Below are 72,089 nucleotides of genomic sequence, written 5' to 3' on the forward strand. Positions count from 1 at the left end.
GCTTTTAAAAATTACTTTGTTTTGTTGAGAAAAGCTTTAAAATTACAGTTCAAAGGAATGCTCATCTCTTCTTCAAGATATTTCGATATTAGGTAAAATTCCTAGAATTTTATTATATGAAGATTTCCAGTGACTTCAACTTTTTAAACTTTTCACTCTTTAGATGTTATTTGCTTCTTAGTTTTAGCCATTTTATCTATTTTTTTTAACAATAGATCCCTGAATAGGTCTATAATATGTCACTGTGTGATCTGGAGTTGAGGGTAGCACTGACAAGAAGCAATATAAACCCTTTGCCCACAACTTTTAAGATTTATATGTAATATGTTAGGACCTAGTAGTTGTATATAATGAAAGTCTTGTGAGGTTTGAGGCATCTGGAGGATGTTAGACCTCCCATCTTCCCATCAATGTCCTAGAGGCATCCACAGATCAGCTTAAGGCAATGTCTCTATTGGGGGCCAAGGACAGATTGGGCACAAATTCACCATGCTTAAGAGGAGCTTCTTAAATACCCTACAAATAGAAGAAAAGTACTTCTAACATTCAAAAGTTGTTGATTACTCCGTTGCCATGTGTACTTTCTATGCTTGAGTCTACTTTCTCCAGAATCTGTATGTATATGTGGGAATGTCACAGACTTTGGGAGGGGGTAGGCACGGTTTGGTACAAATTGTTATTATGGATAACATCCTAGTAAATGCCCTTTTCTAAAAGTTATTGAAGCCCAGTTGACTAATATCTTTCTCAGTTGCTAATTTTATAAGGAAACATATCTGAGGGGATTTAAGTAGATGTTAGTAGTGAATCAGGGTAACTAAGTGGCATAGTGGATAGAGTGCCAGGTCTGGAGATAAGGAAGATTCAGCTTCCCAGGTTCAAATCTGGCCTCACTGAGTTGTATGACCTTGGGCAAGTCACTTACCACTGCTTATCTTAGTTTCCTCATCTGTCAAATGAGCTAGAAATGGCAAAACATTCCAGTATCTTTGTCAAGATAACCCCCAAAGGGTCATGAAGAGTAGAACATGACTGAAATGACTAAACAACAATTAGTGGATCACTCTCAACCTCATAGAGACAATCTTAGAATCCTGAGGTAGAAATCTGGTTTTGCCCTCAGGATCACAATCCATCTATGGGAGTAGAAGTTGAGATAAAAATCTTCAGAATGTTTATATGGGCTATATCTCTATGGATCTCAAATGTGTTTCCCTTTTGGGAAAGCCTCATACAGGGTGACACTAGGGTGCTACAGGAAAGTGATTATGCTTCCTATAAATTCATTGTGTTTGTGCATTTTCTGTGAGGTGGAAAAAGGTTAAAGGTTGAATTGTATCTGAAGTTGTATATGTATATATGATAGCCAAGCACATGTAATATATACATATATATATTGTATATATTATTTAGTCAATGCTCTGTGTTCATATATATATGCCTATATAACATATACATGTGATATATACAAATATACATATCAGATAGAATATAGTCTTCATATACACAGTATGCATATGCCTATGTCGGCTTATATGTATGTCTACATCTATGTGTGTGTTTGCCTTTATTTATGGAGACCTAGACATGAGAAAATTCTGATATTCATAGAAGGATCCCGGAAGTGGGAAACCAAAAAGTGATTTTTGTAATACATCCCCAGGATTAAACTTGGTCACATTAAATTCAAAGTACTGTATTAAGTGTTCCTTAAAATAATGTTTCTTCTTGCTTTTTGATCCATGATCAGACCAACTCTACCAACTTTTAAAATTTGTTCTCTGAATAAAACCCATCAGATATCCTTCTAGTTAATTACAATTTCTTTATATTTCAGGTTTCATTATAGTAAGAATGTCAAAATGAATGTGGGTGAGTTCTACCAGTAGTCCATAGTAGTGTACCAACTCACAGGTCATTAGACAAAAATCATAAATTATGAGAAGTTAGCATAGTTGGGAAGAAAGAATAGTAGATCTGGAATGAAAAGAATCGAGCACAGATCTCAGTTCTGCCATTTATTAGCTGTATAACATTGAACAAAACCCTTAACTTCTCTGATATTTCTTTTTTTATAAAACGAGAAAAATCATACTTGTACTACCTATGTTACAAGAATGTTGTGAGGACAAATTAAATCATGTATGTGAAGGATTTGTTATGTGTGGTCCCAGAAGCTTGAATTGGAAGCAACATATAAAATCTGCAGGGGTATAGATTTATGCTGATGCATGAAAAAATATTTCTAGCAATAAGAAATTTCTAACCTGAGATGGGCAACCTTGGGATGTTCATGGATTCTCTATCACTTAGAGGTTTTCAAATAGTAATTAGATGGCCACTTTTAGAAGGTTCTAGGATTAATAATAATGCTGACATGTATGTATCACTTAAAATTTATAAAGCATAATTAGAACTGGACTCAAAGTTAGAAAAAAAATTGGTCTTAAGTTTTGCCTCTGATAAACAGTTTGTGTGATCTTTGTTGGATCACTTAACTTTTCAGTTCCCTAGGCAACTAACTGATCAAGACTAAGATAAAAGCAGTTAGCAGTGATCATAGAGAGATGAACTGTCTTCATCAGGAATTCCTAATACCAATATATTTCTAGATTCTGTCCAAAGTCAAAAATATTTCCTGAATTTATTTATGAATGCCTATGCATCATTTCTAACTTGGACAGTTTCTCATGTGGGGAAAATAAAAAACTATTTCATAGCTGACATCCATATTGTAGGGTACCTTCACACAGTAAATCCTTTTACCCACATATGGGGAAACACTAGATATGATCCAAACCTAAACTTTGTTTTAGGGAGTTTCCTGGAGTGTCCTTAAGTGGAGGAGAGCAGGAAAGGGAAATTAATAAGAGAAAGATCAGAGGATCAGGGATTTATATTTGGAAAGGACCTTAGAGATTATCTAGTTCAGTCCCCTTGTTTTACTAATGAGAAAACTGAGACCCAATTATATTAAATAGCTTGTCCAAAGTTATAGACACAGATGGTGGCATGGATGGGATTTGAACTCTGATCGTCTGAATCCAAATATAGAATCTCATCTCTGAGGTCAGACCCTGATGATTACGCTCAGATGTGTGTGAACCCAGAGTCCTTTGTGAAAGCTCATTTCTTAGAAGAAATTAATGCTTGAAACAACAAAATTCAGGTATAATTCATTAGCAGTAAGAATAATAACTTATCTCGTTTATAGCTTAATTACCAATGTTTGGTCATTTTGGGTTTCATAGAAATATTACAGATATAACTGTTTCATTCACAGAATGTATTGTTTGGCAGATATCCAGAACAGAAATTTACTAAAAAGGGGAAGATGATTAAAGAGAAATAAATGACATCACTATTTCCCTGGAAAATTGATATAATTATTAGCAAATGAAAGAATTAAAGAGCTTATCTTTGGAATCAAAAGGGAAAATTTGAGTTACAGTATACAATGAATATTCAAGATAGGAATTCAAGGTCAAATAGTAAAAAAATAATCAGTTATTAAAGAGGACGATAATGCTAATTTTAAAATATAGATTTTGGATCAGTGGTTCTTAAGAGACATTCATCAACTGAAAAATGTAAAGCATTCTACAAACCTTAAAGTGACATATAAATGCTAGGTATTATAGAAAAGATGACAAATTCTTCAAGATTTTCAACTAATATAATCCTTAATATCTTTTTAATAAAATTTTTTGAGATAGTTGGTTTGCTGTAATAAATTTAGAACTTGACACTTCTTACATTTACCAAAATCTACTACTCTATTTTCTGTCTAAATAGTTCCTTTCATTATCTTTGTGCCTTTTATCTCAGATTTATTCATTTTTACCAATAGACAGTTGTCATTATAACCTTAATACAGTACTAAAATAATACAGTGTCTGACGTTGTTTAGGAATTATAATTCATGAGAAATCCTGGAGATCCCCTCTTTATTTGACTGGGAGTTACATTAACATAGGTCTGTTATATGATAGTGGGCCTGATCCCCTCTTCTAAAATTTATAGAATTTTAGAGCAGGAAAGGATCACTAAGATTATATAGTCCAATCTCATCATTTTATAGATTAAGAAAGTACTCTGTAGGACATCTGCTGCCTTTCACCTTGATACTTGATAATTACAACAATTTGATCAGCCCTTGGACCTCACTACATCCATTTCTATATGGGTCTTGATTGGAATGAGTGTGCAGAACTTCTCTGGATCCAGAAGTGCTTTGGTGTTTTGTTTTTTACTTTTCTTTGCATCCCCAGCACTTAATACAGCTCCTGGCACAAAGCAGGAGCTTAATGAATGCTTGTTCACTGACTTTGGTGGTTTAATAGCCTCATCTTTCCTGAGGAAGCCAACGGATCTTGCACTATTAGCACAGAAACGGAATTTTACTCACGGAACTTAGAAATGAGTTTTATCTTCCTTTTACAATCCCTCCAGCCCCCACCCCATCTCCATTTAGCTTGGTAGGAGAGGACTTGGAGCGGGTCAGAACGCTTGGGTTCTGTAACTCTGCCGTTACCGTAGACTAGGGACTTTGGGTGAATCAGTTCGCCTCACTGGGCTTGAGCAGCTGCCCTACCTGCTGTGGGGAGCCCCCACAGAGACATCTGCCCCAGCAGGGTCTTCTTTATACCTGCCTGCCTTAGAATCGTCACAAGGATGGATCTCAGCCCCAGTGTCTCGGCAAAGGCCAAATACTCTCACCTTTCAGGAGAAGTGACAGGGCCTGGAACGAATCCAACTAATAAATACAGGGTTAGGGAAGGTACAAGAGAAGAAACCAAGACCCCCCTCCCGCCTCCTCTATTAGCTCGGAAATCGGGCGAGGTTGGTTGCTACAGCGACCCCTTGGCAAGGCTGAGTTTTCTATTGGAAGAGGGCCCGACCAGTCCCAGTCCATTGGCCAGGAAACCAGAACCAATAGGAAGGCGGGATGTTGACGATGTCTCAAAATGGCTGCCGGATCGCGGGAGCCGGTCGGGTGAGTATTTGCTAGCTGTGCGAGTTGTTGTGGTTCCCTGGGAGGCTCAGAGCCTGGTGGGGTTCCCGCAGGGTGCAGTTTCTTCCTGGGTTGGGGCCTTTCGAGATGCACTTTGTCAAGTTCCCCTGGCTCTTCAGCGGCAGCGCGGGCTTCCGCGACCGTGACCGTGGCTGCATCGGAGGGCTTGAGTTCGTTCTGAGGAGAAGGGGCTTCTTTCAGTTTTGGGCTGTCCATGACAGGGCGAAGGTCCTAGGGCTTTTCCTCGATGACTCAAATGACGTTATTATTTCTAGAAAGACCGTATTTTAAAAAACAGGGCTAGATAAAAAATCAGGAGGCTGGAGATCTTAGAAGCCCCGGATCCGAAATGAGGGGCTTCTCGCTCAGACTTCCCCCTACGTTCCCAACCCCCTGAGGGTTTCTCTTTGTGCCCCAAGTTGTGATTATAGCAGAAGAGGAGGTGAGATAGAAAAAATGCTGGGTAGGGACTAATGAGGGTCCCTGGATTGAGATCCTAGCCCTGTCATAGTATGTGTCCTTGGGCATGTCACTTCCCATCCGGGCCTTAGTTTCCTCCTTTGTAAAATGGGGGATGGAATTGAGATGATGCCTTCCAGCTCTTAATATTTGATTAGGAGTTTACACCAGTCTAAGAAGAACTTCCTGAATTCCGGGGTTACATTGCCAGCAGGAGCAATCACTTTGTAAATTTAAACCCTGTAAGTATTCTCTGGGTAGCATCTCACTTATCCCAAAGCTTAAGATGGTATGTCTTGATTGTAGATGTCTCCATGCAGTCAGGGCTGTTAAATTGGAAGCTGTGGAAGTTAGAACATCGATTTTCCTATCCTTTAAAAATCTTTTGAAGGTTTTAATGTAATGGTCTTTAATTTCAGGAAAGACCTATGTTAAAATTGTAATTTCCTTGTATTTTAGGGGAAGGATACATTTGATGCATTTTATGTCAAGTAAAAAAAGAAAGTAATGCTTATTCTATATATTTGTATTTAATTCTGATTAAGTCATTCTGAATTTTGTCATATTGCTTTATTTTAGAATATTCAAATATGAAGGACAGCAATATTTGTTTCTTTTGATTATTTTTCATGTAAAGGAGGTAATATCAGAAAATTTGAATTTCCATTGTAATAATTCAGTTTAGGAGAACTGGTAATGAAATACAACTTCATATGTAATGAAAAGTGATTTGCTTCACAAACTTTGGGATATTTAAAGCTTAGAATAGTAGATTGAAAAAGTCTTGAATTTGTAGTTAGAGGGACCTGTTTTGAATCCTTTATCATAGTCAGTAAAAGCCCTTGTGGCCTTAGTCAAGTCTACATTCGATTTTTCTGGGCCTTAGTTTCCTAATATATAAATTGAAGTAGTTAGATGACTTGTGACCCCGTCTGGCTCTAAATCTAGATCCTGTGATCCTAAGTAAGGGATATTCTTTGAAGTGGTAGCTGTTTAGGAAGTATCATTATTCTTTGAAAATTGCTGCCTTGGAAGGCAACTTCCATGTTCTACAAAATATACCACTTTCAAAATATTGGACTTGATGAACTAATTTTACTCCATATATCTTAATCGTCATTTCTTCTTTAAAATCTGAAGAATTTAGGAAGATTTTTAACAATTATGAAGTTCAGAATTGATCACTGAATTAGCCTGTAAGAGATATGTTTTTTTAACCGATTTTTTTGCCTTTATATAATTAACTTCTTAAAGCAGCCTCATAACTTTTGTGTAGAATGTTTGTCTAGTTTATAGTGAAAATGTAGTTTGTATTTTAAAATTATGTGTTTTCAACTTACAACCTTTACGATCCATTTAGCTAATGAAAATGAAATCTAAATGAAGTTTAGGTTAAGTATTCTATTAAATGTAATTTCCAAAATGTAGTTATGGGGTTTTTGAGAGTGTTGCTTTATATCTGGAAATAGAATTATCCCATAAGATTGGATTTGTGAAAAATACATCTGTATCCAGATTAAAGAAAAGCATATTATTCATTTATTTTCTTCTCAACATAAAAAACCCAGGTTTCCCTCCAGAGGTTTTTGATAGACAGCTCTCTTTCTAAATACATTATTTAGATAGAAACCTTATTTTGCCCAGTATTACTATGCCATAGCTTGCTATAGTTGTATCAGAAACTAAGAATTACTTTAAAGATAATACTGAATAATGCAGGATTACAAAAAGACAATAGCTCTTGATTTCTTTTTAGGTCAGTGTAACCTTTTTCTTTTAACTGACATGCATAGGGAATTGATGCTACAACAGGATTTAGTTTTAAAGTGCCTTACTTGAAGATCAGGATTTCACATAGAACCAGCAGTCATGAAGTAGTTTTTATGGATGGGAGAGAGACGATGTATGTCCTAGAGAGCAATTATAGTAGCAAATTAATAATCTGCTCATTAGGTATGGTGTGATATAATGGTAGGGCTGGAAGAGAAATTAAAGGTTTAGCCAACTATTTTATAATTGAGAAAATATACTCAGTAAGTTGACTTGCACAGCCTCACAAGTAGTTAGTTTCATGGTTTCATAAGGCAAAATTTACTTTTAATCCAATTATTTTATATGCCATGTTGCTTCTTACTGATGGCTTTTTGTAAGGCAATTATTGGTATTGTAGAGCACATAAAATTCTAGCTCTTTAAAAGGAAGAGATAAATATCAACTCCTATTGTAAGTAGTTACTGCATTTAGTACACTAAAGATACAGTTTACATTAAAGCCCCAGTAGGTATTTAATGAAATAATTGATTAGTTGATTAAATGTGAAATTTTACAGGGCTTGATGGGTTTAAGTAGTGAAAAATTAAATTATTTATAAAGAGGGAAATCAAAGGAGAAGTGTCTTGCCCCACATTTTTATTTCTTTTCTAAAATAGATAAGTTAAACAAGTAAGTTACAAATTTCAGTTGAGTCTTGGAAGAAATAATAGTTGGGAATCAGTGAACCTGGATTCTAATCTCTACTACATTCCTATGTGTATAACATTTAAACCTTCTGGGCCTCAGTTTCCTTATCTGTGAAATGAGGAGTGGATTAGAAGATCTTTAAGACTTTTTCCAGCTCTAAAGCCTATGATGTTGTGAATAGCAATATGTATGAAATGAAAAATAGTGTTAGGGGCCTGGCTCTAATGATAACTTCTTTATAAGTAATTATCAACTGTGACATTTTCTTTTTAGTAAGTCAGGGTCCCATGATTTCATTGATACAGGAACTCTGCGCATCATAATCTGAATATATCTTATTATTTTGAAGGGTACCTAAAGCTATGTTTAGTCATAACTACACAGCTTATAAGTGTCAAAAATGGGATCTGCATCCAGGTCTTCCTGACTGCAAGTCCAGCACTTCCAAATGTACTTTTATATCTTTAAAAATAATACTTGGATATTGTGCTAAGTTTTTCTGAAAGTGGCAGATGTTTATTTCATAGTATTTAGCTGGTTTAAAACTAGTGCTTGTTTTGGTGCAATCCTCTTATATCTTGCAATTCAAAATGTTTTTCATGTTCAGTATTAATCAATATTCAATATACCTTAATTTTTAGCTTAACATTATAGTTTTTAAGATAGTGTTAATATTGAAAAGTTGTTTTTTGAGATTCACAGTTTATTTTGATTCAGATCTTTTAAAATTTGTCTTTTTTCTGTTCTAAAAGTTTCACATATATATATTTTGCTTTTATAGCCTTTTTTTTATCACTTTCTGATGTATAGTCCTCTAATAACAAAGGAAAACAGACAAAATTATTTTGAGAATTGGAATAGGTTTTGTTTTATTATTTTACATTTCTTTTAAAACCACTAAGTAAAATGTGCCTTTATACCATTATTATGATTTTTGAAAGCCTAAATAAATTTATTTGATACTTTTATTTTCTATTTGTCTTAAAATCTTTCCTCCTTCCTATTTAGAAAAGAAGATGTGGAGTGGACTGTTACCACCTGGGGTGAATGAAAGTGATATTGAGTTGAGTTCTGAGGATGAGACCACAGTGAAGATTTCAGAACTCAGTTCAAAGGAAGATAAGGGAGATGATGTAACTGGAGAAGTCAGGCTCCCTGTTTTCCATACTGGTGGACCTAAAAATGGGGCAGAGACAGATACAAAAAATGCTGATGAAGCGTGTCCATCTGGAGTTCCCCTAAATATGTGGAATGTAGGTTTTTCTGAAAATCAATTTTTTTTTTTGCTCTAGGAGAAAAATGTGAACATGTCTTTCTTAGAACCATGTTATATTCAAATAGATAATTATTATATAATGGCATACAGGTGCTTTATGAAGTTAGCTTTGCCCTAAGGTAAGAAAATCTTGATTTATTTTTAGTTGGATTTAGAGGTGGTTTCCACTTTTTTTTTCCATACACGCAAAATAGTAATACTAACTCATATTACTTCATTTAATCTTCACAACAACCCTATAAAACAGACACAGTAGATATTTCTACCCATTTTACAGATAACAAAACTCAGTCTCAGAGAGTTTAACTCATTTGCTTATAGTTATAAGCTAATAAATGTCTGAGGCTCATTTTGAGGCTAGACCTTCCTGATTTGATGTCTTAACTCTGTTAATTATGCCTACCTCTCAGGCAAGTGTAGAAAGCTTACTAAAAACTGATAGGGCTCAACAAGACTCAAATTAGCTTTCCTAAAAAGGGAACTGAGATTTTTCTCCCCTTGATAGCTTTATAATAACTCATTCAACCTGCCCACCAGATTAACAGATTGTTATTAGAAAGCAGGTACCTGCTCAATATTGTGATAGATCATGGAGATCAAACTTTTAGTGACTTCACTCAGTAACTTGGCAAACATTTACTAGATCTAGAATTAACTTTATTAAATTGAAATACCTCTTAAGATCACAATATGACCTTTCACTCCTAATGACAGTCTTAGTTATTTGAAGACTACAGACTTTGTCTTAACATATCTGCTTATCTGAATTATTTTTCATTCCTTGACAGAAGTTTCAAGAATTACATAAAAAACATTCTGAACTGAGAACTGTAACAAATTCTAGAAGCAGAAGGACTAAAAGAAAACGTCCCAGAAAAGGTGATTTTATGTATTTTTTTCTCTAATAATCCTAATTGTTAAAGGGATAATGGCACAAAAGTTCACTTTTATTAGTCATGTTAAAGAACTAAAACTTTTCAAGAATATAAGTGAAAGTATATGTGCTGACATTTTGTGATTTTTTTTTTTCAGATAAATTGAAGAATAATGAAGAGTCTGGCAGGTATGTAAAAGCTAGCAAAAATAACATAATGAAAGAGAGGCATTTTGCCTATCTGGCAAATAGTTCATCTGTGGGTTAATGCTATCCTGATACAAATTGTGGTATAACAAAAAATATTAATTTTTAGAATCTGAATTAGAAGGGACCTTAAAGTTCTTTTAGTATAAACCCTACGTTATAAAGAAACTCCTACAATATCTCTTCCTGATGGACATTTGTTCTTTCCTTGAAGCTCTTCAAAGATGACATCACTATCTTAAAAGATAGCTCATTCCATTTTCTGACAGTTCTGATTGTTAGAAAGTTTTTCCTTATATCAATCCTTATATCTACCTCTCTAGTTTGTTTTTATTCTTGCTTTGGGCCCAGTACAACAGATCCCTCTGCCATATGGTAACCCATCAAACTTTTGAAACAGCTAACATTCTCCAAACTAAACAAATCCAGTTTTTCCAACTGAACCTTGTATGACACAGTTTCAATTTCACTTACTTTACTGGTCTCCTTCATTCATTCTTGTTTCACCTTGTCAGTCATCCTTAATGTACCTAGTGCTAAACTCAATACTCCATATGTAATCTGACTAGGGGAGAAAGAAGTTCATTATTTTAGGTTTCCAGTTAAACATAGTGAAAGTAATAATGGTTAAGTTATTTTGAATAAAGTAGAGCTATCGACTTGTTTTTGTACAGTCAACAATCTTCAAATGAAGCCCAGTGGAAGGAGCTTACTCAGTATTTTGGAATAAATGATAAGTTTGAACCCCTCATAAGCAATAGAGAACTTCTAAAGGTAAGTTGATTTATCTTTTTGTTTACTTCAGCCATATTTGATGGAGGGTCATTCTTCCTCCAAACTCAGTACCTATCAAATCAGTACTGGTAGAATATAAGAGCATGAAATCTTAATTTTGAGAATAGTGTTGAAGGAGCCAAATATTGAACACTTAATTATTTCTTCTATTTAAGGTCTGTTACTTTAAAACACTTTCCTTCATGAAGCAAAATTTTCATTATTCCTCTTTACATCAAGACTTCTTGTTCTCAGGTTAAGTTGTTTTCTGGAAAATAATTATTAACTCTTATACAGAGTGGTAAGTTGCAGCATTTAAGTTGCTCATTTTTCAAAATTGAGTTTGAGAGTGTCTTATTCTTTGTTCAGTTCAAACTTGTAATAATTACTAGGTGCATATACACTATGCTAGATGCTAGGGACACAAAAATATAACACAGGTCCTGTTTTGAATAAAACACATCCTAATTATGAGAAGGGCAAGTCCATAAATAACTAAGATGGAAAGGAGATTAAGGACAAGTATAAGAGAAAGGTCTATATGAATTTGAGGTCAGAGAAATCAGATTCTCCTGGAGGAATCTAGAAAGACTTAATGAAGGAGCTGGCATTTTAAATGGACCTAGAAAGCAGAAAAATACTTCAACCGTTTGAACTAGTTAAATGGAAAGGAAAAAAAAAGGAGCTAAATGTCTTGACACTAGGAACAGAAGTGTATATTTTATTTAAAAGCGGTAAGAAAGGTTTTTAAGTAGGGAATTAAAATAATAAACTACTTTAGAAAAATTACTGAGGTCATTATATGGCTAGAGAGGCAGGAATCAGAAAGACCAATTCATAAGATCCTGGCTTTAGAGCTGGAAGGGACCTAGTTCAACCCATTTTGTTTTACAGAAGAAGGAACTGAATCGTAAGGAGGCTAAGTGATTTGCTCATGGTGATACAAGAAATGGACATCAGGGGTGGGATTGGAACCTAGGTTCTTGGGTTCTAGAGTCATTACTCTTTGCATTTTACCTTACTACCTTCCAGCTATGGTTCCTAGTCATTGCACTATCCAGAGGCCAGATTACTTCACCAGATGAGTTGATACAAAAACATAGAATTCCTAACTTCTTATACTCTTCTATTCCTGAAACTAGAGGTAGGATAGCCTTTAAAAGTAGGATACCTAGAGGGCAGCTGGGTGGCTCAGTGGACTGAGAGCCAGGTCCAGAGACAGGAGGTCCTGGGTTCAAATTTGACCTCGGACACTTCCTAGCTGTGTAATCCTGGGCAAGTCACTTGACTCCCATTGCCTTGCCCTAACCACTCTACTGTCTTAGAACCAATACACACAGTATTGATTTGAAGATGGAAGGTAAGGGTTTTAATAAATAAATAAAAATAGGATACCAAATTCTCTCCATGTTCTAGGAAGAATAACATGGAGGTGGGGAAGGGATGGTATCAACTTCACAATTGAATCTCAAAAACAGATGGAGCTATGAAAACAGCAACAGCTGGCCAATGGAATCTTGAAAACCTGTTCACCATCTTTAGCACACATGCTATAAATTTATGGCCTCTATTATATATGATGCTTTTTAAAAACATAGTAAAATTTTGGTCTTTTTAGGAAAAATATGTTTTATATAATTAAATTTCTTAGTCATGGGGCTGAGAAAATCCTTAATCCATTATTTAAAGCATTTATTGAATGCTTAGTGGTAAAATAAAGATAAAAATTTATATGTCTGAATTGGAGTTGATCATTAAAATTACAACATTACAATGTAACAAGCACTTCTGTGATTATTATACTTTAGAAAATTATTACAGGATTGCTTTTTAAAACATGTTACTAATGTTGCATGATCCTATACCAAAATCTTATAGCCCAAGGCTTCTTTGTGATATGCAAGTTGTCTCAAAAGTTCTGAAAAATACTCATTAGTGATCACCTTTAGCAGTAGTATTGTCATGTTTTTAATCTTTCCCCTTGCTAAATAGATACATTACTGAAGTATCATGTTAATCGCATCATATTTTAAACAGTAAAAAGGTCATTATTTAAAGGAACTCTATTGCAAACATTTTGTAAAATGAATGACTACAAAACAGTTCTTCCTGATTTATTTGCCTTGTAATGTTGAATTTTCTTAAAGCCAGCAGACAAAAACATCTGACCCCCAAAATATGCTTTACTAGCGTATAATCTTGTGGAGATTGTTGTTGTGAAGTTCACTCTTATGCAGATTACACAGTACCAAGGTTTCCCTGTTCATCTTGGTAGAGAAGAGAAATGTAAAGACACCCACTTTAGGAATGCCACACTTAGCTAAGAACAAATAGAAGTCTAAAAGATGAGGAACAACTACCCAGGATCTAAAGTGGATAACAAGGATATAGGAATTCTTAGTCCATTATCTAGAGAGACCGATCTATTAACTTAGCTAAAATAGACTTTTTATCCTGTATTTAGTCACCCCTATAGAATTTTTTAAAAAATAGAATATCTTCATCTTGTTTCTTGTACTCCCCTTTTGGAACATTCTCATGCTCAACTTCTTCAGTTAAGGATATATACTTAAACATCCCACACAGATGTCACCTGCTCACCAGGCAATACAAAAATATGTATTTGTCATCTTCCTCTCATGTAGTTTTATATTCAGTTGTTCTGTGTATTAAATATAGATGTAAATTTATTTCAGATTGCAATTCTGAAATTCTTCAAACTGTAATTATGACATGATAGATTATCTAGCCTCAAAATTATAATTTCATAAGAGTAAATTTTAGCAATTTTAGAAATATTTTTCTAATACTTAATTGACTGATCATTCAGCATTCATTGAAGAATTGAATTATATAGAAATTATTTGGTATGAAAAGTTGGCAGTACCTAAAAAGGATTTGAGAGGAAGTGTTCAAAATAAGCTACTCTCTTTAATTCAGGGAATTTTAGCCATCCACTTGTTTCTAACAAAGATTTTCTTCAATGGTCTACTAACTTGATTAATTTGTTGAGTATATTTGACATGTCTTATTACTACAAACTATAAACTCCAGTGGTCTTTTCAAATTCTTTTGTTTTGAAATCTTATTTTAAGTTTGAAAGAGCATTTTGTTATATAAATTCTTTTAGTTATAGTATATGTATTAAGAAAATTTGGTCTATAATTTTAAAGTTAGTAAACTTTGAGTATTGAAATGTTCATATTGCTGCTGTTCACGTTGTTTTCTTTCTGGGCCTGGTAGAGTAAGGGTTCCCCCTTTTCTCTTCCCACTCCCATAAGTCTAGCACAGAATGTTATGAACAGTAGGCCTTTAATATTTTTTAAATTGCATTTATTTAGAATACAAATGTATTAGAAAATAAACTGGTACATGATACCAGAATTGACTTAAAACAAAATAGGAACTGACATACTAAATTTCATTAACTGAAACTTTTCAAAGAGGTAACAAAAATGAATGTTTTATATATAGAATTATTCTTCATGATAGCCCCAAGTTAGGATTATATTTTGACATAGTTGTATACTTTTAGTATTAAATATCTAGTCAGACCTTTTGTTTTACCTATGAAGAAACAGAGGTCCAAAAGCTGTCAGGCTCAACAAGTCAGAGATCAAAATAGAATCTAGGACTGCTAGTTCCTAGTTCAGTGTCTCTACCACTGTACTGTTATCTACCTTTTTAATTTTATATGAAAATACTTTGGGGAATTTCTGTGTTAATAGCTCCCATAGATCAGTACATAGCTTTAAAAAATGAAAACTATTGCAAATACCTCACTTCATGCAGGTTTAAGAGAGGAATTTAGGTTTTTCCCTCCTGCCCCACTAGATACTGATTTTTATTCAGTGTACATTAAGGAAGCTATATATCTTAAAAGGATATTTGATACTTGATAAAGCAATTAAAATCTTTAATAGACTATGAACTAACTTTCAAGTAGAATTATATATGGAAGTAGGGTATCATATACATGCTTAAGTTTTTGATAAACCTATGTCCCTGGATTTTGTAGGAATACACAGAAAGTCATACTCATATCTCTAGTGAGCCTAGGTATTAATGGATTGAGAGGGAACAAATAGCAGTTTTCAAATGAAGTAAGCAAAACAGGAGAATGAGTGTTGTTCTAATATAAGTGAGTGAATGAAGTATTGAAGGTTTAGAGCTGTGCTGAGCTTCAGTGGCGAAATGAAAGCTAGTTTTTGATTGACCATTTTATTCCATTTCACTATAATTGAATGATCTAAGTAGGATACTCGAGTGTGGGCACTATACTAATATTTCATGCATAAAGCATCTTTTGCCATAAGCCTGACTAACGGTGTTGTCTCTAACCTCATTATTGCTATAAAAATAACATATAAGCAGAACATTCCCAGGAAGGAAACCCTGAGATGAATCAAGAATACTGCCCTTAGAACAAGCATGCTCTAGTCTAAAATACAATGGACCAGGGGCTCCAGAGCCAAGGGCTCTGTCACTAACTTGAGCCCAGGTACTTGATTACTCTGGGTCTCAGTTTCCTCATTGGTAAAATAAGAATTTTGAATGAGATCCTTATTTCTAAAAATACTACATTCTAAAATGTCATATTATTGTATAAAACCTACACAGTCTGACTAGAGGCTAAATGTAGAGATAATTGAGGCTACTATTTTTCCCTCTAAAATATTAAATTTAAAATCTTGTTGACTAACTGTTATTAGAAAAGGTTGGGGGCAGCCGGGTAGCTCAGTGGATTGAGAGCCAGGTCTAGAGACGGGAGGTTCTAGGTTAAAATCTGGCCTTAGACACTTCCCAGCTCTGTGACGCTGGGCAAGTCACTTAGCCCCTATTGCCTAACCCTTACCACTCTTTTGTCATTGATTCCAAGATGGAAGGTAAGGGTTTAAAAAAAAATAACCACACATTTTGTGTGTGTGTACGACAATAGGTTTAAGTCCTTTAATTTTGTTACAAATTTTCCATGACACCCTATCCAAACCCTCCTAGACTAATAAATGTGTTCTGTTAGGATAATTAAAGCTTCAAAGTGTTCCATGACCAAATTGGTTTGGGAGATGCTATGTTAGATTATCTCTGGGGTGCCTCTTAGATTTTAAAATGCTCTATTTTTTTCCTTTACTTTTCCTTAACTTTGTTAAGTCTGGAGTTTTGATGAAAACTCTAGGTGTGCTACAGAATCAACAATTGAAATAATAAAGGAGAGGGCATCTAGGTGGCTCAGGGGATTGAGAGCCAGGCCTAGAGATGGGAGATCTTGGGTTCAAATCCAGCCTCAGACACTTCCTAGCTATGTGACCCAGGGCAAGTCACTTCATCCCCATCACCTATACCTTACCACTCTTCTGCCTTGGAATCATATATACAGTATTGATTTTAAGATATAAAGGTTAAAAAAAAAAAGATAAAGAAAAAAACAAAGGGAGAAGCTATAATATTTATTGGGAAAGGAAAATGGGATGGGGAAAAATGGGATAAATGGGGAATAATGGGTGGTTTGTATAGGGGTAAGGAGGAGTTAAAGGGAGAGAGGGAATATTGCCTGGTGAGGCAAGGGAGGGAGATGCCCCCTGCTGAGAGGAAACAGCAGGGGTCCAAAGAGGTCTGTTTGTCTTTGAATGACTGAAACTGAAGTTCAGCTCCCTCTATGATCAGTAAAGATAGTCCACTTATCTGACTGCGTATTCAAATAATATAATGTTTAATAACTAGTTGGGATTGGAGTTTTTCTTAGCTTCAGAGTATAGGGCCAGGCCCTAGAGGCTGGCGGAGAGTTTGTCCCACTCCTGTCTACTCTCGTTGTTCTAATTCAGAATCTTAGCCATAGACAGAAAGCAAACAAGAATAATTCTAACCTTCAGAAGCCTGTGTCTTCGGGCTGAACCAAGAAGAGCATGCCACTCCAGACTGGGCTGAACAAGCTCCTCTCCCCTCCAATACCCGAAAGCAAGACCCACACGGCAGGAAGCAAGTGCTAGTCCCAAGACCCAACTGCCACTCCCAGTTGGCCCTCCCCCACACAAACTGTTAGTCTAGTTTCCTTTCCACAATCATCCCCTTTTTTTGTTGTGACCTTCCCAAGGTCACATATATATATATTATAGTTACCAATTTAGTAAATCTACTCTAAGGAAATCTTAGCAGGAAAGTTTGGGCAAGGGTAGTTTTGGGTTTTACAATAAATTCAGTACAAAAAATGTTGAACAAAACTATTACAAGAAATTTGAATCTTAGTGCTAATACTACTTACTCTATGTTAACTAAAATGAATACCGTATTTACAGAAATTATTTAAATATAATCCAACAATATACATTGTTCCACATCATGATGTCAGTCAAATAGAAATATCTATTGATCTTTCTATTTGCCTAAGACCTTATGGAACTAACTATATACATATTTACATTTTGCATAAATACAATTTCAGACACTTGTTTATATAAACAAGGTCTCTCAATATGTCAGTTTGTGATTTTGTGTTTTGTGTCTAATAGTGTTGTGTTGAATTAATACTTATCAAGTTTCTTCAGATTTCCACTTCTCATGTTGACTGATGGATCTCTTCTTTCTTCCATGTTATATAGTGATACATGCTATTTCCCTAATATGTGAAATTACTTTTGTTTTATTATTTCAACACACTCAGTCTTACATATAAGTCTCGTTTTTTGATCTTTCCTCCTTCTTATATAAACAAATTTACAAAGTTCAAAGTCTTAGCTGTCCATTTCAGCTTTTTTGTTTGTTTGTTTCATTTCTCTAGTAGCTATTAAACACATTTACAAAGTTCAAAGTCTTAGCTGTCCATTTCACCTTTTCTTCTTTGTTTCTCGTCTCTAGCGTCTTTTCTTGATGCTTTTCCTCTGGGCTGGTTTAAAATCTTTTCCTCTGGGATGCTTTTCCTCTGGGTTGGAAAGTTGTCTCGAACATTATGCTCCACTATTTTTTTTTGTGGTGTACTTTTTATGTTAATCAGTTTTTGTTTCCATTTCTCAGCCCTATCTGTTGTCTAATTATCTTCGATGTCTGTTACAGTGCTGTTGAACTTTTTCTGGTTTCACGTGGGAACAGTGAAGCCATGATTCTTTCCCTGCAACTTTTATAACTGTTGGGGTAGTAAGCAATACTTCATGTGGTCCAGTCCATTTTATGTCTTTAGCCAATTTTCTATTGAAATTTTTAAAGTATACTATGTCTCCTGGTTTGATGTTGTGCAAATTGTAATCCAGGGGTACTGTTTGTTGTATCAAGCCCATTTCATGCAATTCTGCTATTCTTGTCTGTAAAGCTTGTATATATTTTGTTAATTGACAATCTCCACCTATCATGGCAATGTAAGCTGGTTTATAAGTCCTTCCTTGCCAAATTGCGTGTCCATATAGCATCTCAAATGGAGAGATGTGCAAATCTCCGCTGGGTCGTGTTCTAAGATGGAACAGAACTAATGGCAGAATGTTTGTCCATTTTTGGTGTGTTTCTGCGCAAAATTTTCCTATCAATGTTTTAATGTCTATTTAATCTTTCCACTTGCCCTGAACTTTGGGGATGATATGGTGTGTGGTATGTTGCTTGTATTCCTAGATTTCTATAAATATCATTTAATTTTATTTGAATATGCAAAAAAAAAATCAGTGTAACCAAGATTAGAAGGGAAACAACTAACTGGGGGGAAATTTACAACAGATTTCTCTGATAAAGGTTTCATTTCTCAAATCTATAGAGAGCTACATCAGATGTAAAAAACACAAGTCATTCTCCTAGCTGGCTCGCCAAAAACTGTAATATTTATTGGGAAAGGAAATAGGATTGGGAAAAATGGGGATAAATGGGAGGTTTGTATGGGGTAATGAGGAGTTAAGGGGAGAGAGGGAACACTGTTTGGTGAGGCAAGGGAGGGAGATGCCCCCTGCTGAGAGGAAACAGCAGGGGTCCAAAGAGGTCTGTTTGTCTTTGAATGACTGAAACTGAAGTTCAGCTCCCTCTATGACCAGTAAAGATAGTCAACTTATCTGACTGCGAATTCAAATAACATAAAGTTTAATAACTAGTTGGGATTGGAGTTTTTCTCAGCTTCAGACCTGAGGCCAGGCCCCAGAGGCTGGCGGAGAGTTTGTCCCACTCCCGTCTACTCTTGTTCTAATTCAGAATCTTAGCAATAGTCAGAAAGCAAACAAGAACAATTCTAACCTTCAAAAGCCTGTGTCTTCGGCCTGAACCAAGAAGAGCATGCCACTCCAGACTGGGCGGAACAAGCTCCTCTCCCCTCCAATACCCGGAAACAAGACCCACACGGCAGGAAGCAAGTGCTAGTCCCAAGACCCAACTGCCACTCCCAGTTGGCCCTCCCCCACACAAACTGTTAGTCTAGTTTCCTTTCCACACAGCTAAGTGGCTCAGTGAATAGAGAGCCAGGCCTGGAGATGGGAGGTTCTAGATTTAACTGTGGCCTAAGAGATTTCCTAGCTGTGTGATCCCAAGCAAGTTACCAGTTGCCTAACCCTTGACACTTTTCTGCTTTGGAGCCAATGCTTAGTATTGATTCTAAGACAAAAAGCAAGGATTTTTAAAAAGCAATTGAAATGGTAACTCTGTTTTCTAACTACTATTTGGAACCAGTTTGATTCAATTTATTGATTACATAAGTGCTATTATGTCAATTCAAAAATCTTCAAGTGGTTTTTAGACTGGAAAATATAATTGTGGGGAGCTCTCAAAGCAGAACTCAAATAGACCTATTGTTTCATTAATTTGGAAGTTCATGCACCTTATCCCTCAGTGTCTTTACACATTTATAGCATTCAGCATGGATTTCCTTGATATATACTTGGTTCCACTGAGTGGCTGTTCTTGTCATCATTGTTCTCTTTAGTTCTACTTTTGCCTCTTTTATATGCACATCTGAGACTGATGTTGAGAATCCAAGTGTATTGGCTTCACTGTCCTTTATAAAGAAAGTATTACTAAAAATGTTTTTGTGAATGTTTTCCATTTTTCTTCAGTTTCAAGTCCTTCCATTTCTTTTCTTAGCTGGTAACTGGTTTTACCTCTCATTATTTTAATCTGCTTAATGAAAGAGTATCATATCATCCATTACCTTTGCTAGTCTTCTCTCTGTATTTGGCAAGTTAAGTCAGATGTATTTTTGAGTAGTATGCTTTTGTTGCTCTCCTTGGGATAGTTAGTTTACTAAAGTTTAACTAAACTTATGGATGAAATTTAACAGTTGATATCAATCTTATTTCTGTTATTTTCATTTGTTTAAATAATGGATTTTGCATCATATCTTTCTATTATTGTTGTTATTTGTTATTCTGATGTTGGCTCTGGTGAGTTAGTGGTCTGGCTGTACTCAGACAGATGATTTAGGATTACTCCCACATCAATAACAACCTTTTCCCATCTGTTAAAATATAATATAATCCATTCTTTATGGTGTTATTTGCTGCTCACCATGTTAATTGCAGAAATATTCATGATATAATGATGTGAGACTTCTGTGTAATCAGTTTACAAGTTTTTGACCTCTCTTTTTCTTCCTGAACCATGCTTTGCTATTTATTTCTCCCTTCTTCACCTTCTTTGTCCCCCTTTGTTTGCATTTGATCTCTCAAATATTAGTACTTGTATTGATTTAATTTGAAAAGTTGTAGCAAGTTCTTCATAGAATTTCTCTGCTACATCAGCCTAACAAATTGATGATGTTACATAAGCTGAAATTTATTTTCATCATTGTCCTTTTGCAGGTACTTTTCATTACTATTGTGATGTGTGATAAGCACATATCCCTTGAAATAATATTTCTTGTTGCTTCTGGACCCACAATGAGAGAAATCAAGCTTTGGTTTTTTTTTTTTAGGTTGAGTGGGATGTTTTTGTTTATAGAGAAAGAAAATGAGTCACTGACATGTGTGATCATGCTTCCCTGCTCAGAATCCTTCAGTACCTCTTTCTTGCCTACAGAGTCAAGTTTCAATTGCTTTGTCTTGGGTTTAAGACCTTTGAAAAATCTGATATCACCTACCTTTATGTCCTTACTTCATCTAATTTCCCAACATATAGTTTATGCTCCATTCAGCCTGGATGACAGAGTAGATAGAATGCTGGATTTGTAGTCAGAAAGACCTGGCTTCAAATTCCATCACAATTATTAGCTGTGTGATTTGCAGCCAGTCACCTCTATGTTCCTCTTTCTTCATCTGTAAAATGAGAATAATAGTACCAGTACAATTTATGCCACAGATTTTTTTGTGATCAAATCCCCAGGTACTTGATGCACATATTATGTGCTTGACTAGATAAAATGAAATAGCATATGTCAAGTGCTTTGTAAACCTTAGCTAGAACAGAGTATTGATGTAAGTTATTACTTTCTGGTTCTCTGAATATGTTCTGCCCCTCTGGCTTTGCTTGTATCATTCCCTGTGCCTATAATGTCAGCCTATGTCTTTCTTTTACATTTCTTATCACCTTTAATGTCTGATTCAAGGGCTGTCTCCTAATGAAGCTTTCACTGACAGTCAGACAGGATGCTAGAAGACCAGTGACTCTCCCAACTTTCTCACTATTTTATGTAGAAAAGCTACTTGATAGACTAGAAAACTTTTGATGTTGATTCTGAATCTCCGTTTTCAACCCTGGACAAGTCATTTCACCTTCTCTGTCTTAATTTCCTATTTTTGCATTTTAATCATTTAACTGATTCATTTGCATATTCATATTCTAAATTGAAATTTTTCTTTTTAGTAAATTTTTACATTCTTGTTTCAACAAAGATTAGACAGAAAAAGGATTTTTTCTTATCTAATTGCTTAATGTAATTTACTCTAGGAGTCTTAATGTTGCATTATATAAGGTTTCATTTGTGGAATACAATAAAAAAAGTAGTTTTATTTCTTACATGATTCCCTATGATTTAGAGAATGAATTATAACTATTCTTTCATTTAAATTCAACAAATATTTATTAGGATTTACTATGATCAATATGTTCTAAGTGCTGGAAATCTAAGAAATAACCTAGTCCTTGCCCTGAAGGAGTCTACATTCTAATTGGTGAGGTAGGGTATGATGAGCCTAAACATAGACAGGTTTGTACAGCAACCCTTTTGAGATGGAATAGTGCAAATATTAGTCCTAATTAAGATGGGAATACTGAGTCTCATAGATATGTGAATTTCTTAAGATTATACAACTAAGGAGTGGTAAACCAAAGACTCATCCCAAGTTTTATAAATTAGCATTTTTTCAACCATATCTGTGTAATGCTGAAAGAAAACTATCCCTTTGATCTCACAAAAACTTGTATTCAAAGAAAAAACACCAGAGGCCCACTAGCCTGAAATTGATATCCCTGCTAAATGCTGAATCTGGTCAGATTCAAAGGCCCCTCCTGGGCGTGGCATTGGTCCTTATATAGACCAATCCCATGCCTGGAAGTAGGGGGTGTGGTCCCTCCCTAGCACAGGATTGTCCATTCAAGACCAGTCCCACACCAGGAAGTGGGGGGAGGGACCACTGGGGCATGCTGGGGGATGCAGTCCCCTGGCCACAGTATTTTGAAAACCTACACCTGCTTAATAAATGAACTGTTTATTTACATTAAAAGATTTGGGAACTCTAAAATAGAGTAATAATTGTTTTCCCTCGTAACAGTTTGAAAATGTTAAAGAAAGATCAAAATGAACTATGTAAGCCAAATCTAAGGATAAATTTGTTTACAGGTATAAATTAGTTCATGTAATATAGACGTGTATTGTTTATGTTTACTAAAGTAACTAGATAGAGCAAGCTAATGTGGTTGTTTGGCTTTAAGCACTTTTCTATTGCTCTTTCTATTGCTCTTATACTAAGACATAGTTTAGTGTTTCTTTCAGTCCCAGGAAACTTAAATATGTATAATTCCTTCATTAAATATCTTCATCTATGTACAAATCTTTCATCAAGTATCTTCATCCAGTAAACAAATAATTTTTCTTAGGAAGATTGTCATTTTCTTAGAAAGAAATTCTTTCTCTTTCATAGGCAGCCCAATTTGTTACTAATGGCCTTCATTTAAATTTGTTTATTTTCTTTCTAGTCTGGCCTTGAAGTGAGCATCGACAAATCTGTGGCTGAAGGGGATATTGAGAAAGCAGAAGAACTAAGTAATAGGTTAGCTACTCGGGAGGTAATAACATTGTTTTTTACTTACGTTCATTATGAAAGTATTTTATAAGAAAATATAGTTAACATTTTCAATATTGTCTTTATTCTATAGTTCTTTATATTATTTTGAAATGTACAATTATTATGTTGCTATATATGTTTTTAGATCAGTTTGGGTCCAACTTATTTCAGAAATGATTCCTTCCTCCTAATCCTATAAAAAAGTAGATCTTCCCTGCATGTCTAAAAGGTTAGCCTTATTTTCCCGTTTGCTTCTTTAACCCCAACTAACTTTCATTGTAAAGGGGAAAGTACTTTCTCTCTCTCTCTCTCTCTCAATATGATAGGCAAGGTCACAAATAGAAGTCACTTACTTATCAAGTGTAAAGACCACATGTGATCTGGTAACCTCCTGTGTAACTCCTTTTCATTTGGTTAGCTTTTTAAAAATATATTTGCAGGCTAGCTGAATCTTTGTGTTTTATTTATTGTACACTAAATGACTTGCTTGCCCATTTGCCTCCTTGTTAGGCTATGTTTACATGGTATCCAGTAAATTGGTAAATTCAGTGGGAAAAAATATTGCCAAGCCATTGTTTGGCTTCCTACAAACTGTCATGGTGGATCAATTATGGAAAATATTCTACCCTACTTTGTTGTTCGTTCTTTGTGGTCATTCTTTAAATGGACAACTGATTAACATAATTTTAGTACCTATCACATTACACTGTACTTTAAAACCAAGATTGACTGGTAGAGCTGTATTTTACTTTTGGTTCTGGAGCAGCTGCCCTGACTGGTGTTGGGTTCAACAGAAAGAGACACTTGAAAGTAATCTTAAAGTAAAATAGGTTCTCTTCTTCAGCCCTTTACTGAGTTACTGTAATCTAAAGGAAGCCATGAAGGATGTAAACAGAAACACATAGGAGTATTATGGTCATTTTAAGAAATATTTTTTGGGGGGTTGGAAGAAAGTAGCATTTTTGGTATATATTCTCTTTGAATTTATTAACATTTTAAAAAATATGTTCCTCCCTAAACCAGTAGTGCTACTAAGTAAGACATGTAACTATATAGTTACTATGTTTTATCTTTTGTGGTGACTCTGTATTGAATTTTTTGGGTGATGCATATTATTTGGATATAGTGATAATTTTATTAATCTGTTTTTAACCATTTAAAAATAATGATTGGTTTTTTCTTCTCTCAGGTTATTCTTTGGGGAAATTATTTTAAATAGCATCTTGTACACTGTACATACCTATTACACTTTCAATAAATTTTAATTGAAAAGAGAGACTGTCATGGTAGATAGAGTACTATCCCTGGAATCAAGAAAACCCAGGTTCAAGTTTTGCTCTGATTGATACTAGATAACTACATGTTATTGATTTGGAGTCAAAAAGTTTCCTAAACCAAAGAAATCGTAGGTGTAGAATTTTTAAAAAGTTAATTTTTGATGTTGTAGTGTATGCAGCAATTTGGGAAACATGACAGGCAATTCTCATTTTGAAAATTTGGTTATATTCTAAAGTTCATTCATAATTCAACCATTGGGAACTTGGAATGTGATTTTTCATGGGGGCAAAAAATGTAAATATGAAGATAAGATATCCTGACTAATTCTCAAAAACTTGTGTATGTTAAGGATATGGCTAAAGTGTTTTACTAAGAGTTTCCTTGAACTCTACTCTTAATGTTAAGTCTTAAACCCTCCTTGGGCAGAGAAGTTTCTGTATCTTGGAACCTTAGTAACAGTTATAAGAACTCTTAGTAATGATTCCATTTGCTACCATATCATTAAGGAAGGGCTTGGGCTGAAGTGTTCAACACCAGGAGTTTCAGCATTCTTTCTTACATCTTTTGTAAGCTGAATACTCACTAATTGAGGACTGGTTATACTTCAAATAACTTATTCCATTTGGATCAAGATTTCAAGTCCCTAAGGAATAGGTATAATCATGCTCTCTTTATTCAATGAGATGTTTAAGTGCTTTTTAAATTGATAAAGTGGTATGTGTATACCATATATTTAGTCTATTATTCTTATCACCATTTAACTTTTTCTATAACTACTAAGAGAACCCACAGTAAAGGCTAACAGATATATTATAAAAGCAATTATAGCTTTGTGGGTTTTAGTTGTATTTCTTTACTCCATTTTCATGTCTTCTGTCTTGAAGTAGGAAAGGTTGATGAGATATAATATAAAAAGCTATGAGTAGCAATTGAACCAATCCATAAGCACCCATCTCAGCAGATTTCCCCAGATCTTTACCTTTTCCCAAAGTGAAAAGTAGCTAGGTAAATTGCATTCTAAAGAATTAAGTTAGTAGATGGTAGCTTGGTGGTTCAGTGGATTGAGAGTTAGGCCTAGAAATAGAAGATTCTGGAAGCCAATATGGCTTCAGACACTTCCTAGCTGTGTGGCCCTGGACAAGTCACTTAACCTCCATTGCCTAGCTCTTACTATTCTTCCGCCTTGGAATCATATACAGTATTGATTCTTTTTTTTTTTTAACCCTTACCTTCCGTCTTGGAGTCAATACTGCATATTGGCTCCAAGGCAGAAGAGTGGTAAGGGCTAGGCAATGGGGGTCAAGTGACTTGCCCAGGGTCACACAGCTGGGAAGTGTCTGAGGCCAGATTTAAACCCAGGACCTCCCATTTCTAGGCCTGGCTCTCAATCCACTGATCTACCCAGCTGCCCCCTCACAGTATTGATTCTAAGATGTGATATAAATATTTAAAAAGGGAAAAAAATGAAGTTTTTAAAATTCTGATAATTTAGCCATTGTTATTTTTAACTTTGCTACCTCCTTTAACACCTTCCCTTAAAAGCTGGCAGGAAGATTTGATATGAGTTGAAGTATCCTACTAACCCTGCCAAATAGCTGTAAATAATCAAAAAAACATGGAAACAATAACTAGTTGATTAGTATGGGGCCGCTTTTCAGATAAGACATATGGGTAGCTTAGATTTACAATTATGAGAAAACTCCTTACATCACATAACCCAAGTTCTTGGTTAAGGGGGTTCGGTTTCACAGTCACACAGGACTAGGTTCAAACAATGCTCAATTTTCATAGTCCCTGGGGTCTGCACAGAATCAGGGGCACATGTATATATATATATTCTCTGCATGGGGAAACAAGTTGAACCATGGCTAAGACCATGCGGACCAAGGTGAATTTTGGGTAAAGTGACATCAATTCCTTGTGAATGGCAATGCAACACCTGCCCAAACAAGTATGACCCCTTTATTAGTAAATAACCAAGATAAAAAGCATTCTTGAAAACCTCTCCACGCTTTTCCATTACCATGGCCACTGTATCACCAAGGCCATTCCACTGCCTCCCTCCCTCTCTCAGTAAAGCTTGTTCCCTTGCCATGGGGATTTCAGGAGTCATTAGTTCTTTGGACAAGATCTAATCTTGACCCCACTTAAGGTTCATTAAGCATATATTTTTAAAGCATCAGCATCAGTCAAACAATCTAAATGTACCTGTATAGGTAAATTCACAGTGCCTACAAAATAACAACTTGGGGAATCTGGATTCTCTTGAAAGAGACAGTACTTGGTGTAGAACTTTGAAGGAAGTCCATGGGTCCCCAGGAAGATAGGAGGAAGCAAAGCATTTTCAGACTTGAGATGCACCCTGTGGAAAAGCAGAGCTAATAGATGGAGTGTTACATACAAGGATCAGCAAGAAGGCAAATTTGATTTGTAGAGCATATAAAAGGGAAGTAACATGGAATCCAGCTAGAAAGGTAGGCTGGAGTCTGATTGTGCAGGATTTTAAATGACACACAGAAGAGGCTGTATTTTATCCATTGATAGTAAAGAGCCTGAAGAGCTTTTGGAGTAAAGGAATGGCATGGATTAACTTGGTTTCTTTGTAGCATTCTGAAGAATGAATTAGAAAGGGGAGAGGATGGAGTCAGGGAGACCAGTTAGGCTAATGCAACAGTCTAGGAAAGAGGTGATGAGAACAGGAACTAGGTTGGTGGCCATAGGAGTTGAGAGAATGGGATAGGCCTGAGAAATGTGGAGGTACATTTGAAAAGACTTGGCAACTAGTTGGATATAGTGAGTAAGAATGAAGATTTGATAGTGACACCTAGATTGCAAATTAAATTGACCAAAAGAATGGTGCTATCATCAATAGAAATAGGTTAAGTTAGGAAGATAAGTAGTCTTAATGGAAAAGATGAAGATTTCAGTTTTTTAAATGATGAGTTGGGATATCAATTTGGAGCTAACCAGTTGCTTTTGTAAGATTGAAACTCAAAAGATAAATGGAGACTGAATATATAAATTTGAGAGTAATTTGAATAAAGATGGTATTTGGGACCAGAGGAGATCACTTAAAGGGGAAAAAGAGCACACAAGAGACTCTTAAAGGCACATTCAAATGTGGGAACATAGAAGATGATCCTACAAAGGAGATTGAGAAGAAAGAGTCAGACAAGATGATAATCTAACAGTCAAGTCTGTCCAACCAGAGAGCCCTAGAAGGAGTGACATCAATGGCTTTATCATAAAAGTCTAGGAAGGAAAAAATATCCAGTTGGAATATGATGGTCAGTGGTGTCATGTGCTGCACAGAGGTCAAGAAGGATAAACTGAAAAATAAAGTTTATTAGATTTAGCATGAAGAAATTCTTGATGACTTTAGAGAGCAGTTTCAGTTAAGTAATGGAGTCAGAAGCCAGATAGTAGAGGATTGAGAAATGAGGAGAAGATGAGAAAATATAATTATTGAGGCCAGACAGCACTTGTTGGAAATCATCTATACAAGAAATCAAATAAAGAAAATAATCACCTCAAGAGGTTTGTTAGGTTAAGTAAAGATTTTTTTTAAGGGATGGGAGATGCTAACATGTTTCTTGGAGCAGCAAGGAATAAGCCAATTGACAAACAGAGGGTGAAAATTAGGGGAGGAGAGAAGGGATGGTGGAAAAGGAGAGTTCCTAGAGGAAACAGGAAGGAATAGGAATAGGATCACACAAAGAGTGAATTGAGTATTGGCAAGGGTAGGTACTACTTCATCCTTGGACAGGAACAAAGGAGCAGATTGATAGTTGATCATGCCAAGTTTTTTCAACATTTTGGTTAGTTTTACTGAACTTTGTTTCCTCTTTGTTATTCTTTATTATTAGAAATGGTTTTGTGGGGGAAAGGGTTTGGGAAATACAGGTCATGTAAAAACAAAAGATGTCATTTTTTTTTTAAATGAAAACTGTGGTTGAGGTGTGGATTTGGGTATGAGAAAAAACTTGACAGATGTTCTAAATTTTTAGTGAAGGTCGAAGCAAGGATCTCTGCTGAGGAGGAATAAGATGAGATAGAGAGGGAGTAAATGTGGGAGATGATTTTCAAGAAAAGGTTTTGAATAGCTGCTGTGGGGGTGGATTAAGGTCCATTAGGGAAGTATAAAAGGGACAGAGTAGGTAGATTGTGGGAATAATCTAAGAATGAAGTTTGGAAAAGGCAGTGCTTTGAGATATCCAATGTAGATGATAGTGATGACTCAACTAAAGGGATAAGATTTTGAAGGGAGAGAAGACAGATGGGAGTGATGACCTGGGAAAGCAGGAAGGGATGAAATAATAAGTAACAGTAATGGTTGGAGTTTAGGTTGTGTGAATTTAATATAAATTATCCCCCTCTTTCCTTATGAAAACCTATTTTTTGCCAGTATCAGTCCCACCCTTTGATGGGGGCACACATGTGGACTATGGGAGGATGGCCTCTGATTTGGACTGAAGTCAAATCTGTCCAACCAGAGAGCCCTAGAAGGAGTGACACCAATGGCTTTATAAGAGAGAGAGGACCAAGAAAGTGAGAAGGGCTTCTTGGGCTTCTTGGCTCTCTTGGGCTAGAGAATTCCTGGCATGGCCACTTTGGGCTAGTGAACAGAGACAAGTGCAGCGAACTGATTAGTTAGACATGGGCAGGTGATTGTGTGACTCTTGACTCTCTCTGTCTCTCTTCTCTCAACCTTTTACTAATAAATAATTATAAATTAATATTCAGTCCCCAGAGAATTTTACTCATGACAAGATTTAGCAGTGTGTATGAGTTGAGGTGAAATGAAAGTTCAGATTGTTAGAGTTGAATGGTACATATTTTAGGGGCCATAATTTTGTACATTGAAGTCCCCAAGTGCAAAGACAAGTATTGGGATAAAGGAAGACTATGTTAGGCACTGAGGGAAGTGCAAATATGAGTAATACATGGTCCTTGTCTTTAATGGCAGCTAGGTGGCACAGTAGTTAGAGCATTGATCCTGGAGTGAGGAAGACTTGTGTTCAAATCCAGCCTCAAATACTGGTTTGTCTGTTTCCTTAACTGTAAAATGTATATAATAACAACAACCTTACCTCAAAGATATTGAGTCAACACTTGCTAGAACAAAAGTCTCATCCTCATCTACTCTGGTCCTATTCCACCACAGTTCCTGTCCAGTTTTATCTTCCCTTTCCCTTTTTGTTAGAAGCAACTTCTTTTTTTCACATTTGATTTTCTTTTGGCAGTCATGGCAGTAGGATTTTCTGTAGTAAGTCCTGCAGTTATGGCTACCTTATACAGATGGTTTGTCTTATTCACTCACCACACTGGGCCAGGAAGAGGAGGTTATCAATTCTTTGCTCCCCACTGTTGCTTTCGGACTTTGTTGTCCTTGCTTTGCAACCTCTCATTTTGAGGTTCCTTCCATCTATGTGACTTTAGATCCTTTTTACTATAATCTACTGGTATCCAGGTCCATGTCACTCCTTTTAATATCTGAGGCTTAATGTCTGACTCTTCCTCAGAGGTCTTTTTCCCTACCCTTCCTTACCTTTTTCCTCCATATTTAGAGAGGTCATTATCCATGGTGATGTTTCATATAAATCTATATAATTAACCTCCTAATATCAAGGTTGATCATACCTTAGATCTCATCTATTCCCATAATTATGCTACCATCATGTTTTCTAGTCTAATTTCATGTCCTCTCGTCTGTCTGCCTCACCTCTCCTAAAATAATTTTTCATCTTTATGATAGCCTGTCATTCCATTTCCCTTCTCCTAATATATCACTTCAATCCTGACCATGCTTTTCTTTATTCTTTTATAGTTGATCAGTTCCACTATACACTTTCACCCTTAAATTCTTTACAATTCATATTCTTCCAACCCTCAACACTAAGTAACTTCTACCATCTATTTTCTTTGCTTCTACTCTACTGCCAAACATTGTTGGAATTAGTCAGGCAATTGTGCTTATTGAGTCATTACAAATTTGGATAATCTCATCTAAACCTTCACTCCTGCTCTCCATCCTTTCATTGGTCCCTGGTGGTATAGTCCTACAGTGACTATTTTAGATCTCCCTCCTCAAGCCCCTTTCACCCTGCCTTTCTCCAGTGATGACCACATATCCTGCTTTATTGAGAAAGTTAAGAATACCCATGATCATATCACTCATGCCCCATACTTCCCACTTCAAAATGCCTCTCCTTCTTCCCTTGTCTGCTTTTCCTTTGTTCCAGTTTTCAGAAAAGAGGAAGTGGTCCTTTTCCATTTCTAAAATTAATCATCTTTCTTCCTTTTATACACAGGAAGGGGTTTTCAAGATATTCTAGTGCACGGCCCTATTTTTTTTAAACCCTTACCTTCTATCTTAGAATCATTTGTTCCAAGGCAGAAAGAGTTGTAAGGATTAGGCCATAGGGATTAAATTGCCTAGGTTCACATAGGTAGGAAGTGTTAGGAATCAAATTTGAATCCAGGACCTTCCGTATCTGGGACTGGCTCAATGTACTGAGCCACCTACCTGTCCCTGAAAGCCCCTATTTTTATTGCTGATGAAATTGCTTGAATGATTACTCTAAAGTCACATATTAAATATTACATGGCAGTCTGGATTAAAATCCAGAATATTTTTAAGTGCTTAAATAAGATACACAGTATTACAAAGGAAATAAATTATATTGAAATAGTTATCAAAATATTTTTTTAAAAGACAAGTTCAGAGATCCTAAGAAATCCTTGCCTATACTCCTCCTCAGGTTCTACCAGCAGTTACCTCTATACAAATAATCCCCAAGTCTTTATATCCACCCCTTATTTTATCTGATTTCCAAAATCCCACCTTGCCAGTTTACCTACTGGACATTTCTACCTAGATGCTCTGAACAACATCTCAAATCCATCATGCCAAAATCAGGATTTGTCATTTTGACTCTTCCATCCCTCATCTAAACATCTGTTTATCTAAGTTAACCAGGTTCATAGCAGTGAAATCATAGAATCCTGGCATCTAGAACTGGAAAAGGGACCATCATCTCATCTCATTTTAAAAAGTAGAAATTGAGGCCCAAAGAGGTTAAGCCACTTGCCCATAGTCACCCAAATAATAAGAGCAGAGTAAAATTCAAACTGATTCTTTGATTCCATATCTATATAATACACCATATATGTCATAGAATGGTTTGCATTGAGTATGAAGTATGTGCCCTCATCATCTAGACTAGAGGTATCAAACTCTTAGTTCGCTGACTAAAAACAGTCCAACAGTAACAAAATTTAAATTATTCCCAGAGAGCAAAATGTACCTCGGAAACTTTTAACTAAATAAAATACAATATACCATAGATGGTGTTAACTTGTAGTTTTCTTGTTCAATTATGCCACCAGCACAGATTCTTTTTTGTTTCCATTTGAGACCACCAATCTATAATCACTTCCTAATTGGCCTCCTTCATTTACAGTCTCTTCCCTGTCATATCTGACCTCTTTATAGCCACCTAAATAATCTTAAGGCACAAAGTCTGATCGGGTCACTCCTCTGATCAAAACCTTATAGTGATTCCTTATTGCCTATGAAATAAAATGTGAATCCTTATATTTTGGCACCTAATACCCTCCCAGGTATGAGATACTTTTCTGTCCTTTTTTTCCCCCACATTATTTCCCTTTGTGCACTTGTAAGGGGTGTTTAAGCTAGGCTCCTGGATATTTCATTTCTTGCCTCCTGGGCATTTGTACACTCACCTCATCCTTGATTCCCAGCATATACTTACTTTAAGGTTTAGAGCTCATGCGTGACTCCATTGGGAAACCTTCTGTCATTTTCTGGGAATCTTCTCTCTCTAATGTTCTCTCTTCAAATTATCTTTTTTTTTTTTAATATGTTTATGTCATTCTTTCTCTTCCCTCTTTCCATTTTTCCTCACTAGAATGTAACCCTGCTGAGGGCATGGAATATTTAATAATTTTTTAAAAATTATTGTAGGCTTAAACAGACTTCTAATAGATGTTTTTCACATTGAACCTACCTTTGACAATCTACCAATAACAAATTTAACAGCTTTCAAAAATTGTTAGTTTGCCTCTATAGTTTTTAGTTCTCATGAAGTTAGAAGTACTTATTTTGCTACTTTTAAAATGAGAATCGTATGCTACTGACTAGATATTTTCACTCATCACAAATGTATTCAGTTTTAAAGGCATTGCTTACTTGGCATGGTTTTTGACAAATAGAATTGCTTTTGCAATACTTGATCCTTTTCATCCTCTGAACTTCATATATGAGGATTGTAAAGATTTTTTTTCAAAATTGTTTTTCCCCTTCACACAAACATAACACTTTGTTCTCAAAAGTAAATTCAATTTATTCGGTTTGTGATTAAAGAATTCTAATTTTTTAAAAAAACATTTTTTGAGTTCACATAATTTGGACTCTGTAAGTTTTCCATGGATAAGTGGAAAAACATCTGGAAAATGTTTATTGTTGGTCTGAAACAGACATGGAAAAGATGCTGATGCCATGTTAATTAAGCACCCATGAGGAATAACTAAAGTAATCAAGGTTGAATTTTTCTTGTATTCATAGTTAAAGATTTAATTTTTCTTATTTTTCTAAATGAATATTAAAGTTGGGATTTTGTGAAGTTAATAATTATGTGGTTAGGGCATAACTTTTTAAAAGTAGGATGTATATTCACTTGGTGGGTATCCTTTTGGAAATCAGGTGTATTGGCTTTTTAATCAGTACCGTTTTCTTTTTCAAAAGCAGTGACTAGGGCCTACTGTTAAGGTTGGGCCGTGAGGCACACTTCCCAGAGTTCTTCAAGCCTTTTCCTGCCATAATGAGTGAAACTAATTTTTGATGTATAACATTTATAAGTCTGTGAAAGCGATAGGGCCACATCAGCATTTAAAAAAATTAAGCCAGGGCTGAGAGTAGCCCTTGAAAATATATCCTAAAAATGTGATTTGTCAAAATAATGCCATGTGCTATCATTGTGACACAGTAAGAGATTTTTTTTTCCCAAAAAAATTAGTCCCTTAGGACATGATGATATTAGGGATATACATCTTCTGATTTGGGACAATGGCTCAAATTCACACATATGAAGCTATAATTCAAAAGGTGTGGGGGTTTTTTCCTCATTATTCATTGTTGGATGTTTTGGGGCCATCACTTATATACACAATATTTTTTTGTTTTTGAAAGGGGAAGAGTTGTGGTTAGAGAGAATCTGGAGAGGTAAAATATATGTCTGTGTCCTTTTGTGTGTCATACATATGGAACAGTTCCAATTTTTAAGGATTCTGAGTTTTTTATTTTCTTTTGGTAATCTCCTAGCTTGAAGCCTCATACTGTTGTGGTACATTACATTATGGGGAGTAAGAAGTGTTCTAGTAAAAACTAACTTTAAAAATTTTTCCGTTGATGTTTTCTCTGACACAAAACTATCTTTAAATTGTTTATTCTAATTTTATAATAGCCAATGAGGAATCAGTACTTTAAAAAATTCAAATACTAATGTCTAGATTTAATTAAGAAGAAACCAGTTAGGTTGAATAGTACATTTTGGAAGCAAAATTTTTCTCTTGATTTGTGCATGTCAGCTTGTAGATCAAAACCAGCTTTCTATTTGGCAACAGAACAGTGAGTTTCTATCATCAAATGAGTCACACCTCCACCAAGTTAATGCACTGCTAAGATTGATTTCAGTTTTACTAATACAGTATTAGAAATAGAATGACCAAGGAAAAAGAGAATGTAATAGTTTATCACATAAACACACTCTATCTCTGGCTTACTGCCTATGAACTTTTAAAAAGTTTATTTAGATTAATTGATAGTTTATTTAATGCCATTCCACAGAATAGAATAGTGTTTAATCAGTACACTAGCTAAAACTTAATTCACTGTTCAAAAAAGATATAAATTTGAACATCATATACAGTATAATAAATAGGTAATATTCCTGTGCCTGCTTAGAAAGGGTAGCCATCTTGTCCCTTTTATATTTTACAAAGTATTAATATTCATACTTGAGATATCCTCTCTTGTAATCCACTGCCATCTGTGCCAGAGCTGAAAGCCTTCGATTAAGGAGAAAGATATGATAAAGTAGTTTATATTTTAAAGCTCTTATTGCTTGAACTTGTATAGATGAGTACCTAAGGCAATGACTTCCTCCCTAGTATATTTAATGATAAAATTTCTAACCTTCATGCTGTAGAGCAAAATATTTGTTTAGGAATAACCAAGGTATCTCAAAAATAAATGTTATAAAAAGAACTGAATTATTGTCATTGACTTTTAAAATATATCTGTGGAAACAGAAATAAATTTGAGTCTATTATTTTTACTTTACCAGAATGTTTTTTCTTTAGTAGCCAACTTTATGGTAAAGATAATAATGCTGACCTTTTAATAGGATGGGAAAAACATTTTTAGCCTTAAGCCAAGCATGAGTAGGTTAAGTTTTTAATACCTGAGTAAATTAAATGCTCTGAAGATTAAGACAAATGATTTATTTTCAGGCTTGATTATTTGAACATATACATTATTATTAGAACATCATCACATTAACTATGAAAGTGGTCTGAACTAAGATGTAAAGTAAAGCTGTGAAATTTTATCTTAGATATAAGGTACTCCTATTTGAGGAAGGTTAGTTTTGTTTAGGATAGATGTCTGGGTAGACTACTGTTCTCTGGGTCACAATTGACCCTGAGAATGTTCTTGTTAATCTAACTTATTTGTTTTTCTTTTTTTACTTTTATGTCAGTATTATATTTGTCTAAACATGAAGGCAAAAATGCCTCTAACAAAAGAATTTGACATAAGGTTTACCTGTCAAAGTGCTTTCATATTATTTAGTAGATAGTTACATTTTTTGGAAAGGTATTTTTAATTCTCCTAAACAGGAATAGTGCAGTTAAAATGAGTAACTGTAAAGTTGCCTTTACCGTTTTAATAAATGATATTTTCAAGGCAGTAATTTTTTTAGGATTCAGTTAAGGGAAGCTTAGAAAAGAGAAGAAATTAAAATCAGATATTACAATGAAGCAAGCCATGTTATTTTATTTGAAGTTCATCATCTTAAAATCAAAACAGCCAAATTGTTTTCTCCATATTTCTTTAATCCATTCTTCCTACATATAAAAATGTGCTGATAGCTATTATTTCCAGGATAAAATATTTTATTTAAATATAAAGCAAAATGGTATAGCCCAATTAGCTTATTATTGCAGAATTTTCATAATCTCTAAAATTATAATGGATTTCAGATATCTTTCTGATTTCCTAATCATGATTTCTCACTAAAAATTGAACAAATATTCTAAAATATGTTAAATGTAAATTATCCATGGATACATGCAGTATTTAAAATAGGAAACCTCTATACCTTTTTGTGAGAGGAAACTTGGCTAATGAATATCCTATGTGCCATTTGCTTTTAAAGTAAAAGGTTAAGTTTTAAAATATTTTTAAATCACCAGTTATAAGGTTATCAGATAATCTTTAATCATTCTGCTGAGATTCATTTCCCTTCTTATTTTTATGAGATGTAATCTATCTGTGAATGCTGTTCCTCAATATTTGTAATAATTTCTATTAAGGAATAAAATTTAATAGCTTCTTTTACGTGTGTTAATGAGGGAACAATGGATAAGGATGAACCTAGTATATTGGGGGAAGGGAGAGAGGAAGCTGCAGATAAGCTCCTCACTGTCCAGAAGCTTCATCATCTCTGTAGGTTGAGCTAAACTGGTATGTGTGTGTGGGGGGGGGGGGGGGGTGCTGTCTATGTTGTGTGTAATATCTTTCATTAAATCACTTTTCATTTGACTTTGATCATTGTCAGTGCTTCTTAAAATAAATGTTCATCTATTAGTCATTCTTTAGACCAATCATTGGACAGGAGGCTTGTAAGAGGTTATTTCATTTTTCACCTTTGGGTTTCTTCTTTCCTTGGGCATATATAACATGTCCATCAAGTCCTACAGAGACCTCTGTTATTCGATTAGAAGATGATCTTTTAGTACAGCAAATAGAAACTAAGATGAGTATATTAAGGTAAGGGGGAGTTCTTGGTTACATTCCTTTGCATCTAGTTTTTTAATCCCCACTTAAGAACTTTAATTATGTAGTATAAAAGTTAGAACATTGTAATATTTTTAAAAATCTATTCTTTTAGTCAAGGATGAGTCTTTTCCTCAGGCTTTTAGGGTATGCCTGAAAATAACTCTTTTTACCAAGAATGTTTTCTTCTAACCTTTGGTATATGATTGGGTGATCACCTAGAATGGCATTCCTTATGCTCTCTTTTAATTATGTTTATCTGTGCTTTTAACAAACCTTAAAAAAAAAAGATTTCAGATGTTACAAGTCTAATTAAAGAGACAGACAAAGCACAGTTTATACTGTAGATTTTTTCTGCAGTTCAATTAATCAGCATGTTTTCTCTTTTAATTAAAACCATTTTAGTAAATTAAAGCCCACAGCAAAACACATATATAATTTGTTTGTAATTAGCTCTTAATTGGTGGTAGTTGAAGCTTAGCACCCTTGGTTTCTTTCTTCATGATTGCCATTTTATTAGCAGCCAGTCATTAATTAATCTTTTTCTAATTAGCTTATAAAACTGTTGATGGCACATTATTGTAAATGTGATTTTAAGTTCAAAGCTTGTTAATAAGCTTTCTTACTTAGAAGAACAGAGATAAAGAAATTGCTGAAAACAGTACTACAGTTCTTTTTTTAAAAAACTGTCTTTCTTATAAGGGGACTGTGTAAAGCATCTAACAGCTTATGGTTAATTTTTTAATGCTTTTTTCCCCTATTCAATAGAAGTTGCTTGAATATAAAGGTCTATATCTAATAGTGACTTAAATAATACATCTATTCTCTCTCTGCTGTAGCACAGTAAAGTAGTATACATATAATTTGAAGTCTTCATAACCATAATTAATATAGATGCTATACAAACTATTACCCAGTGATTTCAATGTTGAGTACATGATTGAAAGTGTACTGTTTCCATTTCAAAACCACATAGAATTGGCATTTCTTAAATAACTTAATTAAGCAATTCATATATGTTTTGATATATTTTAAAGCATTCAAGCCATTGTAATGCATTTTGAAATAAAATTGGTTCATTTGAGTGATGTTTATTGTAAAGCTGTTGGCATAAAATACATGTATATATGATTCCATCATGAAATTAAGTTACATTCTAAGGATGACTTCCTTTATATTTATTTGACTGCATAAAAAGTTGGGACACCTGTCAGGTGTCCATAAATGACAAGGGCACTGTGATTATGATTCTTCTATTAACATCTCATGAATTTAGCCTAATACATATCTTATAAAATATGAACTGGCTGAAGTATATTTTGAGTTCTCTAGCTACATTTTATTTTGTATTATAAGCTGTCTCCTAATTGCATGAAAGTCCTCAACTATACGACATTCCAAATTAAACATATCAACATTCGTGCAAAGTTTTGAAAGTTGCAGAAAATATAATGTTGTAAGTCACTGGAAATGCTTTGCATTTTTGCTGTCTTGAACTTTATATATTATTTCAACTTCAGCTATTTTCTGCCTGTTTTCAGAAAGCATTTTATGATGCCATGCAGGAAACACTAGAAAGGGATAGCTGACAAAGAAAAAATTAAAAATTGGATAAAAAGTAAATGAATAATGTCATATTACTAAAAAGATGAGAGGCTAATTTGTGCCGACTTTTTGCTAATTTTGTTCAAGCCTCAAAATGAGGAGCTGTCACCCGTTCTGTGTAGCACTGATGACAGTGCCAATGATCCATGAAATAAGCTGCCGCTGGCTTTGTTCTGATAAGAATGAACAAATCTGCACAATGTTCGGCTCCCAGAATCTCATTTTCATACTTGCATGCAGGCTAAAAGAAATAAGCTGTTTGCAGGCTTGATTAATCAGACATTTGAGGGTTTTTTGTCTCTTTGATCTCTTTCGTCTCCTAGGTAACTTGCTTGACATTAATGTTGAGCTTGAGTAAAGACAATCAGGAATTGTAGACCAAACTGATATAAAAATTAAAGACCTTAACACTTTAAGTGCTCCAATAATGGTTCCGCTTTACTTCAGAAAACATCTGTTTTCATTTAATTAAAGAACAAAAGAGAATGGCATAAATATTTTTCATAGAAACCTATTATTCCATAAAAAGTTAAAGTATGATAATTGGTATTTTTAAATAAGTGCCTCAAAAGTATCCAAAAGCTATAGGGGAGTGGGGGAGGATGATGGTTGGGGGAGGAAGATTCATAAATCTGTTAGTTACAAGGTAGTAATTTTGAGATGAGTAAAATATTTTCTGAAATGGATAAGAAGTTTACAGCTATGCTAGATTAAGCTGTTCAAGTCAGATGCTTCAAATGATTATCAGCAAACTTTATAATGGCAAGACTTCACTACAAAGAAATTCATTTGATTTTTAAAGTTTGTCTTTTAAAAATCTATACTATGTTACAAGGATGAACCATTATATCTGTTTTACTACCCAATATGATTTACACACTCTAAACCTGTAAAATTGAAAGGAATTAAAAAAATGTCGCAGTGCGTTTGCTTGAGGTTATGCAGACGCTTTTACAAATCTTCCAAGTGGCTGTAAAGATGAATGCCTCAAGGGTCTAGCTAGGGCCCTGCTTTTCCAACCAGCTAAAGCCCTTATCTTAAATCCAAGCAAAGTACCATTAATCTTTTTGAAAGACCTTTTATGGCTTTTAATATATCCCAAATTAGAACATTTTACACCCTTGGTTCCTGAAATATGGTGATAAAAAGCCTTTAGAGCTTAATTTTCCTTACTGCGTGCTCTGACCAATTTGCAGTTCTTTGTGATAATGTTTAGACACCTTAATTAAAATGCAGCAAAATATTGGATGTTCTATATGGAAAATGCTGATACTTTAGCTACACAAAACATTTTTGCATATATTTTTATTCATATTTTCTTGTTTATTTTTGCCTTGTATTGCTATTGAGTTGTCTAATGACCCGAAACAGTTTTTAACATAGAAGCCATTGACCAAGCTTTTATGATTTTTTTGGTTATGGCATGAAAGTACAAGTGTTAGCCAGAAGTATAGAGGGAACTCTATATTTATTCATTTGTGATATTGTCATATTGTTTCTGTTCTCATATTCTGAAATTTTGAAGTTGGTCATCTTGTCTAATATAATGCTTTTCCCCTAGACTGTCTTCCACAGAGAATCTTAAATCTTTTAAATAATCAAACATTCCTTTCAATGTGCAGAGAAATAAGTGAAGGATATTCAATTTTAAGTATATAAAGGATACCTTGATTTTTCATTACCTTTTCCAGCAAAATAGGTGTCTCATTAAATTTGTGAAAACAAAGAAAATACTTTTTTAGTGTTTATTAGGTGCAGAATAAGTTTAAACTAACTTATGTAGAATGTAGACAGAGTTGACCTTTTAAAGGAACAGATCTGTTTGAATGCATTATCTGTGTACCCAGTCAATTTCTTGTATTTACACAGTTCTTAAAATTATGGAGCCCTCTCATGCCAATACTTGTTTAATGCATTATAATGTATTATTTTAAGCAAGTTTATACTGTCTTAAAGAATATATACTCTAAATCTTTGGGTGAAGTATCATCCTGAATTGGGTTTAATATAGCTGGGAAACTTAGAGCTTTTAAATTGTTAGTGTATTAAGACCATGTCAGGATCAAGTCACACTTAAATCAAATGACTACATGTCCAGACATAATCATATGTGCTCTACTTTTTCTATTTATGGTCCAAATAATGTAGATTGAGAAATTTCTGTCAATTAAAATGTTGGTATTGAGCTATATCTTAATTTATAATAATCTTAGAAAATGATTTCATTATGTTTTTAATGGCAAATGCTATTACTGGTCCAAATCATTTGGGTAATACAAAAATTATTAGCAAAGTGTGGTTGCATGATAGAAATTTTCTGAGTGTTTCTTCATAGGATATCATCTCTATCAATTATTTAGTTATATATAATTATTTAATACAGGGATCTTGGGAAAACAGTAGAATATACTGGTTTCATTAGAATTCAGTGGGATGAAATCCAAATTAAATAAAATTATAAAATAAAATTTAAATTTAAAAAATCTTGATTTTATGTGAACCTTATGCATGAAAGTGGGTTTTGCGCATCTTGAAAAACTCAGATGACAAACTACAATCATGTCATAGTAGCTAGGTTAGCAGGCATAAGTTCGGACTTATTTCTTCATGATTATGAGAGTTTTTCATTGGGGAATGAGCATTACTTTAGGTAGTAAATTTTCTTAATTCTTCTGAAGATTCCTTTCTCTTGACTGATGCACCAAAGACCTTTTAGTTATTTAGAATTTTAAGTATCTTCCTGTTGAAGTTATATGTTAGGGTTTGCCAAATACAGAACAAAGGACTTCTTGAAATATTTATAATTTTTCTCGCAAAAATCATTGAAGACTTTTATGAATATTATTTTGGGCTTTGGTTTTATTTTAGCTGAAACATAACAACTTAAAGTAGATCCTATGGTATTGATATAGCATTTTGAATACATTCAACTTGGCCTGCTTCTTCAGCTATCTCTTAAATCAGAATCATTTCTTTTTTTGGTGGACTTGCTGCTAGTTTTGACCAAATTTTGCTATTCTTATTTTGATTGTAATATTGTTCCCATTAACCTACGATTTTTATTGACAACTTAATATTGAAAATTTCTGTCTTTTAATGGATAGCCATTAACAGTTGATTTCCTGTTAGGAGTATCAATCTAAAGATAATGTGATAGAGCAGTACATTGAAAAGATTTTGGTCCATAGATAGCATTTGTATTCTAAAGAAGACAATTTTATTAGTAATTTATACCAGTAGTCCCCAAAGCATTGTGGGGCGTGGGCAGTAGAGGAAATGGAATTAATCAATCAAAGGGTGGAAAGAGAGATTGCATTTTTCCCTTCCCACTCTAGCCAATTCTCAGGCTTGTTTCCAGCACAATTAGACCAGGCCTTTCTTTCATTGTGGATCAGTCACACCTATTCTACTTCTTCTGAGTGGCTCTACCAGTTCTTAGTCTTTCCCCTTAAGAAACACTTCAGGATGGTTATAATCTAACTTCAACCTAGGCATCTCCAACATGTGTAATGAGCAACATTAGCTGTTGCTCAAGTGATACTCCTACTCCCACTTTCTTTCCTATCTACTTCTTCGCACCATACTCATACCCTGTCTTCCAGGTCACTAGTGCCAAGGAATGGGCACTCTGGGTCCCTGGGCTGTGAGTCAATTCTCTGCCCCACTTTTTGACTCAGGCAGAACAAATTGAGGTACAATAGGATAAGTAGAAATTAAGTTGAATTGCTAAAGATATTATGTTATCTTTTCCCCAAAATCCACATTGCTTCTGTTGAATCCACTACCATTCTCCTAGTCGTGTCCTTACTTAATACATCTATTCATTTGCAAAAACTTGTCATTTCTATCTCCAACTTACTTCCTATAGAGTCCCTTTTCCCTTCTCACACAGCCTTTACTCTAGCTCAGGTAATCATCTCTTGCTTGAACTGTGAAATAGTCTTTTAAATGGTCTTTCTATCTTGTCTCTCCTAATTCTTATTCATCTTTCCTAGGACTGCCAACATAGTTTTCCTAAAATGTAAATCTGATTATGTAACACTCCCCAATTAAGTCCAGGTGTTCCCTTTTGACTCTAATAGTAAATATTTAATTTTATCCTATTTATTTTGTGTGTATATGTTTATAATATATAATTATTAGCATATTACTATATAGACATGTACAATTTTTAAATATACATATATTGGGGGATGCTGTATTTTTTTCTTTTTGATAGGAGTGAACTATACTATCACTCAAGCATTTCCAACAGCTGGCACTATACTAGACTTCATGATATATACCTAGTAGGAGGTTCAAAATGCTTGCACCTGAGAAGCTTATGAAATTTGATTCAGAAAATAGATATATACATGAAGCAACCAGAAACTAATACAAAATGGGATATAATTAGGTGCAAGTAGTTCAGAGAAAGAGTAGAGATCTTTGTGAATTGAAATTAGAAAGCATTTCATGGAGAGGATTTAGGTTAATAACAAAGAGCAAAAAACATGAGCAAGGAAAAAAAATAAAGGAAAACCACTGTTGGATGTAGAACATGGTATGATGATTCCCCTGATACAGAGCAAGGGTCTGTATTGAGAAGTAAATATTTTACTCTCTCCGTTATACTTCATTTGATTATCATGGGAATAATTATTTAAGACCTAAATGTTATTGCAGTATATAAGGATTTTCAAAGCCATATGCATCCCTAAAATGTAGAAATTGTCATTTTTACTCTGAAGTTTTGGATAATTGAATTCTAGTTAGATTCAAATTAGCTTTTGTATTAGGCATAATTTGAATTAAATTTGTTTTCTTTGCCTTCTTTTAGCTTGGAGTAAAAATTGCCAAAGCTGTTGCTTGCCGTAATTTTGTAAAGGCTAAAAAAGATGCTGAAACTTCACAAGAGGCTCAAAAAAAGAAGAAACTTGCATGGGGGTAAGTTAAGTTATTTCAAGATTTGATCTGTAATTAGTATTATAGCCATGTAAATCACACAGATATTGACAGGGTGTGTTTTACTGTACTTACTATAATCTAATCTTTATCATTTTGAAAATATAGAACCTTTTCCTCATCTTGCATGATGTTTATTATAGTGGGTGACGTATTTAAAATAGTAAAACAAATCCGAAGTCATTTTATGAATTGTGAAAAATACTTCTTTTAAGTATTTAATTGCTTTAATAATGAATAGGTGATTTGTGCTTTTTGTTTTAGGTTTGAAGCAAAGAAGAGATGGGAAACCAAAAGCAACATGGGATATATGTAACTAGGCCTTCATGCTTGAAAAGTGAAAACTTGATATTTTACTGCTAACTTTTATACTAGTTAGGGAAAATAAACATTAGATTAGTAGAGCAGTTTTCTATATCTTTTCAACCTTTTTAAAAAATGTATTTTCTTGAAAAATATGGGAAAAAATATTTAAAGGAAGAAATGTAAGAAATATAATGTGTACATACCATCAGTACTTAAAGTATTAATGAAATCATTGATATGTATATACCTGCTATTGGTTTACATTGAAACCGTTTTTGTGCCATAGTAAACAGTATTTTTAAAATTGATTTTGCCAAAATAATTTTGTGAGCCTTTCCATGCATGGTTAGTCTGGTGCTCAGAACAAGCATATTCTGTCAGCAAGGTTTGCCTCAATTTATTGTCATAGCCTTGTAAGACACAGGATTGCTTGCACTGATAAGGCATCAGCTGCAACTTTACTGGAGAAATATATTTATATGTAGCATAAATTATTTGCTTTTCCATTATTTAATGAATGCTTCGCATTTGGGATCCTTATAGCATATATATTTGTGATCATAAATTATCCACATAGAAGGCTGGTTTTAAGTATGACTAAGAGAAAGTAACCTTACCAGCCAAGAAACATTCAGTTCTAATAAGAGTGATATTTTGTCTCAATATTCTTTTCTAGAAAGTTGGATTGGGTTTGGTTTTTCCCAGCACTGCCTGGTAAAAGTCTAAATTTAAAAAAAGTGAATAATTTTAAGTAGCTTTGAGGATAGAAAATGTCATAGAGTTTGCATTGGTTTAAATTCTGCCTAAGAAAAGACATAAACTATCCATATCTCATTGTCTCTTTTATTTCTGTGATTCTTTGAATTTTGATATTCTTAGATAGCTTATTAATCATGAAAGTGTTGGATATTGATATTAAAAATATAATCATTTTAACATTATTTAGAAAAAATGTTTTATATTCTTATATATGGTTTAGATTATTTCTATTCCTCTTTCCCTTCATTTCATAAATATACACTCACAGAGTTTATTTTGGAAAGTATATACCTTGGAATATAATCTTATTCTGTCATGACAATACATGAAAATATGCTAGCATTGCAGAATTCTAAAGTTAACTTCAAAAAATCCTTTAGAGAGCACATAAACCATCCCACAGATGAGCATTTATATTCTTCACATCAAATTCTCCAAAGGAAAAAAAGATCATATAACTGTATTGGTCTCAGCTCTGAGGTTGTAAAGAGCTTATCACCATTGTCATCAGCTAATATTATCTTCAGAAGTCGAGTAATCCTAATTCCTTTGAATGATTTCTAGTTATCTAATCTAAATCATCTCAAGGTTATACATATTTCATCCTAGGAAAAAAACAAACTCAGATTCTTTATGTGCATATAAATATGAATTAAAAACCAAGCATACATGAAATACCCAAGTAGATGATATGTAAGTATGTCTTTAAGAAAGCCTAAAATATAAAAATCTGGATTTTTAGCAGATAAATATTAACATATTGTATCTCAAAAGGTTTTTGGAAGAATAGACTATGTGAGCCGAAGATTTTTGTGATTATAGAAAACTAAGACTCAAAGACATGTTATGAGTTGGCCAAAGCCAAAGTTTGTCAGTAGTAGAATCAGGATTAGAACTGAGGTCCTTATTAACTGTCAATTCAATGTTCTTTGGAGTCACAATAGTTTCTAATCAATGAGTTTATTTAGATAGAGTTACATAACTTTTTGCAAACAATTGTATAGTGAAATATGCCTCTACTATCAAAAACATTAAATAGGCTCACATGTTTGGGGGAAATGGGATAATCCATTGCTTTTTAAAAAATAATCTCTTGCCTTCTATTTTAGAATCAATAGTAAGTATTGGTTCCAAGGAAGAAGAGTGGTAAGGGCTAAGAGGCTTGCCCAGGGTCACACAGCTGAGAAGGATCCATTGTTATTTGAGATCATAGAAGTCATTGTCTCACTTCCATTTAAGGAATGATCATTCATTGAGGAAATGGAACTTCAGGAGGTCTAGTTATGATTCCTCTTATATGAAGAAGAATCTGAACTGAATATCTTATTGTTTTTCATTTTCAGTTTTTCTCTTTACACGTGCCATATCTTTGAGGCTACAATTATATGACATTTATAGAATCCTTCATATTTAAAGTCATTCTAAATGTCTAATAGAGAAGATAAGACACATTGTAATGCTAACCATTGTATAGAACTATTCTGTAAAGAAATACCTAAAATTTTGTTCAGAAGAAATTTTCCATAGTAGCAGGTATTATATTTCTCTGATTTATCATATACACTGTTTAAAAATACAATATTCTGGGGGGGAAATGAAAGATTACACTGTTTGGTATAATTATGACATAATGGAAAAAGGACTATCCTAATCAGAGTAGTAGTTTGAAGACTTGTTTTTAGTTCATTTTCACCCCTAACAGTGTCACTTGGAGCAAATCATTTCATCTTTATAAGCTTTAGGTTTTGTTTTGTTTTTTTAAATAGGGATATTGCCATCTGCTGCTGTTTCACTAAATTGTTGTAAAACAATAATGAGAAAGCACTTTGAAATCCATTAAGCTGGTACTGATGAAAAAGTTAGAGAATACATTATCCTACCTATTCCTTCCCTTAGGCCAGTTTCTTTTAGGCATTGTCTAACTCAAGGTTAAAAATCCTTTCTGACCCACAAGTTCAGCTCTAGTGACCATCATAGCAAGATTTGGAGTAATAATAAAACATTTAACTACTCAAAATTCCAGCTGCCTAAAATTCCTTATATTACCTCTTGGGACCTTAGGGAGCCCTGTGTTTTAAGGTACTTGTTAAAGGGTTCTAAGAGACTAGGGCCTGGGAGCAGTTCAAAGCTCCAAGGTGCTGCCAGAGCCCTGCCCCTGGCAGCCCAGAGCAGGGACAGGATGGGGAATCCTTTTGAATGATAGTATTTGAGCTGGAAGGAGTGCTCAAGGTAGTGGCCATCAGTGGAGAATCTCTAATCTACTGGGCACTGTCTGAGCTCAGCAAGCTTGCCTTAAACTGTCTGTGCATATGGATCATCCCACGTAAGATATTTTTAGTTTTTCCTTCCAGGACAGACCAGCCCTCTTCCTGTATGGGACACCTCTCCCAGGCCCTGAGGCCATCTCATTCTTGCCTCTCCATTCTCTGTAATATAAATTAAAAATTTTACTTGGTCATTTTTAAAAACAAGAAAATGATTGGTAGAGCATCCATACTATACAGATATGACTATTAACATTCTTCATGGTGTTCTCGGTAAGAAGGATACATTCTAGAGAAGTAATAATACTACCTGAAGCTTCTACATATATATTTACTGCCCCAAGAATGCTGAAGTTAAATTAGTAATGTAAACGTCAGTTTTTGTTAACTGAGATTAATATGTTTCAAGCCACAGGTATGGCATTAATGTAGCTGATTTATTGTTTAAGCACTCCAGGCTAAAACAACTTACCAAAGAACAATAATTTCAAGCTTTACAGCATTGATTCTGAGAACTAGAGTTTGCAGTACATTTTTGTTTGGCAGCCCTGGGGATGTTTCTGATTTTCAGTAGAACATTCTATTTCTTTCACCAAGAGGATAGTTTGAATATGGTAATCTAAGGCCAGTTATAATTAGTTCTGATGACAGACTTAAATACCACTGCCAAGGTTGTAAATCAGTAGCTAAACAGGTTTCTACAACTGATCATAAATCTCTAACTCCATATTTTAAATGCTGCTATTTTTGAGACAGACAGATATGAATGGGAAGGACAGGAACAGGAATAAAATGTTATTTAACTTTGGACATTGGCTTAGAACATTCAAATATCAAACCTTCAGATAAATACATACTAACAAATTTGATTTCTTCAATGTCATTTGCTTAAGTTTTTCCTTCATTTCTAGTGTATCATTTGATACTGTATTTTGTGTGGTAAAACTTTGTGCCACTTATAAATACTAAGAAAGTTTCATGTTAGAAGTTTAAAGTGAATATACAAATTGCATATTTTTGTTTACAAAACTTATATATCTGCTATGTCTTTTAATACTCATTAAAAAAAAAAAAACCTGTGGCAAGGCAGTACAAATGTTACTTCTTTGTTTTCATGTGACATGAAGAAACTGGTTTGGAGAAGTTCAGTGACTTATAGCAAGATCAGCAGATCATATAAAAAGTAAGAGGCAGATCTGAGATTTGAATTCTAGAATGTATAATTCTCATTCTAACACTATTTTTGTTTGTTTTTTAAAATTATACCTCACTGTCTCCAAGTGATGAAAAGCTTCAAAATTTCATAGCCTGCCTACAGAAAAATGGCATGAAATTTCTATGATACAGATCCGACAGCCCTACAATTCTTGCTATGTCAAGCTGGTGTTACAAATGATGTGATATTTTTATTGTGGAATTTATTTTCCTTTTTTTAAATGATAAATTGAAGGTTGTGGAAACAGGTGATATTTGGGACAAGTCATATACAGGGAAAAAATTTATGATACCTTCATTGTCAAAGGTTCTGGAACCAACTAAAATGCTTCAAGTTTTCCATGTTGGCATAAGTCACCTTTATTTTTAGTATCTGGCAGAACAACAAATGCTTTGCATGTCAATTTAGTATTTTTTTCAAGCCAACTGTTTATTTGCTGGCTTAAAATTTACACTCTACTAAAGTCTTAGCCATGACTTTCATGAAACAAATAGTAATATTTGGACAAAATATGTACTCATAAATCTTTTCCAAAACCGAATGTCGATTAAACCAGTGCTGGGTATTTATGGCATCAGTGCCTTCTAATATGATAATAGATCTGAAAGTGCTTTTATAAAAAACAATGTGCTCCATAAATGTAGCACAAAATTATTTTGAACTTTAATGTTATGCCATCAATACCAATATGAAGAGCATACTATTTCCAGGGTACTATTGTGTGAATCCATCCCTTGTGTTTTTTTTTTCCAGAAACCAGAAATTTGTTTTAAAGAATTTTTTTAACTTGAAAGAATTTTTCCCTACCTAAATGATTTCTTAATTGAAAAATCTAATGATTTTGTCTTGTGTTCTGTCTTCATAATTCTTAAACCTCAGTTTAACATTTGATACTGCTGACCATCATCATGTTCTCCAAGATACCGTCTCTTCTCTGGGTTTTTCTTTTTTCTTTTTCTTTTTCTTTTTTAATTTTAAACATTATTTTATTTGGTCATTTCCAAACATTATTCACTGGAAACAAAGATCATTTTCTTTTCCTCCCCGCCCCCCCCTCCCACCACCTTTCCCTCTCCCATAGCCAAGGCACGATTCCACTGGTTATCACATGTGTTCTTGACTCGAACCCGTTTCCCTGTTGTTAGTATTTGCATTAGAGTGTTCATTTAGAGTCTCTCCTCAGTCATATCCCCTCAACCCCTGTAGTCGAGCAGTTGCTTTTCATCGGTGTTTTTACTCCCACAGTTTATCCTCTGCTTGGGGATAGTATTTTTTAGATCCCTGCAGATTGTTCAGGATCACTGCATTGCCACTAATGGAGAAGTCCATCACCTTCGATTGTACCACAATGTATCAGTCTCTGTGTACAATGTTCTCCTGGTTCTGCTCCTTTCGCTCTGCATCACTTCCTGGAGGTTGTTCCAGTCCCCATGGAATTCTTCCACTTTATTATTCCTTTTAGCACAATAGTATTCCATCACCAACATATACCACAATTTGTTCAGCCCTTCCCCAATTGATGGGCATCCCCTCGTTTTCCAATTTTTGGCCACCACAAAGAGTGCAGCTGTGAATATTCTTGTACAAGTCTTTTTCCTTATTATCTCTTTGGGGTACAAACCCAGCAGTGCTATAGCTGGATCAAAGGGCAGACAGTCTTTTATCACCCTTTGGGCATAGTTCCAAATTGCCCCATAATGGCTGGATCAATTCACAACTCCACCAGCAATGAATTAATGTCCCCACTTTGCCTCATCCCCCTCCAGCATTCATTACTTTCCATAGCTGTCATGTTATCCAATCTGCTAGGTGTGAGGTGATACCTCAGAGTTGTTTTGATTTGCATCTCTCTGATTATAAGAGATGTAGAGCACTTTTTCATGTGCTTATTAATAGTTTTGATTTCTTTGGCTGGGAACTGCCTGTTCATGTCCCTGGCCCATTTATCAATTGGAGAATGGCTTGAATTTTTTGTACAATTGATTTAGTTCTTTGTAAATTTGAGTAATTAAACCTTTGTCAGAGGTTTTTATGAAGATTGTTTCCCAATTTGTTGCTACCCTTCTGATTTTGGTTACATTGGTTTTATTTGTACAAAAACTTTTTAATTTGATGTAATCCAGATTATTTATTTTGCATTTTGTAACTCTAATTCTTGCTTGGTTTTGAAGTCTTTCCCTTCCCAAAGGTCTGACATGTATACTATTCTGTGTTCGCCTAATTTTCTTATAGTTTCCTTCTTTATGTTCAAGTCATTCACCCATTTTGAATTTATCTTGGTGTAGGGTGTGAGGTGTTGATCTAAACCTAATATTTCCCACATTGTACTCCAATTTTCCCAGCAGTTTTTATGAAATAGTGGATTTTTGTCCCAAAAGCTGGGGTCTTTGGGTTTCTCTGGGTTTTTCTAGCAATATTCCCTCCTAGTTCTTCTTGATCACTTCTTTCCAGTTATTCTCTTTTTCTGTCATTTAGGCCTTGCTTTCTCTGTGTATAGGCTTACCTCAGGTCACTGTCCTAGGCCCCCTTCTTTTTCTTCAGTCTCTGAACTCATTAGCTCCCATGGGTTCAATTATATGGATGAATCCCAAATCTCTCTATCCAATCCTCCTCTCTCTCTTGAGCTCTAGTCCCATATTACCAACTACCTATTAGACATTTCCAACCAAATGCCCCCTAGGCATCTTAAACCTAACATCTAAAGCAGAACTCATTATCTTCTCTTCCCCCCTCCCCCCACTTCCCCTCCCATAAATTCTAACTTCTCTACTTGCAGGAATAAATACAGATAGAACCATCCTTCTTGTCTCCCAGGTTCACAATGTCAGAATCATTCTTAACTCTTTTTTTCTCACTCCTTCATAAATCTTGTCTTGCCTCCACAGTATCTTTCATATCAGTTTATTTTTCTTTGCACACTGGTACTACCCATCCTAGTTCAGGCCCTCATCACCTCTTGACTAGACTAATATAATAGCCTCTTACTTGGTCTCCCTTCTTCTCTTTCCACTCTAGTCCATTCTTCATATAACTTCCAAATTGATATTCTTAAGTGGGAACATTTGAGTTTCCTACTCAAAATCTTGTTTCCTCTAGTTTAAGTTCAAACTCTGCTTACTCTTTACAATCTAATTCTAGCCTCTATTTCCAGGCTTACTGCACAATTGCCCATCATGTATGCTATGATCTAACCAAACAAGCCTTCTTGCTATTCTTCAAATATGACATATCATTTCCTGCCTACATGCCTTTTCATAGGATCTTCCTCCTGCCTGGAATGCATTCCCCCTTTTCTCTTCCACCACATATATTTAGCTTCTGTCAGGACTCGGCTCAAGTATTGCCTTCTGTATGAGGCTTTCTCTGCTTCCTCCCAGGGAGTAGTGTCCTTGCCCCTGGGAATTACACTTTGTATTGATTCTTGTATATATTTTGAATTTGTGTTGTCTACATGGAATATAAACTCTTCAAGGGCAGATCCTTGGCATGTAGGAGGCATTTTATAAATGCTTGTTGGATGAACCTTTACAGACATGCATTAGAGGAAATAATTCCTCTGATTCAACTTAATATTTTTACATTAAAATCTTTTTTTTTTAAACCCTTACCTTCCGTCTTGGAGTCAATACTGTGTATTGGCTCCAAGGCAGAAGAGTGGTAAGGGCTAGGCAATGGGGGTCAAGTGACTTGCCCAGGGTCACACAGCTGGGAAGTGGCTGAGGCCAGATTTGAACCTAGGACCTCCCGTTTCTAGGGCTAGCTCTCAATCCACTGAGCTACCCAGCTGCCCCCTATTTTTACATTAAAATCTTAAGTGCAAGAGACAAGAAAGCACAGCAGCAACATGAATGCATAGAATTTACTACTTGTTCATCCTTTCAGTGTTATTACAATTGGTCATGCTGTTGGATATGCCTATAAAAAGTCAAGAAATAGATTGACAATCATGATATTTTTACTGATATTTGTAAGGTTTGAGGAACAGGGGTAATATTTCAAATATCTCAGCATAGTCCCCAGCACATAGTAGACACTATATAAATTTTAGCTATTATCATTATTATGTTCATATTGTGGGACCACAACATAGAAAAGGGTGAAAGATGTTTGACTAGAATAGTGTTCTTTTACCTTTTTCTATTCTATGGACTGCAAGCAAACAAGTGTTGCAAGATTGAATATTCATCCTTCCCCTCCCAAGATCATTGGCCTACTCTTACTGAATTGTCATAGTGGGGTCTTCTCTATCACAAGAATGGAGTGGGGTCATCTTTCCCCAACTCTTAATTTGCAAAGGTTTGTCTGTCCAGTTAATACTTGTTCATTGAACTTGAAAAATAGTTTCAGCCAAACTATAATTACTGATGGCTGTTTAGTCATTCATCTCTAGATTCTGGCATTTTCTCAAGTAGTTTGATATTACTTAAATTCTAGAGTGTGTGTTGTTTCTAAAACAAATAGCTTGATTGTCAGCACAAAGTCATAACTGACTCACTTAGCAACTTGGATTGTATTGGAAGATGCTTTAGAAAAATTAAAATTAAAGTATTTTGCCTCTCCAATGAATTTGCTTTCACAACTATACTACTTGATTTTCACAACCACCTAGGGAACTGGGTAGGAAGTAGATAAAGTAATATCTCCATTTTTTAAAAAAGGAAAACTTTAAAGCACCAAGAAAATCACTAAATTATGAGATTTTTAAGAGCTACTTTCTTCATATCAAACTATGGTTTAGAAAAAGTACATGATTTTTGTTTAACTTCTAAAAAATACTAGTTTCTAAATTCTAGAAATTCCTCTGGACTTATTTATTACATCAAAGAGACTGTGTGTGTGTAAGTGTGTGTGCCAGTTTATGGATTTTCTAAAAAAAAAAAAATCTAACCCGCTTTATATAGGTAATATATTTTTTTTAACCCTTAGGTTTAGAATCTTAGAATCAATACCGTTATTGGTTCCAAGGCTGAAGAGTGATAAGGACTAAGCAATGGGGGTTAAGTGACTTGCCCAGGATCACACAGTTAGGAATTGTCTGAGGTCAGATTTGAACCTGGGACCTTCCATCTCTAGGCCTGGCCCTCAATCCACTAAACCACCCAGCTGCCCCTGTAGATAACATTTCTATTCCAGTTAAACTTATTCCATGTTATCTTCTACTTATTCCATAAATAGGCCTTCAAAGTTCACCTCTGTGTTTTTTCTTATCCTGTCCCCTTAATTGGAATAACTCCCTTCCCCCCTCAGTCCTTATTGAATTTTGCTCATTCTTTTTTTTCCAAGTTTTTGAGATTTTTATTTAATTAATTAATTTGGAATATTTTTCCATAGTTACAAGATTCATGTTCTTTCCCTCCCCTTACCCCATCCCCTCCTTTAGCCAATAGGCAATTCCACTGTGTTTTACATGTGTCATTGATCAAGACCTCTTTCCATATTATTGATATTTGCACTAGGATGATTGTTTAGAGTCTATGTCCCCAATCATATCCCCTTGCTCTTCTTTTTAAAAATTTATTTGTTTGTTATATTAAAATAGCCAGTTAACTCTTTCCCTTCCCCATTACTGAAGGAATCATTTGATAAAAAGATATGTGTATATAAAAATTACATCTTAATTCTATTTATCAGTTCTTTTTCTGGAGGTAAACATACATGTCTTCAAATAATATTTCTGCTGCTAGACATAATACGCTCTGGATTCTGCTTTTTTCACTTCATGATTTCATGTAGGTCTTTCCATGTTTTTCCAAAATTAACCTGCTTGTCATTTTTTATAGAATAGTGGTATTCTATCACAATCATATGCCACAACTTGTTTAGCGATTCCCCAATTGATGGACATCTCTTCAGTTCCATTTCTTTGCAAAGAGAGCCACTATAAACATTTTAGGAAATATAGATTTTTTCTCCCTGATCACCATAGAAAATACTAATAGCGGCATTGCTGGGTCAAAAGGTATACACAATTTTATTCCAGATTTCTCTCCAAAATGATTGAATCAATTCACAGTTCCACCAAGAATGTACTAGTGTCCCCATTTTTCCACATCCCCTTCAATATTTGTCATTTTGCCATTTTATCATTTTATCCAATCTCACAAGTATAAGATGATATCTCAGCATTATATATTTTTGATAATTATCTGCTTTATAATGTAATTCAAAATGGTGATTCCAATTCTATTCATTCTTTAAAGAATAACAAGTCTTACCTGCTACCAAGAACCCTTTCCTGGCTTCCTTTATTCAATATAATCTTTCCCTCTCTTGAGGTGCTTATTGTTTGGTGGCATGTATTTGCTATACATTTCTGGCTTAGTACCCTATACACAGATATTTAATAAATGTTGATTAAATCTTGGCCTCCAACTAGAATTTTAGGACTGTGACTTGGAGTTCTTTGTGCAACACCTACTGTAGGATTGGGCACATAGTAGACACTTAGTATATACTCAGTGATCTTTTGATAAGGGATAATAGCAATGAAAGAGCTGATATTGAACTATTGAAAATAAAAAGCCATTTTAGAGAATTTACAGTGGTGTGTTCTATTATCCTAAACAACTCTAAGAATCCTAGTTCTAAGTACACTGAATCTATATCCCATCTGCGAGATACTGGGCAAGTCATTCTCATCTCTAAGGGGAAAGAATTGGACCAGATGGCCTCTGAATTTCTTTGAACACTAAACTTTGATCCTACGGTCCTAGTAATAATCTGTGCTTATATGGCACTTTTGGAAAGTTCTAAGTTTATATACCTATTGTTTTATTTTTTTTGTCTGTATGAGAGAGTGAAGTTTTGACCTTTCTAGTTGAAAGTGAGATTCTCCCCTTAAATAATTACCCTTTTTACTCATTTTATGCACTTTTAGCATATTCTATTATATATTTTCTTTATCTATGCATAGATTTTATCTTTCTATAACACCATCAGCTATGATAACTGGAACATTCTCTTGTTTATCCATATTTTGCATCATTTTTAGGGCTTACCATATGGTTAATTATGCATAGTTGCTGCTGAGTTAATGGTTTTTGTTGAAAGTATATTATGTAGGACAACTAGGTGTCTCAGTGGCTTGAGAGCCAAGCCATGAGACAGGAAGTAATGAGTTCAAATGTGGCCTCAGATATTTCCTAGCTGCGTGACCTGGATAAGTCACTTAACTGTATCGCCTACCCTTTACCACTCTTCTGCCTTGGAACTAATACACACTTGATTCTAAGGCAGAAGGTAAGAAGTTGCTTTTTTTGTTTGTTTGTTTGTTTTTTAAGTATATTTATGACTGAGAAACACTGTCACACTGTATCATAGTTATGCTGCACACCTAACTTTCATTATATTACAGACGTGTAAACTGAGGTGTTGGGAGGTTTTAAGTGATCCGTCTTAACCTGTACAGCTAATAATGTCAATCAACATAAAGTAGAACCCAAGTTTTCTATTTATCCCATTGTTCTTTCTATCCCAGAGACCATGTTGCCTCCTCAAATGCCTCCTTAAATGGAGAAAAATCATTGCAACTATTGCATAGCTTTCATCATATAAAGATAAAGAGTTGTAATATGGACTATAAATACTGAATCTAATTCCATTAATATAGGTATAAATTACTGCAAACAGACCAGTTGTAATCGTGTATATGATTCAGTAAATCACTATTTTCTAAAAAGAAAAGAGAGGTTCTGTGTCAAAGAACTCAATTGGAATCCTAGTCTGGCACTTATTTCCTTTCCAGCCTCTCTACAAAAAGAGAAAAATTCAAAGTGTGCTGACATAAAAGTTCTTTTCCCCAAGGCAGAGGGCTTAATTGAAGTCCTCAGATGTTTTAGTGTACCGTGGAAGGCATTTTTATGAAATTCATACATTACCAGAAGTGGATCCAACAATCCTTGAGGTGAAAAACCTTGTAAATCATGCAGGAGTGATCTGACTAACGCAGGGACCAATGCCCTGGTTACCTTAGAGATTTCTCTTTCTCCTTCTGCACCTTCCTATGAATTAAAATGTACCATGCTAGCCATGGCTAACTGTGAATGGTAAAAGCATTTTAAAAAAAAAACAAATTTCATCACTGGTTACTAAAAGAAAATGGGTGCCATTCTTTTTTTTTTTAATGTATCAGTGCTACCACATTTTATCTGGACATTTTTTAAAGTCTAGATTACTTGTTTACATTCAAATTCTCTAGCTAGATATTTCTTTTGTATTCACATTTTGTTGATTTTGGGAAAGCTGAATTTTAAGTGCACTTGCATGTGGATCATTAAAAAAGATATGGCTACGTTGTCTTTTGGCAAAGTACAAACTGACTGATGCAGAGCCTGATACATTTGCTTATGTAAAAATATTTCCTCTTCCCCCCTCAGCTGGAAATGATTTTTTTCTCATCTGATCTAATAACGCTTTATACTTATGCATATATTATAATTTATGTTATTAAATTCAACAAACAGCTATTAAGAGCTAACTCTATGCAAGACACTATTAGGTGCTGAAGATAAGGATGAAATAAGATTCATTTTATACTTGAAGAGGTTTTGATCTAAAAGGTAGCTTAAATCCATGTATGCAGTGTTCAGAATATGATGATCATCATGATCAGTGGCTTGCATGTAATGCATAATGCTTTACAAAGGTCTCACGCGTTATGTCATTTTATCCTCAGAACACTGAAATGTCACCCAAGCATTATTTGTTTCCATTTTATAAGGAAACAACACTTAGGAGTTCAAGTGACTTGGATCAGAGATCATCTAGTCCAGGCTTCTCATGTTATAGGTGAAGAAACCCAGAATGCTTTTGTGAATTGCCTGGTATAATGGATTTAATCCATTTGAGAACTTAGAACTTGAGAGTGCTTTGTGGATGTAGCTCATCCCCTTATCCTTCTGAGGATAAAGTTATGGTGGCTGGTGTTGAGTGTGAGTTAAACCTGAATGTTATATCAGAAGTTTCAACAGAAACCTTTATGCCCTCTACTCCTTTCTCTTTGGAGGATAAGCCATAGAAGCTGATGCCACTGCCATAGCACTTCTGATCAGTAATCATAGGTCCCTAGAAATTGAGGTGTCTTTCCTGTGATTTTTGTGAAGGCAGTGTGGAATACGGCTCCTTAGCCCCTGTGGATGCTTTTTTGTAGTCTCCTCCCTCCCTCCCTCTCAGGGAACTTTTCTTTTTTTTCTTCTCCTTTGAGATATGCCTTCCTAGGCATCTCAGACTTTTATTCTGATTGAAGGTGAAGAGGTGGGACCATGGTGTGCCAGAAAGGACTGAAGAACCTCCTTCTAGGCTAGCTGCTCATCTTGAGTCATGAAATATTTCTTTCTTTGTAAAGACTGCTACTCCTGAGAGAAGCCAAATTTCGAAAACCTGGCTGAAAGAATGCTAGACTGGGAGTCAATAGACGTAGGTCATAAGCCTTGACACTAAGACTTGTGGGCTTTAGTTAACTTTCTTGTAAAAGGACGGAATTCACCCAAGAGATCTCAAAGTTCCCTTCTAGCTTCAAAGATGAGACTATGATAGTGGAGCTCCATTTTATTACCTCAACTTAGACTTGTTTTAGTAAGAGCTGAATAAACCTTCCTGAATCACCTTGGACAAGTCCCTTCCCCTTACTAGGATCCCAGTTTTCTCAAGTGTAAAATGAAAGAGTTGAACTGAATAAGCCCTAAAGTCCTTTCTGGTTTTATCATGACCCTTTTAAGCCCTCTTTCTATCACCACCCACAAAGTATCTCTTTGTTTGCTGTATGGGTTACTATTCTACCCTTACTCCCAAGCTTCTTGGATTCCAGGTGTGAAGAAATAGCTAATCTCAGCACCTAGTTATCAGGAGTAGTTAAAATAGGAAAATACCAGACATATTGCTTTCTAGGAGCTTGGGTGGAGAGGCATCCTAGCAAAAATTGCTGGAGCTTTCCCTTCTCCCATGGGGTGGTGTCCTTTCTCAGCTCCACCGAAGCATCTTTCATGATATATGACTATTTCATACAACCATTGGGTACCCAGTGTTTTAACAGGAGATTTTGATTTTCAGCAAAGGGCAGTATCTATCAGAAAATGGAGGGGGGGAAGCTGCCAGCTTTCTTTTCAATCCAGATAAATCCCTTGCCAACTGGGAACTTAAAATATTAAATGTACTTTCACTAAAACAGCCTTATTTTACTATAAGGAAAGATGTGGGGGAAAGGCATTCCTCTAGCTATGGAGTGCTTAAGAGACAAGGTTTTTTGAGTTTAGAAAAGAGGCTAGAACAAAAAGCAGGTTTCCAAAACAGACAAGTGTCCAATACAGTGCTTTGCTTTCAGTTATTGAAGGTTCAAGTTGGAAAACGGCATCTGCGAAGTATTTAAAATATTCAAATAACACATCAGAAGGCAGGAGAGACAGAAAAGTTCTTAATTTCTGAGGTGATAATACAGAAGTTTTCCTTTTGAATAAGTAGAGAGGGGGGTGGTTTGTTAGAGTCTAAAAAGACAGTGACTTAGGCCTAGAAGGAACTGTCATTCACACTTGAGCTGTCCAGGGAATCTATAGAAGATTATAACCACCATTTTGGCTTTTCCAGAGTGAAGCAGCAAAATATGTCTGATGGTTGCTAGGCAACCATTAGTCCATTGCTCCCTTTTCTATTAAACATCTGTCTTGTTTTAATTTAAATTTTCTAAATGGGGAAAAATAATGCAACAGAGGGTTTCTAATGTGAACTTATGACAAAAATGGACCTGAGATGCCCAATCAGCAGTGGCTGTAAAATGGTTATTGCCCCCCTTTTGTTAAAAGTATAAGATGGTGGTGTTTGACCAGAACACTTTCCAAAAAGTGGGGAGGGGAAGGAAGACATTGTAAGTGACTTCAGATGGTCAAAGGGTTATAGAAGAGAGATTGGATGTGGCCCTAGAGTTCAGAACTAGGAGCAGCAAAGTGGAAGTTTCAGAAAGGCAGATTTCAGTTTTATGTAAACAAAACCTTTTAAACAATTAAAACTCTCCAAAATGGGCTATCTGTGGAGGTAGTGAATTCCTCATTAGCAAAAGTCTTTAAATAGAAGCCAGATGACCACTTGTCAGGGATCTTGTTGAGGGTGTTCCTGCTCAAATACAGAGTCCACTTGATGACCTCTGAGGTTCCTTGTGACTGAGATTTTATGACTGAAAAACATTCCATATCATTGTGCTTCATATCTGCCAATGCCAAATATAATCACACTGAAAACATAATGATGGCGCCCTGCAGGTCATCATCATGAAGGCCGAGAATCTTAAGCTTCAAAGGGAAAATGGTAATTAATGTGATCCTGTTTGAATGATCTTCCCAGTTCACTGGCATGCCAGGCTCCAGGAGAGATCTTGTCCTTCACCTCCAAACAATACCCAATGCTTAACAAATCTCTTTATCAGCAAAGGATGGTTGTCAGGGATTGCAAATGAAGCTTTGGCAACAAAAATCTTTTGTAGATAACTAGAATCACATTATTCACAGTAGGAGAGCACAGGAACATGGAAATGATGCTTGAGAAACAAATTGATGTGAGGTATAGTTTCTGTGCAATAAGATAAAAACCATCTGGTGGCCAAAGCAAAACTTTCTTCATTCGAAAGGTTGGCTCAGTTAGTGTTTGGAGTGCAAACCTGAGGTCTTTGGGAAAAGGAATATTGAAGCACCCCCAAAAAGGTAGAGAACAAATGAGGTTTGGAAAGTTTTAGAGCAGCTAAGCCATCACTAAATATAAACAGCTTGATGTAGTGGTAGAGCCTTGCACAAGGAATCAGGAAAACCCAGTTCTCATCCCTCAGATACTAGTTGTTATCCTCAGCAAATAAGTTGATCTTTTTAGCCTCAGTTCATCTCTAAAATGGGAGCGCTACTACTGGGTCTGTATTCCAAAGAGATAATAAAGGAGAAAGGACCCTTGTGTATAAAAATACTTATAGCAGTTCTTTTTATGGTGGCAAAGAATTGGAAACTCAGGGGCTGCCCATCAGTTGGGGAATGGCTGAATAAATTGTGGAACATGTTGGTGATGGAATACTATTGTGCTATAAGAAATGATGAGCAAGATGAGTTCAGAAAAAGCTGGAAAGATCTACAGGAACAGAGGGAAATAAGCTGAACCAGAGAACATAATATACAATAACAGCAATATTTTGAAAACTTGGTTACTCTCAGCAGTGCAGTGATCTGGGACAATCCTGAAAGACTTATGATGGGTAATGATATCTACCTCCAGAGAAAGAACTGTTAGAGTCAGATGGATGTGGATCAAAGCATACTATCTTTCACATCAGTGTATTTATGGTTTTATTTTGGGGGTTTGGTTATATGTGAATTTTACAACAGTGACCAATATGGAAATAGGTTTTGCATGATGGTAAAAAATAAAATTTTTAAAAATACATGCTGGGGAAAATTTTTTTAAATAAAAATAACAAAATACCTTACAAGGCTAGATCAAATAAGATAATTCAAATGCTTCATATGCCTTAAAGTGCTATAAAATGTGAATTATGATTATAGATTACATTTAAAATTCAAACCTGCATTTTCTTTGATAGTGCAGATGGGCCTTACAGAATAAGGGCTAGTGACTAAGGGGAGGTCAAGATAAGGCTTCCAGGATTAGAGCCTTTCATAGGCTATAGAAAACATAAGTGATCACTGCTGCTTCGGGGACTTAGAAAGTTGTAAGAAGACCAGGAACAGGCCCTGCTAATGACTTCATCTAGATATAATCAACCCCAAAATTTCCCCCCCAATATCAATGCAAATCAGATAAGGCCATTCAGCTGCCAAAATGTACCCCTTTAGGCTATTTGTGACTTTTTTTCCCACTCCAATGCTCCCCTTGAACCAAATTTTATTTTATGTAAAAATAAATTTTGGCCCTCTCTCCTTGTTCCATTAAGATGGCTCTCCCAGTAGAATAGCTAAAACTCTAGAAATACTCAGGACACTGAAGGTGGGCAGGAAGGCGCAGTGGGAATAACCTAGTGTAGACACTCTACCTTTAGCCTTAACATTCCTGGAACCTTCCTGTCTACCTCCTTTAAGAGCCCTCAGAAACACTGACCTTTAGCTGCCCTGCTTGAATGGGTGGGATTCAAGGGCTGAGGTAGGGAGGAGGTGTCTAGGAGTATGTAAGAGTTCCCATGTCATCCTGGCATGCTGCTGTCATTGTCCAGTGGGGCTGTCCTGAAAGTCCTCCAGCACCATTCAGTTAATGCAGGCAACACAAGCATATTTACACCAAACTAAAGATTCATCTCTGGTTGGGGACCATCATGCCATACAGTTCAGATCTATTAACCAAAATAACCATGATGATAATAGCTATATTATATTACATAATATATAATAATAGCATATAGCCTTTTGTTAGCATCTCATTTGATCCTCACAATTGGGAGACAGGGAAGGGAAGGGTGAGTGCTATCATACCCATTTTACTGATGAAAAAGATGGAAATAAAAGCTAAATGGTTTACTCCCAATAGCTAATAAGTGAGACAAAATTCAAATCCAGTTCTTCCTCCTAAACATTCTCTTAGTCCTCAGCAGGACCTCCAATTTCTCAGTGTCACTCTTATTCCAGATCTAATTTTCTTTCTTTCACAGACTTAATTCTAGAGTTAATAGGTTCAACAACTGGTTCAAAAAGAAAAGGGATTGTTCTTTCCCTTGTTCTCTCGTCTTCGTAGCCTGCGAATCCCCACATCTGGGTCACCCCACCTACCTTTATTCCCAAGCCATCAAACAACACTAGAGGAAGTAACAAGTGCTGTTTTGGACCCATTTACAATCTAACTTCAGCTAGGCTCTCATTATTAATGTTTGTTTGATTGACTATTTTGCAATGACCTCCATAGTTGTTCCCCTCTCCCAGCAGATGATCTTGCTTCCTATTTGGTTGAGAAGATAAATATCTATAAAGAGCTTTCTTCTCTCCTCTTAGAACTTCTTGACATCTTTATCCTAGGATGTAATTTTCAGCCTCTTTCTACTGGTTCCCTCCCATGTTAAAGTCAATCCTATATCAGAGGATGGAGCACAGGGCTTCAAATCAAGAAGACTCATCTTTGTGAGTTCAGGTCCAACCTCAGACACTTCCTAACTGTGTAACCCTGAGCAAGTTATCTAACTGCCTCAGTTTCTCATCTATAAAAAGAACTGAGGAAGAAAATGGCAAACCACACCAGTATCTTTGCCAAGAGAACCCCAAATGGAGTTACAAAGGCATGACTGAAAATGTCTGAACAACAAATTATTAAAATAACTGCTTTCCTTTGATCTTATTTATTGCACCAAACTATTTTCCTGTGTCCATTCAGGGTGAAAGTTATAGAAATAAATAGCTCAATGTCAGAAAAAAATTATGTTTAAAAGCAAAAGGGGCAGCATCCAGAGATCTTGGGTTTTCTTCCCTTTAAAACTAGAAATCAGGGGCAGCTGGGTGGCTCAGTGGATTGAGAGCCAGGCCTAAAGATGGGAGGTCCTAGGTTCAAATCTGACCTCAGACACTTCCTAGCTGTGTGACCCTGGGCAAGTCACTTGACCCCTATTGCCTAGCCCTTACCACTCTTCTGCCTTGGAGCCAATACACAGTATTGACTCCAAGACGGAAGGTGAGGGTTTATATATTAAAAAAAAAAAAACTAGAAATCTTTAAGCAAAGGCTAAATGACCCCTTGAAGATGCTATAGAGGTGATTCCTATTCATACTCTGGTTTGACTAGATGGCCTTTGAAAGCTTCTTCCAATTCTATGATTCTCTGATCTTGCTTTTCACTGCCAAACACTAAGAAAAATAAGGTACATCTCTGCCTCTCCCTTAGTATCTACTCAGTTATACAATGTGCCTTTCAACTTCACTACTCGACCAAAATTATTTTCTCTAGTCACTAGTAATCTCTTAATTGCTCAATCTAATGGCTATTCATTTCTCCCCCATCTTCCACCTCCTTGAGCTTAATAAAAACTTTTAAAACAGTCCAACATTCAATTCCTTCCTTTCTACTCTCTCTTCCCTTGGTTTCTTTGATCTCATCTTGTCTACCTCCCCTGTCTGCTTTTTGTTCTCCAAAGCTCTCACCTGGGCCTTCTTTTCCCTCTATGATGAGATTATCAGCTTCTCTAGGTTCAGTGGTCATCTTTCATGTGACTCCTAAATGTATATGGCCAGCCACCTCTAACCTCCAGAATCCCTTTGCCAACTGCCTGTTGAATAGAACCACTTAAATACTGTTGGCATCTCTAACTCAACATGTAATTTTCCCACTTCAACTTGTTCCCCTCCTAAATTCCTTTCTGCTAAGTGTATCAACATCCTTCAGACACCTACATTTATAACTTCAATCATCTTACATATTTCTTCTCTTATCACCCCTCCCCCCCATCATGCCAAATCCAATCTTTAATTCATTCCATTCTCTTGGTTCATATGACTATCATTTTAGTCCAAATTCTCACCAATGCTTGCATGGAGTTTTAGCCTCCTCAATGATCTTTTTTATTTCAGTCTCAAAATCCTTCCCAAAATTATCTTCCTAAAACAAGTGACCACCACCACTCCAACTTCTAACTTTGTTGAATGTAAACTTCTTAAAAAGAACAATTGTATCATATTGTAATCTTTGTATCCCTAGCACCTAGGACAGTGGTTGGTAACATAAGAATAAGGATCTCTGGCTTGCTTAGCTTGGAGACCTTCCCTTATGAGAATTTCTTACTGACTTAGTAGGGAGTAGGAGTACTCTAGGGAGGAGCCTAATATACCCAGAACTTAAGGGACTTGACCATGATCACACATCTGGTAATAAGAGGCAGGATTTTGTCCCAGGCCTTCCTGACTTCAGGCCAAATGCTCTAACTACAACACCTTATTGTTTCATTGGGCACAAAAGAAAGTTCTTGAGAATTGTTTGTTGAATGATAATTTGTATGTAACAAATATAGGTAGTCTCCATCTAGCGAGTTGGTTGTAGTCTAAAAATCCATTTCTAAGTAAGTTTTTTGAAATTCCTTATATTTCTTCCCAAATTAACAACTCTTCTATATCATAGTTCAGTGCTCAGGATGCACACAAAAGCCTATTTAGCCTAAACTGTATCTAACATGTAGAACCAGACTAAAAGTACTATAAACCTAACCACTATAGAAAACACCATTTTTGAAAGTCCCTTCAGAATTCCAACTTGAGATGGCAGCAACATATTTCCTCTTGTTGCACTTCTGATGAGAACAAAAGCCTAATCTTAGAGCAGGCAGAAACCTAGACGGTGATATGTGGGATGTCATTCCAGGAATGGGCATAAGAAGCTTGGGGATGACAAGATTTCCACTGATGTTAACTCCTTCCCCAAAGGCACTTCTCTCTATTTTTCCTCCACTTTCTTTTCCTTTCCTTCCATCTTTTCTTCCTTCTCTCCTTCCTTCCCTTCTTCCTTTCCTTCCATCTGACCCTCCCTCCTTTCTTCTTTCTTTCTCTCCCTCCCTTCTTCACTTCCTTCCTTTCTCCCTCTTCCCAAGACCTAAGTACAAAACCCTTTTGAGAGTAGGAGGGGTTTCTAATACAAGCAACTGTGGTATGCAAGAAAAAGGGGGTAAAAAAAAGCTGGTGCCATTTGACTAAGACTGATGGAAATCCATCTGAAGAAGAGACACAAATCCTCAAGTAGAGAATTTAGCTGTGAGGAAAAGATTAGTTTCCATGAACCTGAGATTGCCAACCCTCGATCCCAACAAGTGAGCAAGTCGAAAAGATTGCTTCTTTATCTGTATATTCCTTGCTTCCCCTGGTTAAAGTTTATGATCCTGAGACTAAGTCCAGGGCACACTCCCAATCCCTTAATCTTTTCTACTATTTGTGGGTAGGGGTGCTTCTCCTGGCCACACATCAAGGGAGAACATTCAGGAGGAGATGAGGGAAGATGACTGGAGGCAAGTGGCTTGATGTAGGAGAATTTAACCTTTTTTTTTTCCTTCCATTTTTATTGTGCTATTAAACAATATGGCCACATATAGTAATCTTGAGTCCTGTTGATGTTGGAGGTAAAGACCCTAGAAAAGAGTCCAGATATGACAAAGGACTCTAGGGCTAGATTTCATATTTTTAATATTTGGAACACTTCCACATAATTACAAAACTAAATTAAAAATCCAGTCAGTATGGGTTCATACTGTCCAAGATCATGGCTTAAAGTTACATGCCACAACAGTGAAGACACAACAGCTTAAGCACCTGCAGCCTAAGTACTGTCTGATGATTAAAGGAGATTTTACAATCTTTCAGGAGACGATGTCCTCCATGAATCTGAGAAGACCTAAGGTGATTATGGGCTAGTGATTCAAGGAGAGCACCATCTGGTGAACAACACAGGTATTGCATGTCTTTGCTGGATAATTAATACAGTGACATGCTACCATCCTGCAAGCTTAAGAAAGCCAACTGACATTGATTTGGCCATTTGTCACTTCTGCAGTGCTCTTAAATGTCAGATTCAAGGAAATAAGGTGATACTCAATGAGGTTGTTCTGTTAAGCATTTCATTAGAGGATTTAGGGTTATCTGGGGGTTAGGAGGAAGAAGAGCAGAAAAGGGAGATGGACAGAAAAAGTCTAAAAGGGAGTGAGAGCATCAGGGAGAGGAAAAGCTGCATCAAGAACTTGCCATCCTCCAGCTCTCATACTACTCCAGACCCTCTCTAGCCTGGCAGTGCATCAAGGTGAAAAATAAGCTGGCAAAGATGGAGGAAAGGCTGGGTAGAGGAGATTCCAGGCAACAGTAAGTAGTAAAGGGAGGGGAAAAAAGCATAGATGAGAGTTAAAAATACCAAACAAGGTATTACAAATTACCTTGTTTCTTTTTATATATTTTTTCATGTATTGTCTCTCCCCACAGTATGCAGACTTGAGGACCAGGATTGTTTTTTATATCCCAAATGCCTAACACAGTACCTAACAAATAACAGGTACTTAATAAATTCTTGTTGATAGATAGATTGACTGCAGACAAAAGGAGAGTCTTTGCTGCCCACCCACCTGGAATGGTCCTCTGATGTAATTCAAGAACTGCATATATTAACTTTCTATTTATAAGGCCATCAGTTCAAGAACTGCCTGATGACATACATGAAGTCTATAGAGATGGGGGAGTTAGGGAGGGAAGGGCAGGGTGAGTCATGTAGCCAAAAGGGTCTCAAGATATATAATTCAATACTCTCAGTATACAAATGAGAAAACTGAGTTCCAAAAAATGTAAATGATGGATCTGAGATCAGATCTCAACAAGCAGTAGAACCTAGGTCCTCAAACACCAAAGCTAGAAAGTGGGAGTAATAGGAGTTTGTGGAAGTCAATGGCATTCTAAAATAATACAGCAAAGCTTTAGCCCTCAACTACAGTGAGTTATTGATCTTAAGGTACTTTTCTCAAGAAACCCTGTACCTGAATTTTACCAATGACTGTGTGTCATCTATAAAATAGACTCAAGACTCTCTGATGTCCTTTTGTTTTCTTAGATTAGTCACTTGGGCCTTAGATTCCTCATCCACATGGTGAAGAATAAGTTATGTGAAATAGTAGAAGGAATATTGGTCTTCGAGTCAGTGAATCTAAATTCAAGCCCTAGTACTGATGATGGACCTTAGGACCTTTCTCTCTGGGCTTCAGGTTCCCCTTCTTATATGTGAGAGAATTGAACTAGATGACTTGTAAGAGATCTTTCACTTCTAACATTCCCTGAACCTATGATTTTAGATTATCTTAAAGGTACCTTTTAGTTCAAAAAGAATATGTAGTTCTATGATCCTAGTACTGGTCTGAATTAGTTTTTTAAGGTGGATAATGTTATTGCTAATTTCAGAAAATCTTTCTGACCTTAGAAACTGTCATTTGGTTGTAGTCTGATTCATTTTCCAATTGTAACTTGGTTTTTAAAAGTGTCACTGCAAGCCTTACACATTTTATAAATTGTCAAATAATTGAATAAAATAATATCCAAAGCATGCCATTTTCAAGGGAGGGCCCAGTAGGATAAAGAACTAGCAAGGATAGGAACTGAACCTGTGATTACATTCCTGTAGGGAACCCCTAGGTGAGGAAAATCCTTGTGCCAATACAGGTTGGCTGGCATCTTCTCTGTAATTTAGAGTCTTACAGAACTGCCTAGAGCATGGAGTAGTTAAATGATTTGCCCAGGATCATGTAGTCAGGATGGTTGTGGGGCAAGGTGGGAGGGCAGGGACTTGAATCCAGGTCTTCCTAGTTTCAAGGCCAGCTCTCTATCCACTTTTCCATTCTTTTTTTCCTAAAAAGATAAAAATTAAAAAAAAAACCCAAATGCAATAATCTATCCTTTTGTTACTGGTAAGATAAAAGCCTCATGTCTTGATGAGTCTGTTTTGTCTTCGATGAGGGCATAGTAGAAGATTCAGCATACTGTATAGAATGCTAAACCTGAAGTCAGCAAGACCTGATCAGCTACTGCCTACATGGTCTCCAATAAGTCACTTACCCATCTCAACTTCACCTTCCTCATTGGCAAAAATAAGGGAATAGAACTCAAAAACCTCTGATGTCCCTCCTCACTCTAACTCTGTGATCTGTGATTTGGCCTTTTGTAGAATCAAGAAATATAACACTTCATTAAAACATTAATGGAACTTTGAAAAATAATATCTTAAAAAGAATACTAATTATGGTTGGTAAATAAATGCTTTGTGAGAAATTCACAAGTGATTGTTTGGCAAGAACATTACAATGAAGATAAATTAGCAAAATTATTTTAGAATAATGTGATACTTGTTAGGAAATCTGGAAATGCTTTTTGTGATCATTTCAATGAATCTTCAAGGGTTTTTTTTTTTTTAAACCCACAATCTTGTTTTTTATAGGTTCATTTTGTTACCAAAAAGGAATTTGTATGAAAAACATTGAAACATTTAAAGCATTAATTTTCTGTTGATCAAAGCTTTGAAATCTTTACACTATTGTAACAATTCCATTAAGTAATTAGATTTAGTCCAAAAATGTAGGCAAAGTATTTGATCAGTAAACTCTATGAGGTTTGCAGCCAAGTTTTCAGAATCAGCGATAAATATAATTTACAGCTCAGTAATTATGAATTAAAAATAAATATTTGTGGAATACCCAGAAATTAGGAATTATCTTTTTTTTTAATCATTGGAATGACTACATTGTAAAGTCAATATATTATTCTCCTTGGATCTTCAATGGGCACAACAATTTTCAGATAAATGAACCATTTTTAGAGGCATAAATATTACAGATTCAGACTACTAATTTGCTAATTTTGGAAAAAATTGATTCAGATGTTATGCCTATAGATATTAAAGGTATGCATGTATGTGTGTTATATGTGTCAGTACACACTCCTGTGTATGTAGGTCTTGTGCTCTCTATGTGCTACAATGCTCCATTTATCCTGCATAAGAAAGTGAGATGTGCTATATTTAAAAAAAAGTACTATATAAAAATATGTCATGTAATGGTTAAGACACTTGCCTAGGATTATATACCCAGTATGTGTCTAAATCAGGACTTGAACACAAGACTTCTTGACTAGTTTTCTATCTGATATGCCCTTCTGTCCTGAAGTGTTTTATTTAAAAAGGTTTTCCTGATACTGAAATTTGCCCTCTTCAGATCCAATTTGGTGTTTTAGGGGGGAAAAAAATCTAAAATGTAATACATATTTCTTCTCTTCTCTTTTCAAAAATTTTTTTATTACCAACTTAAGCAGCATCAATAAACTCATGCCTTTTAATATACAAATAATATAAAGGAATAAATTAATGATTTGTGGTTTTTATTTTAATTGTTTAAAAAAATTTTATTGATACCTTTTTTTAAGATTAAAATTGTTCCTAGCAAGATCTCTCTCTTTTCCCCCTCTCTAAGAGCCATCCCTTAAAACAAAAAATATTTTTTCACTTAAAAAAAAGAAAGGAAAAATTTTAGTACAACAGATATAAAGAGTCCAAAAAGTATGTAATTTGCAACATCCATGGACTTCCCACTTCTAAAGAGATGAATTGGAAGTATCTTCTCCTATGTCTTCTTTAGATAAACAAGGTATTAATAAAATAGTCCCATTTATTTGTGTATCCTCTGGACTTTTTTCTTATGCATTTTAAGATACTTTGTTAATGCTCTATTCTGTCTTTTTTTTTCTTTTGACATCTCTAACTACTAACCTACTTTCTTCCTTTCATAAACAAATAGATATAATGCAGCAAAACAAATCAACATCTTGGCTATGTCTAAAAATATATTTTTTTACTCTGCATCTCTAGACTCTCTGACATGAGGAAGGAGACCTGTTTTATTATTACTCTTCTGGAGTCATGATTGTTTAATATATGGGTCCCTCCCAGGTTTCCTAATAGGACCAAATGAGATCATCTATATAAAATACTTTGTAGACCTTAACACTCTAGATCAATGGTTCTCAACCTTTCTAATGCCGTGACCCCGCAATACAGTTCCTCATGTTGCAGTGACCGCAAACCAAAAAATTATTTTGGTGGCTACTTCAAAACTGTAATTTTGCTACAGTTATGATGTAAATACCTGATATGTGTTATGTATTCTCATTGCTACAAATTGAGAGGTTGAGAACCGCTGATCTAGATAGATGAGAGATGTGAGTAATTAATATACTCAAATAACCTTAGAACTAGAAGGCATCATGTAATCCAACCCTGTCATTTTATAGGTAAGAAAATTGAAGCTCAGAGAGCTAAAATTTGAACCCCAAACCTCCTGACTCACAGGCTTGTGTTTTTTTTTTTCTATAATATTATTATTGCATGGAATTTCCTAAGAAGCAGAAAGACTAAATCCCAGCTGGTTAAGTTTGCAAAGGATTTTTTATTTTGTCAATGTCGGGAAGTCCTAGTTTAGGAATTCTCTCAACCAATTAGATACTCTATGATTTAAATGGTATATTTGAGGAAATTGCCTTGAGTACATAGTGGTTAAATGACCTGCAACAGGGAAAAGAGAGCATTATGGTTTCCTAGTCATCTTGCCTACATTCTCCCAGGATCATAGATTAGAACCTTTGGGTATAATAGCCTTGGTTCTTATCTTTTTGCTTCCCAAGTGTCAAAGAACTGAATACACTGTGGGCAAGTAAATTTTCAAAATAAATCGTTTGCATCTGCATGAAAAAGTAGTTAGACTTTGATATTTTGGGGATCTACTCAATGAAGGATGCCCATATTAATTCTTACTTATGTATATTTTTTAATAGGATAATAGATTCAGAACTGGAAGTACCTTTAAGAACAATGTAACCAAATCTCATCATTAAACAAGGGATATAGGGAATACTTAGAAAAAATTATTGTTTCCAAGATCCTGAATGAGAAATTTTGGCTTGAAAAAATTGAATACCAAGTAAAATTGTACACCCTGGACTACTTTTCTTTGTTGTCTTCTCCAGTTAATTTAGTGAAGTCTTTCCCTTGGAGGCAAGGTACTACAGTGGAAAGAATGTGAAAGACCTAGAATCTTGTTGGAATGTTGCTTCTCAACTGGGGCAGTTAGGTAGTACAGTGGTTAGAGCTTTGGACATGAATTCAAGTTCAATCTCGCCTCAGACACTTACTACCTATGTGTCCATGTTCAAGTCAATTAGCCTGGATCCATCTTAGCTTCTTCATCTATTAGTTTAGAATCAGAGCATCCCCTACTTCTCAGAGTTTTTTGGATCAAATGAAATCAAATATGTAAAATGCTTTTTTAAACCTTAAAGTGCTATATAAACATTAGCTATTATTATTAACTCTATGACTGTGATCAAGACATTTTATCTGTCTGTGCCTCAGTTTCCCAAATGTGGGCTCAAGCTAACATGGCTAATAATATATAATCTTCTAGCTCTATCACTCTGATCCTCTGATTCTAGTCCTCTGGAGCATTGTGAGATGATAACTTACCTGAAGGGTCAGCTAGGGCTAGGAGATCCATTCAAAAATGTGGTCCTAGTTTCAAGAAAGAATCTGGGCCAGAAATTATAGTGCTTCTTAAGCTGTAAGAACAGAGCATCTCTCTATTTCTCATTATAGAAACCTTGTTAAAAATGACAAGAGGTAACTCATTAATGTAGTCAAACATATTCATTTTCTGAGTAAGGGGCAAGCTGCTTTCCATACCAAAGACAGGAATCAAAATGGAATGTACAAACAAGACTGTAAAATCGAGGAAAGATTTTATCTGGGAGTTAGCATTTCCCACAACAGAGCATGAACAACAACAACAAAAAAGAATTAGTGTTCATAGTGGGAGTGCTAGACACGTTGGCAACAAAGGCTAAAAGCCTAATTTAAAGAAGAGACCTGTGGAGAGTGTGATCCAATTGGACAACTCCAATTCCTACATTTAACAAACAAACAAATCAGTCCCAAAGAAGGGTCCTTTTAGTTGGGTCACAGTGGCCAGGTGCCTTTTAGTTTGGGGTGTTCTATATTTTTTTCTAATTAGCATCTTTTAAAATTGCTTTAAATATCTTTTGTGACACCTTCCCTGGCTTTTCTTCTTTGCTCTCATGTTAGGTTAGTGGCTTCCATATTTTCTTATCTTATTTTCATTCTTTTTCTCGTGGAACTGCCATCATTGCTGCAGGATGTTCTGGCCTCTGCTCGTTTACCGATGGGGACGGTTGGTACTGCCGTTGATTTCTGTGAGCGTTCAAGGTTAATATTCTAAACTTAAGAATCAAGGATTTTTTTTCCCCCAAACAACTTCCCGACTCTTCTTTGCACCTAACACAACACTTGCTAAGGTTGCTTAAGGGCCAAAGAGCCAGAGCAGGATCTCTAGAATGAAGAGGCTTTTAGGAACCATATAAGATTCTCTCTCTGTTGTTATGGTAAAGTACACGCTTTCCTCCTCCCTCCCCAGAACCTTAGATCCCTTGTTGCTATTTATACTTCTAATCTAACAGTGTTGGGCTCTGTGTGACCTCAAAGTCACTATCACATCAAGGCCCAGATAATGTGGAAAAGGAAGAACAAATTGCTATTAATGCATATATTCACAGGTGGATGTTATTCTCCCTCTGGTAAACTCATGTTGTTACCATATGGTGCTAATGAGATGGAGGCCATGAATTTGAACCCCAAGGGTCTAGCTTTGCCATGTTCCATAGTCACCCACTGTGCCATTCCCAAACTGCCCAGCCATCTCTTGAATGCATGTCTTTGGCTACAGGGGAGAATGGGCAAGAAAGAGTGGGGTGGATGAGTACAAACTCCCCTCTACTATTAAACAAGTACATTTAAAAGGCATTTATGCCACATGGTGATGGCGCAATAGCTTCTGGGCAAATGAGGAAGATTTAGGCTGCTAGTCTTACCTTACTGTA

General features: G+C 35.3%; 1 protein-coding gene across 2 annotated transcripts; it reads left to right on the forward strand.

Moving 5' to 3' along the window:
- Window positions 1-4,507: 4,507 nt before the first annotated feature.
- Window positions 4,508-44,393, forward strand: FAM204A (family with sequence similarity 204 member A). 2 transcript variants are annotated; one of them, XM_007478924.3, is made up of 9 exons: window positions 4,917-4,996; window positions 5,632-5,715; window positions 8,942-9,186; window positions 9,998-10,088; window positions 10,242-10,272; window positions 10,965-11,064; window positions 23,152-23,241; window positions 43,022-43,128; window positions 43,411-44,393. In XM_007478924.3, exons 3-9 carry the CDS (start codon window positions 8,950-8,952, stop codon window positions 43,460-43,462), a joined length of 708 nt encoding a protein of 235 aa, XP_007478986.1. In that variant the 5' UTR covers window positions 4,917-4,996; window positions 5,632-5,715; window positions 8,942-8,949; the 3' UTR covers window positions 43,463-44,393. The 2 variants fall into 2 exon arrangements, with proteins under 2 accessions (XP_001368038.4, XP_007478986.1); XM_001368001.4 differs by lacking the exon at window positions 5,632-5,715 and having other exon boundaries at window positions 4,508-4,996.
- The last annotated feature ends 27,696 nt before the right edge of the window (window positions 44,394-72,089 follow it).

Source organism: Monodelphis domestica, chromosome 1, assembly GCF_027887165.1.
Source record: "Monodelphis domestica isolate mMonDom1 chromosome 1, mMonDom1.pri, whole genome shotgun sequence".
NCBI classification, from domain to species: Eukaryota; Metazoa; Chordata; class Mammalia; order Didelphimorphia; family Didelphidae; genus Monodelphis; species Monodelphis domestica.

What these genes read in the sequence shown, in the direction of transcription:
- FAM204A (XM_001368001.4), top strand. Translation starts at nt 4,675, where the DNA reads ATGGATCTCAGCCCCAGTGTCTCGGCAAAGGCCAAATACTCTCACCTT. An exon ending in GGATCGCGGGAGCCGGTCGG is followed by an intron (nt 4,997 to 8,941) that starts GTGAGTATTTGC and finishes CTTCCTATTTAG; the next exon opens with AAAAGAAGATGTGGAGTGGA. An exon ending in AAGAAGAAACTTGCATGGGG is followed by an intron (nt 43,129 to 43,410) that starts GTAAGTTAAGTT and finishes TTTTTGTTTTAG; the next exon opens with GTTTGAAGCAAAGAAGAGAT.